The sequence below is a fragment of the Lynx rufus genome, unplaced genomic scaffold (genome assembly GCF_022079265.1).
Source record: "Lynx rufus isolate CCGP_SWC_20201006 ecotype Redwood Valley unplaced genomic scaffold, mLynRuf1.p SCAF_24, whole genome shotgun sequence".
NCBI classification, from domain to species: domain Eukaryota; kingdom Metazoa; phylum Chordata; class Mammalia; order Carnivora; family Felidae; genus Lynx; species Lynx rufus.
Genome location: NW_025814839.1, coordinates 19590811 through 19661011, shown reverse-complemented (window position 1 = coordinate 19661011; position 70201 = coordinate 19590811). Strand labels below are relative to the sequence as shown.

Here is a 70201-nt window from a genome sequence, read left to right as displayed (position 1 = left end):
TGAGCTCTGGAACTTGTGCTTGAGCTGTTGGGAAAGAGTTATTTTGGTCTGTTCATGGGGTTGTGTTTGTGTGTTTGGGGGTGGGAGTGAGGGAGTTTCTGCTACAGTTCTGAGAGAATGAGATAGCTCTGGAACTGCCCAGAGTCCTGTAAATAGAGCCTGCTTGAAGACGAAAGCAGAGTCAGGAGAAGCCAAGTCCTAATGACATTATTTGAGCACCTGGATCCAGCTATGCCTGAAGGCGGCATTGAGCTTTTTGGTGCCTAGCACATAATGAGTATGATACAAACAGTGGCTGTTATTAGCAGCATAGGGTCTGGTAGACAGTAGGTGCTTGGCAATGTTAGTTCCTTTCTCCTTTCACTCCCATGCCCCTGAAAACATTGTAGAATTACTGCCATCCCTCTTTCTGCCGATTACAAATGCTTCACGGTGCATCGTGGGGCCCCGTTCAGGGCATGAGCAAAATGTGTTAATGACGGAACGTCTGTCAGAGCATTTTCCCATCAAGCTGTTCTTCTTCCCCCACCGAAGACGCTCAGGGGACAAGACAGATGCTGAAAATAATGAGGCCCAGAGCTGCCATGATCTCTGCCTGGCAAATTCACAGCTTCCAGACATTCAGGCCCTGGGACAGCCTCGGGGTGGGGAGAAGGGGGATAGGGAACCTCAGAGGTATTCGGGTGCTGACACGTCTCCATCACGCCAACAGTGGGTGCTAGGGACCGAGAGCTAAGGGCACGCCCCAATCTGCGGGGGTAGTCGGGCTATGAGTGCATTTAGTGTATGCCTGCTGGATGCTCGGATAATGGGGGTACCGTGGTGAGTAGCACAGAGCCCTGCCTTCACTCAGGGCTGAGTCTAAAGGAAAAGACGGGCAGGTCAGCAAGCAGTCCCAGGAAGGAGTGTGGGGGAGCCATGGTTCCGCATGGGGAGGGAACAGAGAAGGCTTCCTGGGGGCTGTTTGTGAGCTGAGTTGAGCCTTAACAGATGAGGGGAAGAGGGGTGGAGAGAGGCTCCCGCTCCGGGCAGGAGGAGGAAAGGAGGGAAGGAGAGAAATGGGGACGCTCCAAGTACATCAGGGCCTAACAGACCTCGCTAAGGAGTGCGGGTTTTAACTGGGGCACTAGGGAGCCATGGAAGGGCTAGGAGCAACGGCTGGCTGGCCTGACTGGATTGGGGTTCAAGAGAAATCTCTCCGACACCGTAGGGCAATGTAGAAGGAGAAATCCTGGAGGCCGTTAGAGCCCTTCAAGTGAGTGATCTTGGGGGCAGAATGACACAACAGATTCCAGGGGCAGAAGCAGCAGCCGGGGGGGGGGGGGGCGGGGGGAGATCCGAGGCAGGGTGGGAAAGGAGGCCCAGGGAAAAGATCTCAAGCTCAAGGCCTTGCCTCTTACGACCAGGCCATAAAGTTCCTCCTCTGGAAAGCGGGGCTGAATAGTATGTGCCCTGCCAGACTCAGAGGGTTGGCATGAAAACTATGTGCAGGGGTGACTGGGACAGTGACTGGGACAGTGTAAAGCAGCAGAAAGCAATATTCCTCGGTAAAGGGAATAAATACTTTGCCGGCTCTAAGGTCTCTGTTGCTTATAGCACAAAAGCAGCCACAGATCGATACACAAATGAATGGGCGTGGCTGTGTTCCAATAAAACTTTATTTCTTGGCCCGCGGGTTGGAGCTGGCCAACTCCTGGTTTAAAGTGATACGCAGTGGGGTGCCTGGGTGGCCCAGTCGTTAAGAGACCAACTCTGGATTTCCGCTCAGGTCGTGATCTCACAGTTCGTGGGTTCGAGCCCCACACCGGGCTCTGCCCTGACATCACGGAGCCTGCTTGGGATTCTGTCTATCCTCTTTCCCTCCCCCTTCCCTTGCTTATGTTCCCGCGCGCTCTCTCTCTCTCCCTCCCTCCCTCTCTCAAAATAACTAAACATTTAAAAAATAAACTGATATGCAGATACCAAGCCTTCCTTATCACCCTTGACATATCCTCTGTCTGAGCTCTTCCTACATAAAGAAAGCTCTTCTTACTTTCTTCATCTCCATAGCCCGGAGGCAAAGAACATCCTGTTCCCTGGGCACCCATTTTATAGATGAAAAGGGGAAGAAGAAGGGGAACTTGCGCTAACTGGCACTTCAGGGGTGTTTTATTAACCGTTTATGAGGTAAATGAACGGACCTTGGAGATCCAATCCATGGATAGCACCCATACCCCCAGTTGCTAATCCCACACCCGTGGCAGACATCACTAATCAATCCCAGCACGCTTTTCCAGAGAGCAGCGAGTTGGCTTCCAGATTCTCAAGTCAGCATCCCAGGCAGCCACCTCCAATCGAGGTCGACAACTGAGAAGAAACGGGATCGAAGTTCAACCTGCCTATGTTGTGGATGAAGGAATGGGAAGAGGGGCTCTCGGGAGGAGTCTCTGGGCCAGCTGGTACCCTCTGGCTGCCCGCTTTACCCAGCCGCTCCAGAAGCTCCAGAGCAGCCCTCATCCAGCTGGGCAGGGCGGGGGTGCCAGGGAGGAGCACAGCTGGGCAGCTGGCACGGGCTCACCCCAGTGCTTCCCGGCCCATCCGCGCCGTGATCGCTCTCTTCTCCGCCCGCCTGCTCCCTACAGCTGCTCTTTTGAAAGCCCCGCATGGGAAGCTGTTGATGTGGCTCTCTGTTCCCTTTTCAGACCATTGTCGTCTCTTTGGCGCCAGCCGTGGTCTTCTCTTGGCCACTTAATTAACAGTATTATTAATGCTCAGAGGAAAGATCGCCTAGAGCCTTTCTCATAGCAACTCTCGCTTGGGAGTACGAGCCGCAGGCAGACAGGAAGCAGGGGCCGGTGCCAGGAGATGCCCCCTCCCCACCTCCGGGGCCCTTCACTTGCCAATGCCCAGCTGGGCCGCTCGGCCCCACCTCCCCCCACCCCCCCAGGGCAGCCAACGAAGGCAGGAGGGACGCAGAAGCGGCTTGCGGCAAACCTGTGTGCAGGTAACCAAGGCTGATGGATAAACCCTGTTCTGAGCTATGGGTGTAAGTCTTAGGCAAGAGTCACGAGAGCCCAGCCCCAGGTTGGGCTCAGAAACCAACACTTGTGTTCTCACCAGCCCCATGCGGAGAAGAAGCAGAAAGAATAGATGGAAATCACGCCCAGTAGCTGTGTGACCTTGAGCCAACCCACCACTGTCTCTGTGCTCGGGTTCCTCTTGCGTAAAAGGAGCTTACAATGCACGCGGTCCTGGGCCAAGCCGCCCGCGCGCAAAATCGCACCCAGGCCTTGTTCTGGCAATCTCCTACCATGTAACAGATCACCCCAAAATTTGGGGTAGGGGCTCAGCAGAGGTGGCTCACCTCTGCGCCTCCCAGCATCAGCTGAGGCAGAACCACGACTGAGTAGAGGGTCAACTTGGTCCATTCGCTCTGCTGACAGATCGGTCCTGGTTGGGAGCTCGGCTGGGGTCTCCCAGCCTAACCCTAGATCTAACCCTCGCCTAACCCTAACCCTAACCACGTTCCTAGCCACGGGCTGCCCGAGGTTCCTCGGAACGCGGTGGCCGGGGTTCCAGGAAGGAGCGTCCCAAGAGAACCAGTCGCAAGTGCGTGGCATTTTTACGACCTAGCCTTGGAAGTCACAACGTCACCCGCACTGTTCCCTGTCGGTCCAGGCAGTCGCACATGCCCACCCAGGTTGAAGGTGAGAGGATTTAGACTCTACCTTTTGATGAGGGAGTGGTGAGCTCCTACCAGGGCACAACAGACGAAAAATATTGTCACGACCATCTTTGGAAAATACAGTCTGTCGCGTTCTTCAAAACAACCGCGAGGTAGGTACGGATATCACTATCCCCATTTCACAGATTAGGAAAATGAGGTTCAGAAGAGGTTAAACAATCTGCCCAAAGTCACACGGCCAAGTGGCTGAGCAGAGATTTGGACACGGGCAGTCTGACTTCAAAACTTAGGGCTTTCGTACTCTTTTCTTTTTTTCTTTTTTAGCTGCAAAGCATTTTTTTCTGATAAAATCTTCTAGGGAAGATCTTTGAAAGGCGGAGGTGGAGGGGACAAAGTGAGCGAGGGCCCTGCTGTGGCCTCCATGTTCTCAGGACCCCAAATTCCCAAGAAACTGTCTGAAAACCCCCAGGTAAGCTTCTCCCCAAGTCCCATCTAGGCAACGAGGAAACCTCATCCATCATCTAGCTGGCCCACCCGTTCCTCATCCCTGGGCCCATCGTCTTGTTTTATGGGCCTCCTGAGTCTCTGATTCTCCTCCACGATAATCCTCACGACCCAGGTTGCTTATCCCAGCCCCATCCCCCCATCCCATCTCCTGGTTCTCATTGGAGGTGATGTGGGTTTGTGGGTTTTTTCTAATGTTTATTTACTTATTTTGAGAGAGAGGGAGAGAGAGCGCGCGCGCGCGCGCATGCGAGTGGGGGAGGGGCAGAGAGACAGAGAGGGAGAGAATCCCAAGCAGGGCTCCATGCCACAAACCATGAGATCATGACCTGAGCTGAAACCAAGAGTCGGACGCGTAACTGACCGAACCACCCGGGTGCCCCTCGTTGGAGGTGATGCTTAAAACAGGTAAAGGAGGGTCAGGTGAAGGAGGGTGGGGGAAGGGTGGTCTAGGTGGAGGGATCAGCATGCACGAAAGCCCAGAGTACAGAGTAGCTTGGGGACGGAGCGTGAGCAGGAAGTGGCGGGGTAGGGCAGGGAGGGGGGGGGGAGGTGGGAGGGACTTTATTTTACAGACAATGGGGAGCAGAACCATGGAAGGGTTTCGAGCAGGGGAGAGAGCTGGGATCACATCCCATCTTCAGAAGGAGCACTCTGGCCATGGTATTATGGCCGTGGATTGGCAGGGGTGGGGTTGGAGGGGGCGGGGGTGGCTGGACTGGAGGGGATTCGGTCATTCTGGGACCACCGGCCCTTGGTGCTCAGAGCGGGTGGGGAAAGAATGCCTGGGGCTCTCTCTGGTTGGGAGACAGGGTGGCTGGTCATTTCTAGCCGGGGCCACTGTCCCTGTGTCTACGAAACTCCCAACATGACAGCTCCCAGGGACACAGCATGAGATAGATGTTCGGAAGAGGGGTGACTCACCGGAGCCCCCCGCCAAACTGCCAGCCTGGGTGCTCTGACGTCAGCCGGAGGCTTCTCCCTGGCCCCGACTGCTTGAGCATCACGTGGTGGCTTTGACAGGAACATGTTTTAACTTTAAAAAGAGGAGTTTAAAAATAGCCGCCTTGTCACGAGGTGCAGGGAAGAGAGACGTCCCCACTCACCCACCCACCCACCCACAGGAGAGAGGTGGAAAGTCACCGGCACCTCACAGAGCTGCGCCGGCGGGGGGCCACCCCCTCCTCGTCACCCTGAGCCGGATCGGGGCACCCTCGTGCAAATTTCCTGGCGTCCTGCGCTCAGGAGTCCTCTGCTGTGCCTTATGCAAATCATCTCGGCGTTCAGGGACATCTGCCAGCTTCGCTTCTCTCCTCCTGGGGCTCAGCGAGTGTGGGGAAAGAAGTTCCTGCAGCCATCATCGTGGGGAGGGCGGGCAGCTGTGATCCAGGGGAGGCTGAAGAGGTATCGCTCAAAGCCTGGCTCGCCACACCGGTGCACCTAGATTCAAGCCTTCTCCCTCTCCCCTCCTTGCTGGGTGACCCTGAGCAGTTGATTTAACAACCTCTCTGGGCCTCGGTTTCCACATCTGTAAAATGGGACCCACGACCAGGGAGACCAGGGACGCACGGGGGGGTGGGGGGTGGGCAGCGTCTGGGAGGCTGGAGCCGGATCCCCCATGTCGTCCACGCAGGTCCACTTCCCACCTCGGCTCTCGGCAGAGAGCATGGCCCACGGGGACAGCCTGGGTGCCTTCGAGCCACTTGATTAATGTTCCATTTAGTGCGATAAACAATACAATTACTCAACCCTTACAAACCCCACTCTGAGTGTGGTGGGCAGGCGGGGTGAGCAGGCAGGACCAGCCTTCCGAGTCAGCCCTGCGATTAATTGCAGGCACTTAAGCAGTTCTAGAAGCCTGTGTCACACCTCAGCCGTGGAAAGTGTGGCCGTTGGGGGGGCGGTGGACGAGGACGGTGTCTCGTGCGCCAGCAAAGGGGGCGCGGCCAGACATGGCTCAGGGAAGACACTCTCCCCTTCTCCCCCCACTGGCGTTGCCTGTTCTCTGTCGCAGTGGACCTGCACGGCGAAATAATGACATAACCTCAGAGGCATCCAGTGCCAAGCCCTGATCGAGTGCTCCCACATCCGGAGTGGTTGCTCAGGTAGTTCGGCTCCTCTTGGCTGGGTTCACTCTCGTATCCGGGGCTCGACTGCCGTTGGCTGATCTAGGCCGGTCTCAGCGACTCCACTCCGTTCCGTGTGCCCCCCCATCCTCCTGCAGGCTGGCCCAGGCTTCTTCCCTGTGGCAGCTGGGCAAGGGTTCAGGACAGAGTGGAGACAGCAGCCCCCCTTGAAAGCCCAGGGCGGGCCCGCCATGGTGCCCTTTTGTGCCACGTTCTCTTGGCTAACACAAGTCACAGGGCAGAGCCCGGCTTCAGGGCCTGGGAGAGAGACTCGACTTTCCAGGGAAGGAGCGGCAAAGCCACATTATTAAGCGGCATAGATAGGAGGGGCGCCTGGGGGGGCTCAGTCGGCTAAGAGCCCGACTTCGGCTCAGGTCATGATCTCACGGTTTGTGGGTTCAAGCCCCGCGTCAGGCTCTGTGCTGACAGCTCGGAGCCTGGAGCTGCTTCGGATTCTGTGTCTTCCTCTCTCTCTGCTCCTCCCATGCTCTCTCTCTGTCTCTCTCAAAAACAAATAAAACACGAAAAAAAAAATAATAATAGGCGTAGATAAGAGAAGGGTTGGAGAGGAACTGAGGCCTTTTCCTTCAACCTAGCACCACCCACCCCACAGTATTGGATTTGTGTGCACCAGCAGAATAGCATAGACATTCTGGCTCCACCATTTGCCAGCTGTGGGACCTGGAGGGAGCCCCCTGGCCGCTCTGCATCTCCATTTCCTTATCTGTAAAATGGGGATCACACTAAACACCGCCTCCGAGGGCACTGTAGGATACAATAAAATAATTCCTACGACAGGCTTAGCACGGTGGCTGGCACGGCACTGAGCTCTTCAGAAGTGGGGGTGATTATGATTATTAATATCTGTAAATAGGAATATTAATACCCATCTAGAGAGCAACTCTAAGAAACAATGAGGTTAATGAACCATGGAGGTGCCTTGGAAGCCAGGAAAGGCTTGCATTTATCAAAACCGCTTTAGTCGTATGAGACAGAAACGGAAGTCTAATTAGCTTAAGCAAAACAGAAGAAGTTCTCGGCTCTCGTCACCAAAACTTCTGTGAGGCGGGTAGGTGCGAGGATGCCAACCTCACCTGGACATTTCCTTTGTCTTCACCTGCTTCTCTCTTTACCGGACACCTTCTTTCTCTCAGACCAGCCTCTCTTCAGAGCTGCGGACATCCTCCCCCCACCCCCACCCCCGACAGCTCAGGGCTCTTCTCTATGGAGGAAAAGGAGCTGTCTCCATCCTGCCCAAGAGCAGAAATCCCAGGGAAGGGATCTGATTGGCCCAGTGTGAGTCACATGCCCATCTTTAAACCAATCACTGCAGTCCGGGGGTGGGATATTATGATTGTCAGCCCCATTCAGAAACACGTGTTGAGAAAAGCAAGAACAGGTGTCTGGAAGGGAAGGGAGTGTGGATAAACCCAAAAGGTCTGCTTTGGCTCTGCTCAGCCCTACTCTCCAGGGTCTGCTTGTGCCATTGAGCGGATAGAATCCCCTAAGTCCGAGCAAGGGAAAGAGACTCACCCAGGTCACACGGCAGGAAGATAAAACCTCATTCCCAACACCGTGTGATCCTGTGTCTCCCACAGGGAAGAGCCTCTCGCGCCCAGGCAGCCCTGCTCAGCACCTCGCCCAGCCTGGCCAAATTCCCCTGAATCTTGGTCCCTGTCCACGTGTCCCTGGCATGCTCACGGGATGAGCCGTGGTATTCGGTTGCTGGCACCTGGACGGGCCGCCACAGCCCCAGTGCTGCCGGTCCCGTTCCGCTGCGTCTGAGTTGTCAAACATCTCAGAAGCAATTGCCCACATATTTTAGGTCCGGCCAAGGCAGCCTGCCTTTGTCCAGAGTCATTCGCCGTATATTCCAAAAGAAATTGGATCCATATGCACCAAATTCCTCCACACTCGTCTCACACGGGCCAGGGTTTGGCACGAAAGGGCCCAGGGCTGTGGAAAGGCTTCTCCACCTTCCCCGGGGACCAGAGCACAGCCACCAATGCCGAGGGGATGACCAGCCCCCAGCCAAAGGGGCAGCCGGTGCCTTCAAAGTCTAAACCCATAGGATCAGAGGAGGACAAAGCCCAGGACGAGAGGAACCCTGCCACCTCAGTGCCCCCCGCCTGGGAGGAAGGCGGGGACACAGCCTCTCCCACCAGCGGCCTGAAAGCAGGAGGCGTGGAGTCCAGAGCACCCGTAGAATCTGTCCGTGGTCTCACTACCTCCAAAACCCCTGCTCCCGCTCAAAGCTCTGCCATGACTCCCACCGCCCACAGAATAAATCCCGAGCCCTTTCATAGGACACAAGGGTCCTTCCCTCGCGAGACCCCGCCCCACTTTGTCACCCACACCCTGCAGTCTCAGGCACATCAAATGGTTTTCCTCTCTCCCAGGTAGAGGCTTTGCTTCCCCGCGGCTCCAGGCCATGCGCCCACAGCTCCCTCCACGCGCAGAGCAGAACGTTCCTCCCAGTTCCCTGTCAAACTCCCAGTGACTCCCCTGAGCTCGGCTCAAATGGCTCCTTCTTGATACAACTGCCACTGAAGTCTAGCTACACAGCACTGCCTGCGAAAGATTCTGGGCTTCTTTGTCACAAAGGGAGCTGAGCAAGAGGCAGGGTGGGGGGGATTGCTAAAGACCCATTAGCACCAACAGGCGTCTCTCCCCGGTGTCATGGGAGCAGCCGGAAGGACGAGGCTGTCTCACTAGGGAATTTGATCATTTATCCCACGTCCCATGGAGGGGATTGTCACCCCACCCTTCAGGACAGGAAGGACGTGCCCGGCGGATGTTTCACGCAGGACTCAGCCTCCCCTGCCATCCTCTCTGGCCAGAGCCAGCCTTATATTTTTAGGGGGTTCGCCTTTTCACGACCGAGGTTGTGTCATTTATCCTTCTCTCAAGCAGACATCCCTGGCTCACATCTCGACCTCACCCTTTCTTGTCTCTTTGGACTTAGTTTCCCCAACCATACCGTGGTGGTACGAGAGGGTCCCAGGCAGGGAGACACAGGCGGGGGATCTGGCAGGCCTGTGCGCCACCCGGCAGGCGCGCCCACCCTGACTGTGAGAACAGGACCGACCTACCCAGCAGGTTGGCTGGAAGCTTCCACTGTGCCTCTGCTCCAGGTGAGCAGACTTGGAGAGGGGAATGCCCTCCTCCTTGCACGGGGCTCTTGTGGGGCCTGAACGGTGCTCTCCGAGCACGGAACCCGGCACCCGGGAAAGCGCCGAAGACACTGGCTGTGCCTGACTCCTGGCTTGCACCCATTCCGCTCCGGGAGGCCGGGGGCAGGAGAGCGGGCTGCGGAGGGACCCCGGGAGGCCACGAGCCCGGAGTGGCCAAACCCAATGCCCGTCCGCTCCGGGGATATGCCTTTAAGGCAGTAGCCTGCGAGACAGAGGGTTTGGCTGGAACCGTAAAAAATAATAATAATGATAATTTCAGAGAAAATGCAAATGACCCATGAAAATGAGCTACAGATGGTAACTGACTCCCAAAAGAGTGCCACCCTGGTCCCCTCCTGGGCCCTACGTCAGCACCCCTCACCCTTCCCCCTCCCCACCCAGCTGACCCACTGTGCCCCCTAGGAGGGAGTTTCAGAGTAGCCAGCTGAGTGGGGGGGAGGGGGAGGGCGCAGCAGTCGCCTTCCTGATCCGAGGAAAGGAGGGAGGGGCCAGACCTGCCTGTCATCTGCCTGCTGACCCGTGACTGCCTCAAACCACCTCAGCTGCTCACTCCTAGGAGTCAGGCCCTGCTCCGGGGATGCCATGAGGATTTGATCTGGTCCCTCTCTGCCGCAGGAGAGAGGCTGAGGCTCTAAAACTTCGATGCCCTAAAGGACAACTCCAAGTGAGGCTTGTCTACCTCACTGGCCCATCTCCTTACCACCCTTCCTGCTCTCCTTCCACTCCGGCCCCTCAGGCCTCCTTGCTGTTCTCTGCCCCCATCAAGTTCTTCCTGCCTCAGGGCCTTTGCACTTGCCAGTTCCCTGGCTGAAGGCAATTTTAAATCTCACCTCTTCAGAAGAACTTCTCTGATCCCCCAATACACAATAATCCCAACCTGATTCTTTACTGAAGTGCCCAGTTCATGTGCTTCATGGCTGTTTTCACAACTAGTAACAGTGCACCGGATTGTGTTTGCTCGTTAACTGGTAGACCTAAATTTATTTGTTCACCAGTGTTTCCCCAGGACCTCGCGCCATGCCAGGAACGCAGAGGTACTCGAATATTTGTGAGGTGGAGAAATGGGATGTTCCTTGCCTGGCAGCTTGAAGAAACAAAGAATAGGCCATCTGAGAAGGGTTTTGAAGGATGAGTAAGAGTTCACCAGGTCAGGGGGGCGCGGGGGAGAGGTAGTGGAGGCAGAAAGAGCAGAGGGATATGAGCAAGTGTGGCCCGGTTGTTCGGGGCCCACGGGTGAGATTCAAGTGGCCTGGGCTTAAAGCCAGTTCCCCCATTCGCAGTGACTTTGGAGGAGTCGCTCAGTTCCCTGAGCTCAGTTTTCTCATCTCCAGGTTGATAGGGCGAGGGTCTGGTGAGAAGGTTCGCAGGCTTGGCATGGTGCTGGGCTCACAGTCAGCTGCATAAACAAAGCAGCTGAGATTTTCATGCAGAGACTCAGCTGAGGAAGGAAGGGAGGGAGGGAACCGGAGAGGGAAGAAGAGAGGGAGGGAGGGGGGGAGGGGGAAGGCGGCAGGAGGGAGGGAGGGAGAGAGGGAGGGAAAACCTGACATATCTCGGCCTTCAGCTCTGCCGGAGAGCCGGGTTCCAAGGAGAAATCTGGGCTAGGGACGTGGTCCAAGAATTGACCAGGTTGGTGATGGGGTTTGGGGTCACATGACCCCTGCGTCTCCCCTCTGGGGCCTCCAGCTCAAGCCTCTATCCATGCCTTCACCTCCCGTCCTCAAGGTCCTAGGCTTTGGCAGTTTTGCCCCAAAACCCTCTGCCGAGGCCGCGGCCTCCTCCGGAAGTGCCCTTTCTCCAGCTACCGGAACCCTCAGCCACGACACCTCGGTCAGACATTGTCACTAATGTCCCACCCTCTGGACACTGAATCAACGGGTGATCCGAGTCGTGGCCTCCAGTCTCCGGGTCTGGGAGTTTCTAGGCAGCGTCTCTAGGCTTGGAGGAGAGGGCCTCGTCCACCAGAGAAGGAGTGCCTCAAGGGCCGGGATCGGGTCAGTCTTGCCTGGCACATACTGGAGAGTCAGCTAACATTTGTTAGCCGAGTAAATAAGCAAATGTTTGAACTACGGGAGGCGGGGAAATGAATGGCTTCTGTAGACTCATTTTCACTTCTGTCCCTTCCCAGCACCAGCACCCCTCCCTGGGAGGCAAGCCTGATTTTCAATCCAAACACCAGAAGCTGAGGTCCCGCCGGCGGGGGGCGGGGGGGGGTCCTAGTTTGGCAATCTACAACCTCATCTGGGCCTCTTTGGGCCTCAGCTTCCCCATCCGTAAGGGAAGTGGTGCCCGCGAACAGGGCCACCAGCTTCCCGAGCTGATGACCTACACGGTCCACAGGACCTCTCGTGCTCACAGGGGCCCGTGTTTCGTTTCAGGTTCTGCTGTCCCCGTCTTAAAATTCATACTAGCGTTATCTTTGAACTTGGGTTTTCTTCTTGTTGTTTTAAGTGTACTTATTTTGAGAGAGAGAGAGAGAGAGCACGGGGGAAGGGAGAGAGGGAGGGAGAGAGAGCAAATCCCCAGCAGGCTCCACACGGGCAGAACCCCATGCGGGGCTCAAACTCACAAACCGGGCGATCGTGACCTGAGCTGAAATCAAGAGTCCCACGCTTAACCGACTGAGCCCCCGAGGCGCCCCTGAACTTGGGTTTTGTAAGTGAAGTTCCCGGAGACCAGGTGAGCCGAGGAAATACACGTAATTCACACGTCCGCTGCTGCCTCCCGCTGCCCGGTTCCCGTGTGTGGCTTTCTAGATTCCCGCTGTGCACGGGTGTCGGGCGAAAAGCAAATCCAGAAGAAGGCAAGCAGTCTGCACCTAAGACTGTGGCAGCTCCGAGGGGCCCCATTTTGCACGCGAACGTCCTCCGAATGCAGACAGAAGGCAGCGGGAGAAACACCCGAGGACCGGACGGACAGCCAGAGAACTTCCTGGTCTCCCTTCTGCTTCGTGTTCCCAGATGCTGAAAAGGAAGCTAGAACATAGAGTAACCTCTAATTCTTCTTCCTTCCAGTCTTCCCCCACTCATCGGGGAGCAGGAGGCAGAGTGTTGGCAGAACGCGCGTGTCTCAAGAAGTGAAATAAAAACAGCCGAGCTCGGTTGGAGCAACATCGCCACGGCTCTCATTAAAACAAAATACATGCGGGCACGCGCACTCCGAATGCGAAACCGTGTGGTTTTGGCGATTCGGCGGAGGCACTAAAAGCCCTTCGATTTCTGCTTCAAGGTGGCCGTGCGCAGTATAAGGTTGAGCGGCCACATTCATGCTCATAACTTAAAAGCGTGAATTTTTCTTGGGCGCCTGGGTGGCTCAGTGGGTTAAGCATCTGACTTTTGCTTTCCGCTCAGGGCATAACCTCACGGTTTGTGAGTTCAAGCCCCATATCAGGCTCTGCGGTGACAGCGTGGATCCTGTTCAGGATTCTCTCCCTCTCTCTCTGACCCTCCCTCGCTCGTGCTCTCTGAATAAACAAAGAAACAAACTTTTTTTAAAAATGAAAACAATAAAAGCTTAATTTTTCTTGGCTTAGAACCGCATTGAACAGCCAGTTAAAAACCATCACGGCGAGTCGAGGGAGAGGCTCCAGAGGAAACGGAAAACTTTATATTTTAGTACGCTTTTCTCCTGCTTTTTGAACCAGGGGACCGTATTTTTATCTTGCACCAGGCCCTGTCAATTATGTAGCCGACCTGCCCTTAACTGGCAAGAAGGCCAGCCCAGCGCACGGCCCACAGCCCTTGGTCCTCCAGTCCCAGAAGGAGCTGGCCTGGCCTCCCCACGGCAAGGGGTTGGCAGTCACCAGGACGGGACAGCTGGATGACTGGGGTTTGCTCTCAACCTGAGCTTTACCATCTGGCCCAGATGTCAGAAGTCTACACCCCACATCCCGGCGATCAAGTCGGAGAGTCTGGATGGGGGACCTGCCCTTCTGTGGCCTTTTTTTTTTCTTTTTAAACTTCTTACATTATTTATTTTTGAGAGAGACAGAGGGAGGGGCAGAGAGAGAGAGAGACATAGAATCGGAAGCAGGCTCCAGGCTCTGAGCTGTCAGCACAGAGCCCGACGCGGGTCTCAAACTCACGGACCTCGAGATCATGATCGGAGCTGAAGCCAGGCGCTCAACGGACTGAGCCACCCAGGCACCCCTCTGTGTGGCCTTTTAACCATCCCCCGGCCCCTGCCCTAAGTGGCACAGCTTCTGACCACAAGGGAGACACCGGCCGCAGACCCCAGAGAGAAAAGCTACTTTGTTTCCGAGCTTGAGCGGCTATAAATGCCTTCCACATCCAGTAGCTGTCATTCAGTCCTCCTAGAAGTCCTCCAAAGGGCTCCTTGAGCCCATTCGAGGGGTGAAGAGATTGAGGGCGGGGACAGCCTGGCTTGCCTTAGGTCACAGGGCCAGCAGGAGCTCCGACAGGATTTGAACTCAGGCCTAGCCGACAACCTTCCAGCGTCCCACACACATGCCTCCAGCCCCCAGTGGAGCCGGGCTCTGGGGACCGTTGACGATTCATTCCGGCACCGCCTTGCCCGCCGTGGGCACCAGTCGCTTATGGCCCAGGCTTGTTCTCTTATCTTCAAGCTGGTCGTGACCATGGTGTCCATTTCACAAGCCATTCACTATCCTATGCCCACACCCACCTTTAACACAATACCGGGGAAAGTTTCTGAGAAAACCTGAGTGCTCAGCGTAGGGTTAGGGGTTAGGGGTTAGGGTTAGGGCTAGGGTTAGGGTTAGGGTTAGGGTTCCTCATTGGCTTCCTCATCCTTAAATGAGGTTTGGTGACTCCACAAACCCGGCTACGTGTAGACACGGGTGTAGACGTTAGGCCGTGCAGTCCAGGGTGCGTTCCGCAAGGCAGGGGCTTTGCTCCTGGGTCCTCCGAGGCTGACGCGGTATCCGGCATCTAGCAGATTCTCAATAAATATTTGCTGAATGAACGAACGAGTGAATGAATGAATTCTAGCAGTAAAGGATCACACTCTGTCACGCGCAATCCTGAAATCCAGAAAGGTTCTAAAATCAGCAAGTTCTTAGATTCGTGTGCCCGGAAGCCTTTCTTTATTTTGCACCCTAATGAGACTATTCCAGTGCCTTCTTATATTTGATGGCAGCCCCCGGAAGGGTCACTGAGCACATGGGATACATCCTACGTTGCTCACCTTTTTAAGTTCTCCCAAATTCTGGATCTGGAAATACAGGTGGCCCCACGGGTTTCATGCAAGAGGGTCGCCTTGGCTTCTACATCAGCAATAGTCAACTCCGCACGCTATACGTATAGGCAATGACCAGCCACCGCGAACCCTCATGTCCCCCAGTCACCCCATCCCACCGATGGGTAAATGGAGGACCCCGGAGGCGAGTCCTCAGGGTCGCACGGGGTTTGTGCGGCAGAAGCAGCCCTTCCCAGCTCTTGTCCTCTGCTCCTCCCTATACGCTTCTCCTCCCCCTCTGCCTGGCCTTGGTCCCTCAATGAGCCCTTTGTCCTCCGAGGGGCTCAGAAGTCCTGAGGGTTCCTCCTTGGGACAAAGGCTGGAGGAGTAGAGGCTGCTTGGGGTGGTGGGGGGGGCCTCCAAGGCAGGGCCAGGAAGAATGTGTTCCTGCGGTGAGATTCCCCTGGAGTCAGGCTCCTCCCACCCTTGGGGAAGGGCTGTAATGGTGGGGACAAAGGTTCCAGCCAAAGCGCGCCCAGTCCGGGCAGTCCCCGCAGCCCCCACAAGCCCCCACTCCAGGCCTCATACATCCGGCCAGACCTGCAGGGCTCTAGCTCAAGCAAGAGGAAGAGTCAGAGAGGCAGAAGTTTCTACCTCCCACTGGAGGCGGAGGGCCAGAGGGGTGGCCGCCAGGAGCCCTTAGCCCGTACCACACCCTGCCCTGCCAGGAGGAGGGGGCACCAAAGTCGGGGGCCCCTTCCTCCCAGCCTCTCCGCCCAGCCTCTCTGCCCAGCCTCTCTTCCCCACCTCGTTGGTGACAACAGCCAAAAGGAAGAGAGAAGATTTGGCCAGGTCCTGCCCTGAGCAGGCAATAGAGCATTTATCCAGGGATTACTGCACGGAGGGCACCAAGTGGGGCAGGAAAAACAAAACAAACCTGGCCCCGTGAACTTGAAAGCCTGGCGGGCTGTGTGTCTTCAGGTAAGCGGCTATGCCTCTCTGAGCTTCACTTGTCTCTCACCCAGTGGGAGCTGGCCAGGCCTGGCCCTGGGCCGAGCACGATTGAATCTTCATGGCCCTGGAAGGGGGAGGTGCCGCCAGCTGCCCAGGTGACCTCAGCCAAGCGGCTTCACCTCTCTGTGCCTCTGTTCTGGTTCCTCCTGAGTCCCCACCATCGCTAGGAAAACAAGGTGACCACAGGGCCTTTGCTAGGAGGGATGAGTTTGTCCTCTGTTTGCTCAAACCTCTGTAAAAAGCACAAGTAGAAGAAGATGACCCCTTGCCAGCCCACAAGCTGGGGGCTCAGGTCTTCCGGGCATCGGCCAGCCACACAGCTCCTGGGCGAACTTGGCCCACAGATGTTTGCCTGAGCCTCCTTTCCTCATCTGTAACCGAGGAAGGGTTCTGAGGCCCTCACTTCCCATGGCTGGCGGAGCACTAAATGTACAGGATGGGTGCCTAGCCGGCAGTTGGGGTACGGTAGGCAATCAATAACCGTTGGCTGGACAGGTTCTGCTAACAGGCTAGGGTGTTCCCTCAATGCCCCCAGGAGTTCTCCATTTTCAATGTCCGCCGTCTATCGTTCCCTCGGAGAAAGCTTGCCTTGGGAGGCATCCAAGGCTGATACTGGTTGAAGCCCATTTTTCAGATGGGGAAAGTAAAGCCCAGAGAGGCGACTCTTGGCTGGTCAGTGGGGAATTTGGCACTGGCTTCCTCGCTCCACGTGTTCAGACCCCACCGTGGGCCCTGACCCGGCTGGGCTGGGGCTTCCTGGTGGCCACAGAGCACAGGCAGAGTTTGGGACGGGGATTCAGGCAGGCCTGGGTTCAAATCCCAGAAAATGGGGACAAGAAGCCTGAGCTTACAGTTGGAGCATCGGAAGTCCCTGTGCACATGCGCAGTGAGAGGCAGGCAGTACCCGCAGTGACAGCATTATTCCCGCCCTCCTTCCCACCCTGGAAAATCAGAAATGGGACCGGGAACCCCAAACCATCCCAAGATAAAAGGAGAGCTTCTAGCTCGAGTACGGGAGCATTCACGGCCATTCCCTGGTGCCCCCAGGTCTGCCTGCAGCCACAGGCCCCGAAGCTGTCGCCTCTGGCCTGGCAGCCTCTGCACACAGAGGTGCTTGTATCACCTCCCTCGCCAAAATAAAGTGAGATGAACAGCTAACACCCAGGGAGCTTTGATGGGAGCCGGAGATGCGCAAACCCGACAGACAGGCCAGGCCCAGGGAATGAGGTTGCAGGTGGGTCGGGATCGGGACAGAGAAACTCAAGGGAACACTGTGGGATCTCAGGAGAGAGTCATAAGGCAAAGAGGATGCTGGGAGCTTACTTCAGTTTCAGTCTTGAAATGCCCCAGAGTAAGAGGGCCAGACGGTAGGGACTGGATTCTGGAACCCCTTGCTGTTGTGTTTCCCTACAAAGCCCGGGCCCAGTGCAATCGTTATCACCACAGCCACCTCACTATTCCTCCAACGTGCCGAAGAGGCTCCCACCACAGGGCCTTTGCACATGCTGTTCCTGCTGTCCATCTATCTCCTTGGCTTGCCCCCCTACTTTCTCAGCTTCTACTGCTGGCCCTCTATGAGGAAGCCTCCCTCGGCAGTCTAATGTCACCATCTATTCCTACTTGTCTTCATACCAGGGCTCACTCAGGACCTGTTGTATATTTTGTGAGCACAGCCATAAGCAGCTCACATCAGCCAGGAGTGTACATCACTCCTGTACATCAGCCAGAGGCAGAGTCTGAGCAATCGGCTCTCATCCCCAGACACAAGCGTCATTCTTCACCCCTTAACCTCAACAGCAGTCAAAGGTGAAGAGGTCCTCAAGCAAGAAAAGAGAACCAGGATCGGCCCCTTTTCTTCAACCCGTATCTCGTGAGGTCCCACTGTGTGCCGGGCCCTGTGCCGGCTGCGGTGGGTACAAAGCAAACCTCCCCCCGAGAGGAGCTACCCTCCCTCCCAGCTACCCTGCAGCCAGACCTCCGGACGAGGGACGACGGGAGACGGCAGGGAGGCAGGGCATTTGGTTCTGACCCCATGGCTGACTGCTGCGTGACCTTGAGCAAGACACCGGACATTCTGAGCGTCTGTTTCTTCCCATGTAAATGGAGACACGGAGCAACATTTCTGGGAAGTCTGAGGCACGGTGGCACGAGAGGTGCGCAAACGCAGCCCTGAGCGACTCCCAACCTCCCAGCAACGCAGTCACCCTTTTTTCAACTCTGAAAACCTTTCTGTGGCTGCAAAGGGACAGTCTCTGCTCGTGCTACCGGGTCTTTAACACTTTTCCAACAGACAGAAGTCCTCGGGCTGAGAGCTTTCATCAGCCAACGGCGACATTGCCGTGTTTTCAAGGCGTTTATTTTAGGATTATGGTAGGACAGCCTGGGACCTTTCCCCTAGACTCCCTCTATTCTGTTCCATTCTTCAGAGGAGGCACGCCCAAATTTCCATGTGACCCCAGCTGAAAATATGTCCAAAAGGTAGACAAGCTGCACAGAGGGTGCAAAAATATAGCGCAACACGCACAGTCAAATGACCCCCACCCAAGATGGCTGAGGAGTCTACGGAGGAATGGAAAAGCTCTCCCAGCAATGCCACAGGACACCTGCACATTCTGGAAACAAAGAGCCCTTACCTTTGTCTCAAACCTAAACCAAAGTGTACCATCGAAAGCTAAACACAAGACTGTCAGGCACGACCCTAGGGAGGACACAGCTCTTGCCATAAAAAAAACTTGATAAAATGGACCGTATGGTGAAATTTTAAAACCTTCGCCCTTCAAAAGATCAAGACAAAAAGCCGCAGACTGGGAGAAAATATCTGCAACACACAGAGAAGGAGCTTGGATTAGGCGATGATAAAAAGACACTCAGCCAAATTTAAAAGAAAGAAGAAAGAAAGAAAAGAAAGAAAGAAAGAAAGAAAGAAAGAAAGAAAAAGAAAGAAAGAGGAAGATGAAGAAAGAAAAAAAGGAAGGAAGGAAGAGAAAGTAAGAAAGAGAAAAGAAAGAGAAAGAAATGAAAGAAAGAAAAGAAAGAAAGGAAGGAAGGAAGAAACTTGGGCAAAAGGTTTTAAGAGATACTTCATGAGAGAAGATGTACTGATAGCAAATAAATACATGAAAAAATCCTCAACGTCATTAGGGAAATACACATTACAACCACACTGAGATGTCACTACACCCATATTAGCATGGCTGAAGGTTAAAAAGATAATATCGAGAGTTGGCAAGGGTATTAGGAGGAACTAGAACTCCCATGCTGGGATTGCAAAGTGGTACAATTTTGAAAAATGGTATGGTAGTTTCTTTTTTTTAAGTTTATTGATTTCTTTTGAGAGGGAGAGAAAGAGAGAAAGAGATTGTGTGTGAGCAGTGGAGGGACCGAGAGAGAGAAGGAGAGAAAGAATCACAAGCAGGCTCCACACTGTCAGTGCAGAGCCCAATGAGGGGCAGCGGGGGGCTTGATCTCACAAAGCGTGAAATCATGACCTGAGGCAAAATCAAGAGTCAGACACTTGGGGCACCTGGGTGGCTCAGTCGGTTGAGCGTCCAACTTCAGCTCAGGTCATGATCTTGCGGTCCGTGAGTTCGAGCCCCACGTCGGGCTCTGTGCTGACCGCTCGGAGCCTGGAGCCTGTTTCAGATTCTGTGTCTCCCTCTCTCTCTGACCGTCCCCCATTCATGCTCTGTCTCTCTCTGTCCCAAAAATAAATAAACTTAAAAAAATAAAATTAAAAAAAAAAAAAGAGTCAGACACTTAACCAACTGAGCCACCCGGGGCCCCAGTTTGGTATTTTAAGAAGGGAAACATGTACCTGTGATATGACCCAGGCATTCCAGAAAAATAAAAGCCTAAGTCCACACAGAAATTTGTATACACATGTTCAGTGGTACTTTTATTCCAGCTCCCCCAAAACTGGAAACAAATATGTATCAACAGGTAAATGAATACACAGACTGCTTATGTCCACAGGAGGAAATGCTACTCAGCAATAAAGAGGGAGGGGCTCCTGGCTCGTGCTTCCTTTTATAGGACATCAAGATGCAAGAACGGGAAAAGCTAATCAACATCCATAAGGGGCTCCCGGGTGGCTCAGATGGTTGGGCGTCCGACTTCGGCTCAGGTTATGATCTCACGGTTCATGGGTTCGAGCCCCGCATCGGGCTCTGTGCTGACAGCTCCGAGCCTGGAGCCTGCTTCGGATTCTGTGTCTCCCTCTCTCTCTCTGGCCCTTCCCCTCTCGAGCTCTGTCTCCCTCTCTCTCTCTCTCAAGAATAAATAAACATTAAAAAAAATTTTTTTAATAAAAAAAAAAGGAAGTCCGACCCGTTGTTGCTTGAGGGGTGGGTTATTGACTGGAAGGGGCAGTAGGGAACCTTCTGGGGGAGTCTGTCCTGTCCTATGATCTTGGTTTGGATTACACAGGTGCAGACATTTGTGAAAATGCATCACATTATACACTTGAGATCTGTGTGTTTCATCGTATATATTGTATATTATACCTCGGTTTTTTAAACGTGATAAAGGAGAGTGAGGAACGATGGGTTAAATAAACCAGCAAAAATCCCCATTCCAAGATGTAAAATTGTGCAACTACTTAGAAAGCAGGCTGGTGGTCCCTCAAAAAGTTAACCATGGGTTACCAAAGGACCGGGTGATTCCACACCAAGGTATACACCCAGGGGAATTGAAGACATATGTTCCTAGAGAAACTTCTACCTGAATGTTCACAGAAATATCATATACAATAGCCAAAAAATGTGAACAACCCTAATGTCCATCCTGGTGGCTAAATAAAAATGTGCTATAGTCATAGAGCAGAATAGTATTTAGCCATTAAAAAGGTGCAAACCTGGGTGCCTGGGTGGCTCAGTCGGTTGAGCGTCCCACTTCAGCTCAGGTCATGATCTCATGGCTCGTGGGTTCGAGCCCCACATGGGGCTCTGTGCTGACAGCTCCGAACCTGGAGCCTGCTTCGCATTCTGTGTCTCCCTCTCTCTCTGCCCCTCCCCGCTCATGCTCTGTCTCTCTCTCTCTCTCTGAAAAATAAATAAACGTTCCAAAAACATTTAAAAAAAAAAAAAGGTACACACCTGAGAACTTCAGGCTGAGTGAAAGCAGCCAGTCACAAAGGACCACATGTCGTACGATTCTGTTTATCGGAAACGTTTCGAACTGGCCAAGCCATAGAAGCAGGAAATACATCAGTGGTTGCCGGGGGCTAGAAGGAGGAGATCACGGGCATTTAGTGATCGTGAGTACAGGATTTCATTTTGGGGTGATAGGAATGTTCTAGAAATGGATAGCAGGGATGGACGCACAACACTGTAAGTTTTTACCAAAATCCGTGGACTAGACACTTTAAAGTCATTTCGGGGGCATCTGGGTGGCTCAGTCAGTTAAGCGTCTGACTCTCGATCGTGGCTCGGGTCCTGGTATGGTTGTGAGATCGAGCCCCACATCTGATAGTTATTTTGAGAGAGAGAGAGAGAGAGAGTCAAAGAGAGCATGAGTGCGAGTAGGGGAGGGGCAGAGGGAGAGAGAATCCCAAGCAGGCTCTGCGCCCCCAGCCCACGAACCATGACGTCATGACCTAAGCCGAAATCAAGGGTCGGATGCTTAACCGACTGAGCCACCTAGGCTGTCCTTCATCCCTTGTCTTGAGATGGAGCCTCAACCCTCCGGAAGGTCAGTGCTGGGTGGAGAAGCTATGTGGCCGGACATCTGGCTAAGACGGTGTTCCTCTGTCCAGATGGAAAGGTCAACTGCAACCTGTACCCTCCCCTGGAGCCCCCCCCGAGGCCAACATGCACCCCCATGTGGCAGCCCCCACGTCACATGTTCCCACCCCACCCCCCAGTGATGTGCCAGTCCGTGGTTCTCTGGTTCTTGGGCCCTCTGTGACAGCAGGGGGACTCAGCCCCTCAGTCATTTCACACTGACCTGAAGTCTCCCAAATGCCCACACCCAATGCTCATCATTCTGTCATATCGCTTCCCTTCCTTGGGTACTGAACGTGATCATACACCACTGTCATTTTGAGCAGGAGACCTTTAAAGGTTAGAGAGATTTTTAAGCGTCTCCAAATTAAAGTGGATATACGAGCCTTGTCCTTAAAACTCTACATTCTACAAATATGCCTTTGCGTATATAAAGAGACTCTGAACTGATAAAGGGAAGAAATACAACAAAATGTCTGCCCAACTAGGGTCAATTTATATGCTGGGATGAGTAAGACGAACTCCTATTCATCCTTCAAAACCCCACCCGGACATAACTTGCTGAAGGAAACCCTCCCTAAGCCCCCTACATGGGATTCATGAATCTCACAGAGTGACATTCATCCCTCATATTGCCACGGGCTATTGGGCATATTCTCACTTCCAACTGCAATTTACTTTGTCTCTCCACCCCCAAACCCCCTTTTGCAAACTACTGTTTTGCAATGACCTCGAGTCTGAGGCTGCAGGTACCGGAATGAAGCTGCTGCCCATAAGGTGGCAGAGCTTTCACAGGGCCTGGAACAGGGTTGGCGCTCATGGTAACCTTCAAGCTAGATGGCATTTGCTCCATTTCTGAGACAAGAAAATGGAGACCAGGCTTAAACCACCTGCCCACCCAGCCCAGGAGAGCCCGAGCCCAACAGGCTGTCAGCTGTGCCCCGCTCTGAAAGGATACAATCTATCCACATGGAGCCCTCCCACCTGCCGGGTCCACACGCGTTGTCTCCTGTGACTCCACAGATCTGACCCATTTCACAGATGAGGAAAAAGGCGAAGTGGGAGTCTCCAAATGTCGCTTGCGGGAGGTCACAAAGCTCCCTGGGATCTGAACTCAGCGCTGGGACCCCAAAGAAGAGCCACGGTAAGGCCACTCGGGTGGTCTCTCCTTGCCCCTTCCCTCCGGCACCCATCAGATACCAGAGGTTCTCAGTCCCAGGTGGCACCCAGTGGGTAGTGGCCGGGGATACTGCTGTACACCCTACAGCACACAGGACAGCCCCACCGCAAAGAATTACCCAGCCCAGGCATCGTTTCAAAACTCGGAGATGACCCAACTTAGAACAGCATCATCACACGCATGCACATGAGCACACGTGCATGCACGCGTGCACGCACGCCCTTCAGCATCCAGACCTGCACTCCCGTCCCCCACGGAACCTGGGACAGACCTACGGAAAAAGGAGGGGGCAGGAGGAAAAGCAAGCAAAGCCCCGCCCACAAATGTACCACCGTCACCATTAACGTCATATTTATTGTTATTTAGCTGCTCAGGAAAACATATACAGGTATATACAATATGCATGAATACAGAAGACTGCACTTTACATATTTTTTTAAAAAAGAAAGAAAAAAATAACACTCAATTTCATGAGCTATTGTCACAGTCTTCCAACCAAGCATTTCAGAAATGAATTTCTTTTAAGAGTCAAAAAAGATTACAGGATTGCCTAACACACAGCAGAGTTAAGATTTCATATTTTACATGTGCAATAACGTTTTCGTTTTCTTTCCCAAAAAAAAGTTTGCTATGCAGTACCGATTACCAGTGTTTGGAGTCTCGTGGGTTGGGCGTGTTTTTAATTTGCTTTGATTCTTTCCATTAAACCAAATTTAATGAAATAACATCCTTTTGCTTAAGGCTATTTTTAAAGCTGTTCCATTCTGGGGTCGTGGGGAGCGAGGAAGCTTAAAACTTCAGGGGTTTCCGACGTTGCGGGGACCTTGAGCTGATGGCCAGGTGCTAATGAACTCAACACAGGGAAAGTCAAGACGCTTGGCTCCCCGGCCTTAAGCAATTAAGGAGAAGTCATTCCTGTTTAAAAAATAAAATAAAACGATGCAGCTTTCAACCTGTTGTACATGGAGGAATCAGAGGGGGTGTGGAGTTCTGCTCAGACTGTGACTGACCCTCCTGCAGCCCGGGGAAGGGGGACATTCTCTCTTTCTTTCCTCTGGAGGCAGAAAACGGTTCACACCTTCTGGAGACTGATCACTTCACAACCCCTTGCTTCTGCCTGCCTTCTACGGGGCCCGGGGCCGGGGCTCTGGTCAGACAGTCCATGCAAGGACCTTCTAGTCTCAAGACCCCAGCCAAAAGGATCCCGCCCCCGCCTTCGTGGGAAAGATGAGGGGGAGGGGAAAGAGTGAGATGACCCTCTTCTCCCTTCGCTGAAAAGTTCTTTGAAATAAAGTGTGGGTGTTGTATGGTGAGCCCCAAGCCTTCAGGTCACTTGCTAAAACACAACAACAAAAAAGCCAGGTCTGTGAACTCTGGGGGACCTGGGGGCAGAGGGGAGGGGACGCAAGGCTCAAAACGGGGCGTTCAGTAAGACTTGCTCTTGAACAAAAACTGAAGTCAAATAGGGGAGATACTGACGTGGGTGAGAGGCTATCCGCGGCTTCTTGTCTGGCCCACCTGGAATCTGTGTGCCCCCCACAGCCTCCCCACCCCCCCCCACCCCGCCGAGCCATACAAGCCTTTCGTAGGCGTCCACAGCACCCAAAGGTGCCCGCCCCACCAACTCTGGGCTTCCAATGACTGCCGTTCTGGGTCCCCCACTGGGTCCAGGAGCCCTGCTCTCTGATGCCACTCACTTAGCCGCCCCCCCTCTCGGCTCTGAGAGATTATTTCTTGGTGAGGCGCATAGGACTTGGCTCTTGTTTTGCAACAGGGTGAGATGAAATCAAAAGATGGGTGGGGGGTATTCCGGGCTTACATAAAAAGGCCCAGGAATCAAAGTCATTGGTTCTATTCATTGTTTCCTTCCCATAACCCGCAGGAGCACGCAAACCCCTGCAGAGAAATACACCCATGTTCGGAGATGGGGGGGGCTTGGCAGGCTGAGCCTGAGGGCTCCTTCCCTGCCCTGGCAAATGCCCCATTCCTCCCAGGGATGGGAGGTTGGTTGCCCAGGTTGGAGGGGGAAAAACACAGATGGGGAGGTGGGGACAGAACGGGAGAGGTGAGGGAGATACACGCATCCCACCTCCTTCCTCCCACAATGCCTGCATGGGAACAGCTGTCGGCAAAGGTCAAGGGCTAAGAACTGATCCTCCCCTAACTTGGGCACCCACCACCCCAGCCGGGCCCGGCTGCAGCAGGGCGGGAGCCAGGAGCCCCCAGAGGCTCTGCAAGCTGGAAAGGCACCATCCCCCATGCACACTAAGGCTGGTTAGCATAGCATGAAAATTCAGAGCCTGGGCGTTTGCACAGAGGCCCAGAAAAGGAGAGAAAAAACACCACTGTTGAACATTCCGACTCCTTCCCACTGAGCGGGCTGGACACATCATCACCTCCGTTGCAGAGAGGACAGCTTCCAGCAGAAGACAGAACGGAGCTGAAGGCTGAGCGTGTGTTTGTAGGAACAAAAAATATATCTCTCTCTATTTTCTTAGGGAACAGACAAAACAAAATCCCAGGCGGAAGACCTAAGGGGGGCATTAATTGTTTGGCTCCTGCCTGACTGATGACAGTTGGGTGTCAATATATAACATCGTGATGACAATTTGACTTTCACCCGGCAATCTTCCAGAACTACTATTCTCCAGGATTTCCATTTTAATAAGCAGTGAACAAAGCAAAAAGAAAAAAAAAAAAAGAAAGAAAGAAAAGGCGGTGGGGTGGGGGGGAGGGGGAGAGGGACAAGAATAAAAGAGAATAAAAAAGAAAGTAACTCTTGTCTTATTATGAAATAACAATGCTTTGGACATACAGCAGCATGAAAATAAAACAAGGAAAGAGGTCATCTAAAAAACGTATGCCAAGATTACAGAAAAACGGGAATTATATCTAGCAGGAAAAAGGCTGAAGCAAAAGTTTGCTAACTGCAGAAGGGTTAACACTGGTAACATACTGTGGCAGACAAGTTTCTTTTTTAAAAAAATTTTTTGAGGCTTTTTTTTTTCCCCTTTAAATTAACCCTTTCCGGTCCATATGCCACTAAGCAGGTACCAACCTAGAAAAAAAAATCATCCACTCAGCAATAGTGGCCCTTTCAAATTACCAGGAGGGTGGGGTGGGCGGAGGGGGTCCGGGGCGGGAGGAGAGGGGGGTGGGGGGAGGAAAGGGCCCGGGGGGGTGGGGGGGTGGGGAGGGGCATTTCTTGTCAATTCAAGTCAGGGCGGCCACGAACGTCCCGAATCTGTTGGAAATGTCGGAGTGCAGAGACCGCCAGGTGGGCACGGAGGCTCGGGCCTTGGTGTCACCCACGTCGTCTGTGCAGTGGACAGACAGGCACTGCAAGTGGTTGCCCGGCTGGGTGGCTGAGGCCTTATTTGCAGGGAGGTCATGGGCTGCAGAGAAAAAAAGGAAGAAAGGTTAGGAGCTTGCTCCGCTCTGCAGGAGGCCCTAAGGAGGGGGGGGCGGAGTCGGAGAGAGGTGCGTGGGAAGAGAGACACCGCCCACACCCTCTTTTCATGCCTGAAGACCGTCCGAGGAGATCTAGAGATGTCTGGTTCAAATCCCCCTGAGGTTGCCTCTGACGTGGCTGGGAGACCTCCGCCAAGGGTAGGCCCCTGGCTCGGGGTCGGGTGTTTCCCTTCAGGAAATGGGAGAATTGGGCAGGGTTTGCCCATCTCTGACGGACTAGAGTTCCCAAAAGATTAACTGGATGTGGAATAAGTTGGGAGGGCTTCCTGGAGGAGGGGTATGTAAACTGGGCATTGAAGCATATGTAGGAGTTCGCCAGCTATATGGTCAAAGGGTGGAGGCGAGGACTGTCAGGGTCCAGAACACGGCTCATTCTCTTGTCATCCTCTGGACAGACACTTGCTAAGGGCCTACTACGTGCTGGGGACTTCCTGAAACAGCAGCAAACTGCTGAGACCAGTGTCCTTTGCCCACCCCAGCTGCTTCACAAAGGGACTTGGGCTGGTGCGGGTGAGGGAGTCGGTTCCTCCCCTACACCCTCAGCGAAAATCCCTTCAATTTCCTTCTCAGTCGCACAGCACCAGAAACACCACCGATCATAGTGATGTCTGGGTTCGACAGACTTGAGGGGCAAGAGAGTCTGACAACCACTCATAACTTAGTATGAATGACACTCAAAGAGAGCACGAGCTGGGAGTTCTAAGGCAAGGAAGGAATGGAACAGTCATTTCGGGGGCTGCTAATGCGCTGGAATTGGGGGTGGGGGCCCAGCTCCGGCCGAGGGAGCACACCCAGATACTGAACTCCGTGACCGGCCCGCCCTCCTCAGCGTGCTGTTGCGCAGGCCCGGCCAGGGCCCTGTGCCAGGCAGGAGTTACCCCGCCCAGCCCGCCCTCCGGGATTAAGGGGGGGAGGCCTCCCCTGGGAGCCGAGCCACGGCCTGCAGAGAAAATCCTCCCAGAGAATGGGCCAGGCTGTGACTAAGTGAGCTCCCACCCTGGAGCCCCAGAGACACCCAGCTTAGGACCGGCATGCTGGGAGCAGCTGGGACTGGGGAGAAGGAATCTCTCCCTGGCTCATTCATCCAGTTAAGCCTTTACGGAGTCCCTACTATGTGCCAGGCACGGCACTAGCCTTGCGGATCAGGGAGGATTCGGATAAGGCAGACACCGTCTTCCTCCCCCTCCTGGGGTGGACAGCAAGATCAGGAGACAGCCTCGGTGGAGTCACAGGCTGGGGCTTGAACCCCTAATCCCTGCCACATTCCCCGGCTCTCTCCGAGCCTCAGTTCCTCATCGCCCCCCAGGTGGGGGCAATGTCACCTCCCTCGGGCCTTATAAAGGCCTGGCGCACAGAGCACTCCCCAGACGGGGCTGTTGGGACTGCCATCCGTTTCTGGGGCGGCCGGGAGGTGAGGGGTCCTTGCAGCCTTCCAGAGGCCCCCAAGCCTCATCCCCACCTTAGGACTAGCCACGTGGGCCTGCTCCTGCCCACGAGACTGGAGTCTTTGCTCCCATTTCACAGAAGGGGAAGCTGAGCCAGAGGTTTCAAAGCTTGTTAGTGGTGGTGTTGCTGCTGATGCCACACCCAGGGCCTCCTGGGGACAAGGTACCCCACGAAGCTAGAGGCATCAGATTCAGGGTCCCCTAGCACACAGTGGGCCCCGGATTCCAGCCCCTACACCTCTGCTCTTGAGCCCAAGCTTGCCTTGCTCCCAGTGACGCCCTGCTCCCTGGTCCCCGCAAAAGGGATTTTGCACCAAGCACTGTGAGATCTGGATTGGGGGAGGGGAGCATCTGCCAGAGAGACAGAGAGAGAGAGAGAGAAAATTCTGAAGGGGCTTCCTCACTTCATTTCGCACACATCGTCTCAAGGAGCCAACAGAGCAGTTGCCTGTGCCCATTTTACAGACAGGAAACTGAGGCCCCCTGCCAAAGTTTGCACAGCCGGAGAAAGACGAGACCCAGGCCCAAGCCCTGCCGCCGGGCTCCCTTGCCCTGAGGCTGCAGGATGAAGGGCGCGAGATGAAGGAACATTCTCCAAGTTCTGTGCTCAGACGCAGGAGGCCTGGGGGCCCTTCTGGAAGCGGGCTTTGCTGAGCGACGCTTCCAGACTGACCCAAACGGCCACATTTCCTAAAGACGCTTTATTGCCAAGTTATGGATGACTCCTAAACACGCCGTGCGCCGTTTCTAGAAATAGCTGCTCCTCTTACTTGGGGAGGATTTAAGGAGGGAGTGTCAGGCATACAGCTGAACCTGTCCGTGTGTGATCTCATCCCGTCCCCCCCCTCCCCACAAGCCCAGCAGCTGGGTGCCTCTTCTCCCCACCTGGGGGCTCGGAGTGGGGGAGGGCCTCGCCCAATGTCACAGAGCATGGGCCCACGATTCCCCAGCCTCTGCCTGGGACGAGCCAGAGAGTCTGATATCCACGGGGAATATTTTTAAGAGAGAATATTATTCTTCAGTTCCTGACAACCCCAAAGCATGACCAAACTCATCCTCCCTCCGGATTCATTCCAGCCGGGGGGACCCAACACGCCCTAGGTCTGCCGCTACGCCCCCCCCACCCCCCCCACCCCCCTCCGGCTGCGGATAAATCAGTCCCATGGAAGCGGCCTCAAGTCAGGGCCTGCCCCTACTCGAGAGAGGCCCTCACTCCCCGCTCCCCCGGGGGGCAGGCATGCGGCCCCCCAGGCCAGGACCCAGAGATACAACCACCCCTCGCTGAGCTCACAGGGTCAGGGGAGACCCTGCAGCTGCTCAGCGCACCGCGGAAACTGATGTGGAGTGTCACATTTTCCACTTGTTAGCTCTCGGCCTCCCCCGTCGGACTGTGCCTGCAGAGGGGAGAAGGTCTGTCTGTTTGCCACAGCACCCCATGCACAGGAGGTGCTCTGTTGGGACCTGTAGGCCGTGACGTGAGCCTCATCCCTATTTGACAGATGGGAAGACTGAGGCCCCGGAGGGCATGGAACTGCCCCGGGGTCGCCGGGGGCCAAGTCACCAGCTTGGACCAGCCCTCTCCTTTTAGTCCAGGATTCCCCAAGGGCTGGGCTGAGGTGGAATCCCAGATCCCCCATACCTGGGCAGCTGGCCCCATCTGCAGAGTCTCAGTTTCTCCATCTGTAACTTGGGGATGGTGATCCCTGGCAGGCCCATCTCAGAGCGGCTTGGGGAGACCATACAAGAAAAAGAGGGGATAACAGTGTGCATGTGGGGGTCAGTCCTTGAGGCATCAACTCAAAATGTGTCACCCTGAATGTGCCTCCCCCCTGTGCAGGCAGCACAGGGGCCAAGGGGAGGAGCTTTGGGGTCACGGGACCCGATGTCACGCCCGCCCAGCAAGAAAGGGCTGCGGGGCAGTTTTTAAGGACATTCCCCTCTTGGCCAGAACAGACCACTTCAGTCCCCAATCCAGGGGCAGGGCCTGGAGCTGGGCACCCCCCCCCCACCCGCCGGTCTTCCTTCACGCACAGAACAAATCCTGGCTGAGCTATCCCGCCCTTCCTCAGCTCTGCCTCCCTTAACTTGGTCGTTTTTGCCACCAACTTGGAATCACGGTATCGGGTGCTGCCTCCGGCTCACCCCACGGTGAACATGAGACCGCGTCGGGTTTTGCCTTCCGTGCTTCTCCAGCCACAACAGGGGTCAGTAAATTCCACGAGGGGAAAGGCAGGACCCCGAGCCGGTGCGAAAGCAGCGAGCACACGAGTAACCCAAGTGATGCCATATTCCCTTACCGGGTTCAACAATGACAGCGCCTGCCGTTTGCGGAGCACAGGACTTCTGCGAACTTCACTTGAGCCCCCAGAACCTCAGCCCCAGAAAATGGGGGAAATAATAGGACTGGCCGCCATGGAGGCAGTTACGAGGATTAAATGAAATGATCCATGTAAAAGGCTTAGCACGCGGCCTAGCACACAGCAAGCACGCTCCCTGCCTGAGCGGGGAGACCCGCGGGGCCTGCCAGGACGGCCCGGGGACCCCTTTGGCCTGGGTTGGAGGGAGGAGGGGAAAAGACACGCATTTGTCTCCCTGGGGACACCTCGTTGTTGATTTCACTTCTGGGGAGGCCGCCCACACCCACGGAGGGGACTGACTGAGCCTTCTTTTTCAGAGTCGGCAAAACAGACCTTGCACTCAGTATCCCCAGGGCTGGGTTCCAATTCGCATGAGGCACGTGGCCCAGGGGTCGTGAGCTTGGTGGGGGCAGCTGCCCGCCCCCGCCTCCCCGCCCCGAGGCAGGGCTTGGTGACACAGTACCACCTACCCCTCTGTCCTCGAACCCTCAGAAAGGGGACTTCTGCCTGGCCACCTCCTGCCCGCCTCCCCCCCCCCCCCCCCGTTGCCGCCCTCCATACGGAAGGCCGGAGGCATGGGGGAGGGGGCTGTGGAGGTCAGGGTGGCCTCCCAACTGGCACCCAGATCAAGGGCCCCCTGGGTGCTGATCTAACCTGTGCTGTAAAATGGGAACCAAGTTCACGGGCTTCTGGGAGGATTAACGGAGATAACACGGGCGAAGACTTGAGCACATGAGGAGCCTCCCCAAAAGGTTAGCTGCTCTCAGGATTATTACCCTCACTGTTCTTCAACAGCCCAGGGCCTTGCAGGCATCAGACCTAATACTGCCCATACGCCAGCAGGGGATACTGGCCACAGGACCGTCTCTTCCTTCTTCTCCGTGGGCGCGGGGGCGGGGGGGGGGTGTCTGCCCCACCCCCTGCCCACCAACGGGTGGGGGGACCGGGGTGCGATCCCAGGCGGAGCAGGCAAATTAGAATTCCGTGCGTATTTTTAACTCAAAGCTTATGTAAGGAGCAGTGTGGGCCCCAGCACACAATAGCGAATGACTCTCGCCCGACTCACCCTCGCCGGATTCCGACAAAGGGAAATGTATTTTGGTTTTTCCTTTATTTGGACCTGGCAGGGGGAGACACTGGCGTCTGACAGCTGCCACTCAGCTGGGGGGGGGGGGGCGGGGGCTGGGCCCCTGGGCCTGGAAGCAGAGCCACAGGGTTGGGCCGCGTCCCATCGGCCCTTCTGTCCTGCAGCCTGGGAGTCCCGTGGGCCCCCAGACACATCTCCTGTTCCCCATCTCCAAGAGAGGCCCGGCTAGCTCTGGACATTGAACATCGCCTTTCACTCCTGCCCAGGCCCCAGAGTCCAGGCACCAGGGAGGGAAGAGGCTGCCTCCAAAGTCCACCTGTTTCTCTCCTGCCCCCCTGCCTCCACCCCGGTCCAGGCCCCCACTGTCTCCTGCCTGCGGTGGCCTTGTGCTGGCCCCCAAGCCCATTTGCCCCGCTGTGAGTCAGGTGACTTTCCTAAAGCGTCAACCAGAGCAGGCCCCTCTCCTGCTTAAGCCTTCCATGGCTCCCCAGGGCTCCCAGCTCCGCATAACCTGGCCTGCTCCCCTCTTGGGCCTCCAGCCTCAGAGTCTCAACAGAGCCCTGATCCTTCCCACCTCCACAACCCTGCTCCTGACGTTCCTTCTGCCTAGAACACCCTCTCCTCCTCACCCCTGCTGACTCCCACCATCCACCTGGCTGTCAGCCTTTTGGCAACGTTTCTCTGACGTCCCTACTCTGAGGCATGTGACCCCTCTCCCTGCTCACAGATGGCACCTCTGTCCCCAGGTCCCCCAGTGGCAAGGATAGCACCAGTGACCCCCTAGCACTGATACATCTCACCCTGGCAGAGGGGGAGTCCTGGGTTCAGGGCCCCTCTGTAACAAGCAGCCAAAGATGGAAAACATCATGGTGGGGTGGGGGTGGGGGTGGTTTGACCTCGAGCAAATCACTGTCCCTCTCTGAGCCTCAGCTTCCTTCCCCGTGAAATGGGACTAGGACAGCCCCCCACCCGTTGCCCAGTCACACCAGGCTCTCCGGTGCCCGGCACGCGGCAGGTGCTCAGGTAACGGCCACCAGCTATCACAGCAGACAAAAGCCACAGAAGGGAGTCTTGCCCAGGGGTGGCCAAAGTCCCCTTTCTAAGGCAGCACTAAGGCCCATCTCCAAGAACCCGCCCCTGGGGATGTGGGGGACCCCTACCACCCAGCTGGAACCCTTCCGCAGAGCCCCACAACCCCAAAGCGGGCCCCTCCTCGGCTGCCCGTCCACAGTGCGTCCCCGGGCCATGTCCCCTCCTCCAGGGAGGTACACAGGCTCCAGGAGACTCACCCACTTTGGGCTCAGAGCAGGAACAGCAAATCTAAACCGGATGCTGGGCTGCACAAAGAGAGTCCATCCACAGAGCCACGAACCAAGCCGGAAAGTGGCAAACCCAAAGCCCCACACCAATCCTCCCCCACGCTCGGCAGCTTTGGGGGAGTCCCGGCTCTGCGTGCGCTGAAGCCTAGATTCACATCCCACCCCCATCTGAATCTCACCAGCTCCGTGACCTTGGGCCGGCTCAACTTGCTGAGCCTCAGTTTCCCCATCTGTAGAAGGGGATGACAATCCCTCCTGTGTCCAGTCCCTGTCAGAGGAGCCTGGCCTAGGGGCCCTGAAGGCAGACACACCCACGAGGATCCCAGCTGTCCCTCTGGTCCCTGGCACACAGTAGGCACCCGATAAGGATTTGTTACATATTTTATGCTTTGCTGTGTGACCTTGGGCAGGTCACTCTCCCCCTCTGGGCCTATTTGGGCCTCTCTAAGATGACTGATAGTAGACAGATATACAACCTCCTTGACTCTTTTTATTCCTTTGGGGAAATGAGATTTTACATTCGACGTGGGCAGGAAGTATCTCCACGTGAGGGGCACTAAGATACTCGGCCTGAATAAGCCCCAGGAAATGGCACCCGCAACCTCAGGGATCAGGAACGGGGGCTGGTGGCTGGCGGCCTGACTGACTCCCCATCCGGGCATCTGCCGGCATCCCCTACCCTTTCTCTGCCCGCCCTTCAAGGACGGCTTCTGTGTCACTGTGACAAATGAGGAAAGGAAAAAGATGACCATGTCCCACGTCCCCAGTCCCATCAGCTCCAGGGATGTTAAGAGGGATCACTGACCTCAGGCTCCCTGCGGGCCGGGCCTCGGCCCGTATCTCATCGGATGACGCCAACACCTGGCGAGAGAGGGCCCGACACCCCAGCTCATTTCACAGGGGAGGAAACGGAGGTTCAGAGAGGGGATGTCGCTGACCCATGGTCACACAGCTAGCCAGTGGCCGAGCCTGGGTCACTCCCAGGTCTGTCTGATGCCAATGTGTGTGGGTGCATCAAAGTCACATGAAAAAGCAAAACGTCCCAGCCAAGGTGGCAGGTGTTACCTCCCCCCCAACCCCCGTCCCTCCTCTTTCCGTCTCCCTCTCAACACCCGCGCACTATTCTTTCTCAGTCTCCCTTGTTCTCTGTCTCTCTCTGAGTCTCTGGTGCTCTCTCTCCCTCCCTCCCCTGTTCCCCGTCTTTCCCGGAAACCAACGCTCGCTTTTTGGGGAAGGATCCTAAGGCTCACAGATGGGATGAGAATGACCCAGGGTGACAGAGTAGCCAAGGACAAAACCCAAGGCCCCATCCGATGCTTTCTCCACGGACGCTGCCTGAGTTTCCACATCAGCCCCCTCTGATGGGGGCGACACGGAGCTTGCACGGGGGCTCCCGAGACGTAGAAAGGGCCCCCCCTCCAACGAACGGGGGGGACCCTGTGAGGCCCCACCTTCCCCGGCCCCACGAGGATGAAGAAGGGGCTCGCGCTGGCCCGCCGGGGCAACGGAGTCTGGTGCGAGGCTCGGCCAGGCCCCTGGAAGGCTTCGGAAATTAATTGGAGTTGACTTGGCTGAGGGCAGCTGTCATTTAGATTGAGAACTGGCTGAGGGCTCCACTGAGGCGAAGCAGCAAGGGCATCGTGGGGAATGGGGGGCGGGGGCTGAATGCGGGAGACCTTCTCCAGCCCTGGAGGAGGAGACGGGGTGGCATCGGAGGCCCAGACTCCCCGGGATGGACGGGGCAGGCCCCTCACCCCAGCCCGAGCCTCCGATCGGGCTCCCTCTCCTGGCGCCTCTGGACACACAGCCAGTGACCTGTGACAGATGCAGCCCCGTGCACCCCCCGGGCCACTCCCGGCCTGTGTGCTGCAGAGACGTGACAGGCTGGGGGGGGGGGGCTTCAGGCCGACCCCTGAGCCTGCCCCTTCCTTCTGACAGTGCCCACAGTGGCCCAGCAAGGGGGCCAGAGCAGGAAGACCACTCACGGCCCGCAGAGTCCAAAGCGCCAGGTTTCAGCCTCGGCCTTGGGGACGCGAGCTGCCCCCCCCCCAGCCTGTGTTCTCATCCGTGAAATGGGGACGGAGGCAGTATTATTCTGAGAGAACCACCAGAAGGGTCCGGCGGGATCGCAAGCAGAGCAGTTAGCACCCTGCCAGGCACCAAGGACGCCCGGACAGACAGATGCTGCTATCGGCGTCTCTAGTAGGATTGTTAGATTTGAGACACTCTCCAGCCCCCGTCTCTGGCAGAGCGCTCCCAACCCTCTGTTTTCTCTCGCCTTCTCACTGGCAATTCGTTCCCCTTGGCACCGGAGCCACCCCTGGCCACCCCTGGCCAACCTAGTGCTGGGTGGCCCTGGGCAGGAGGCTGCCCCTCTCCGGGCTCCCGCCTGCGCACCTGTGCCCTGGGAGCGACCCAGCGCCAGGGTAGACACCTCCCCGGAGCCCCCAGCACCCTGCCTGGCGTGCGGCGGGCCCTTCAACAAATATACTAAACTAAACTAAAACAAATACACACACACGTTCCTGTTGAGGTAGAGCCTCGTCGCTTTCAGCCCACGGAAGGAGAGGCCAGATTTAGCGACACCTCGGAATTTAAAACAGTTTTTAAAGTGCTGATGCTTTGGGTGGAGGCTCTCGGGGACACCTGCCCCGCCCACCCATCCGGGGCCTGCGGGAGCTCTGCGGTCCTCCCACGGGGGGAGCTGTGTGTCCCATAGTGCTTCTGCGTCCCGGAGGAAGGGCTCTGCACGGGGGTCAGTTGTGGAAGAGTCACGCGCTTTGCAGACAGGGGCTTGGGTTCAAATCCCAACCCTGCCACCGTCAGGCTGGGGGACCCTGCATCAGCTCCTCGACCTGAGTCTCCACTTCCTCACCTGAAAAAATGTGTCCGGTCATTCCTGCCTTGCCGACAGGGGCAACGGGCTGGTACCCAGGTGCCTGGTACCCACAGGACCCTCGATGTCCCGTTCCCATCATCATTCTCCAAACCTGAGGCTTCCTCGGGCAGCCTGGAAGAGGGGGCCCTCGAGACAGCAATAACAGGAGGGCGATGGGCCAAAGCATCACTACTGCACAGGTGTGCCCAGCTGTATGCGGGGCACGGGACTCGGAGAAGTCATCCCAGCACAGAGCTCCCAGCACCCCCACCCACAGTTCTCAGACTGATGGAGAGTTACTCCACAAACACGTAAGCGCAAAACAGAGCGTTGTCGCTCCCACAGCAAAAGGCTGGCCTGTGTCATCGACGCAGGGCACAGGTGGGGGTATCTGGGAAGAATTCACAGAGGAAAGGGCATACAGGGGGGCTTACGAATGCACATAAAGCTTCGCAGCGAGAGAAGCAAGAGGTACGCCCCAGGCCAGTGCCGTCACTGGGAAGAACAAGAGGCCAGCTCAGGGGCCCCGATTCAAGGCATGGGGGACAGGGAGGAGGAGAAATCTGCAAAGTTGAAATGAAGCCAGTCACAGGGGACCCTGGATGCCCCAGGAAGTGGCTCTGTTCCTGAGAGCAGAAGGGAGCCACAAATAGGCTTGTGAGCCGGAGAGGGGCGTTGGGAATCTGTCAAAACGAGTAAGCTCCCACCTCATCCATTCCAGCCTTAGCATGGGACACCTGACTTAGAAACACATTCCACTGGGGACAGGGTCTTTTGTGTTCCACCACTCTCAACAAGAGGGGGGTCCGATCCCAACCCCGAGAGAATGGTACTCTGGGAGAGCTCTGGTCTAACTGGACGGACCATTCCTCCCCAGCAGCTTCTGAGTCAGACGCCTATAACCCGGGTCCCCAAGAACCCCACTTCAGTCTTGCCATGTCTCAGCTGATGACCTCTGCAAGGGACTCCGCTCCACCTCTCTGTGCCTCTACCTCCCTTCCACACGATGGACGTGAACATCGTGCCCTGTGCATTTACATAAACGAATTCTCTCTGAGGACACTGGTGGGGAAACCGAGGCACAAAAGACACACATCCCGGGTTATCCAATGGTAAGCAGAAGCATCGAGGGGAAGTTCCCTGATCTCTCTGCGTCTGAGTTTCCCCATGTGTGAAATGAGACCACACACCTACCGGGCAGAGCAGCTGGGAGAATGAATACAATAACATTAACAATAACAGACAACAATTAGAGTTAATACCTGTCACAACTTCATCCCTCACCACAACCCTGGAGGACGGCTTCTATTCTCCCAACCCCTTTTTCACAGGTGAAGGACCTGCCAGGGTCAGCAACCTACAGCCCATGGATCAAGTCCGGCCCACTGTCTGACTTTATCAATAAAGTTTTATCGGTACACGGTCACGCTCAAACACTTACATTTAGTCCATGGCTGTTTCATGCTACAAGGGCAGATTTGAGTAGTTGTGACAGAGACTCTATAACCCATCAACGTAAAATATTCACTCTCAGGCCCTCTACAGTGAAAGTTGGCTGACCCTGAACCTGAGGCTTATAGAGATGACGTCACTTGTCTATGTAAGTTCACACAAGTAGGAAGGAGCAACCAGGCACCCAGTAGGCACTCAATACATGCTTCCTAGAAACATGTTTATATGTGAACAATGCTGCTAATCTGTGAAGACCCTTAAGGAATCAGAAATGTCCTCCCTGTTCACTGTGTCCCTGGTATTCCTTCTCGGGCCACCTCCCTCCTCCCTGCCTTCTTATTTAAAAGTCAGTAGGGGCGCCTGGGTGGCTCAGTCGGTTAAGCGTCCGACTTCGGCTCAGGTCACGATCTCACGGTTCGTGGGTTTGAGCCCCGTGTCGGGCTCTGTGCTGACAGCTCGGAACCTGGAGCCTGTTTCAGATTCTGTGTCTCCCTCTCTCTCTGACCCTCCCCCGTTCATGCTCTGTCTCTCTCTGTCTCAAAAATAAATAAATGTTAAAAAAAAATCATTCCAGAATGTATCTACGACGCAGCAAAAGAGAAACGTGGGCCCTCCAAGGCAGAGTGAGTCAGCCACATCAGGCCAGGGGAGACGGGTGCCCCCCCCCAGAAGGAGGTTGTCACAGCTCAGTCTCCCCTCGTGGAAGGATAGGGACGGGCTGGGCACAAGCGGGCCCAAGGGGACACCAGTGGACGGAGCACAGGCCCTATGGCAGGCCCCGGGGTCTTCTCACTGGCTCATCTCGTTTATTCCCTCAGCAATCCTATCGGAGCCAAGGTCACACAGCGAGAAAGCAAAGCGTCGGAATCCAAACCCCGGTCTCTGTGAGTCCACGGGCCGTATTGTCTTACCCACCCGTGGCATCTGCCTGGCCTGGGGGAGAGAGACGGGTGGAACAAGGGAAGCTGGTCTGGGCTTGGGGGGAGCCGGTCGGTCACTCCCAGCAAAACAAGAGGGAACAGAGCCTCTGGATCGCCGGTGGCAGGCACAGACATCCTGAGCTCCCGTGTTCCGAGGGATCTGGCAGGTCGGGCCTACACTTTTGAGGGGAGGTGTGCCTGCCACCCCAGCTTGCGTTCCCTCCCTCCCCTGCTGCAGGAAACCGGGGCCCAGCTCTGCCAGAAGCTGGCTGTGTGACTTCAAATGCATCACTCACCCTCTCTGGGCCGCCATTCCCTTTTGTAAGTGGCAGGAGTCCCTACGGCCAGGCCTGTGATTCTGTGACCTAAAGAGGCCATCCAAGTAGGTACTGCCCACCCCAAATTCTGCTGTGGACTGACGGGAAAGGCTGGCTAAGCTGCACCTCGAGGACGGAGAGGGGACGGCTCCGCCCTTTGTGTGCCCAGTGGGGCCTGCAATGCCCAGAGTGAGTCTCTGGGGTTGACCTGGGAAGAAGGTAGGGTATGGATTCTGCGGGGAAGGCGGGGGCCACCACATTCCTTCCATGGCAGAGGTCATACCCCCTTGCCCCTGTGGTTTTCTGAAAAGACTGGGCTAGCCGTGCTGTAAATTGGAGAAACTGAGGCCGGAGAGGAGTGAGTCAGGAGCAGAAGTGTGAATAGATCAGAGGACTCCTGCCTGCTTGCCCAAGCCAGCACTCAGTCCTCTCTTCATCTGGAAAGTCTGACAGTAGAGTTTGCAGTATGCTGTCACCAAGTGATGGCAACACTACGCATGCCTGCTCTCCCCTCTTTCTGGACCACTACGGTCACTTCTCCCTTCATCTAAGTCAACCCTTCCGTCTCCTCCTTCCTCAGGTAGGTCTTTCCAAGACCCTCAGTGGACTCCAAAGTGCACTGTATTATAACACCCGGTGCTAACCCTGACCTCTCATAATTGTCCTACCCTCTACCTCAACCCCTAGAACACGAGTTCCGTGAAATCAGAGCCTGGTCTCCCTTAATCACCACTGTGGCCCATGGTAGACCCTCAACCAGTTTGTGCTGACCCATCAATTCCTAGGAGCAGGCATAAACCCTAAAGGATCAGTGAAATAAGGAAGCTGAAACTACATCGCCTGGGCCTCCAGACAGACCTGCATAAGAACTTTTCAAGGCTTCCTGGTGCCAATGAAGCAAGTCTTCATTAGGAGACTTTCCCACTGACCCCGACCCCCAAATTTACTGAGAGGGGCCACATCCCCTCACAGACTTATTATCCAGCAATGGAGGAATTACATCCACTTCCTTCCAAGTCTGGAGGCTACAATTCGCCCAATGTATTTTAGACCCTGCTCGTGCATGGGGAAGCCACAAAATGCAGATGCCTTTTGAACGGAAAGAAAAATTCGGTGGGGAGAGGCAGGGGTCCGCTGACAAATGCCAGAAATTCCCTCCCACCTTAGAACCACTACCCAGGAAGACCCCTTTCCCAACCAACACCCCCACCCAGCCCACCGTGATCTTAGGCACCCCTCCTGCCTACTGGCCCCGAGCCCCTGAACCCACTCAGACAGCCTCTGAGATGAGTATTCACGTGGACACCGGGCAAGGGAATCAGTTGAATAACCTCCAACATTCCCACCATCTCTGTGTTCCCTTCTTCTTCAGGGAAGGAGACCACATCCCAGACACTCGTTCTAGAAGTTCCATGTCCATCCCTGCATCGGGACCTCCCACCAACCTACAGAAGGAGGGCCTGCTACTCCTTCGTAAAGGAGGCGGAAACAGGTGCACAGAAGCAAGATGACCTGCCCGACACCACGCAGCGAGGGAGCAACTGAGACAGGATGAAGTCAAGTCCTTTCCCCAAGGCTCGGGTACTTGCACAGTAAGCCAGAAAGACAGAGGAGAAGAGGGAGCGAAAAGAAGGGAGAGAGGAGAAGGAAAGAAAAAAAAAAGAAGATTTCCTCTCTCCTAAAGGGCTGTCACCCTCCCTTCCCTCCCGGTCCGCCCACTGTAAGTCTGGAAGCACCTGCCACTTTCTCGGGAGTGAGAAGAAGCTAGCATGCCATCCGACGAGGGCATCTGATCCAGGCCAGGCCCCGCCCACTGCAGGGTCTGAGCCCTGGGGAACCAGGCCTCTAGGGAGGGAAGCGGGACAATAGGGAAAAGCCTCTGCCCTCAGGTGCGTGGGTCACCCACCTGAGCGAAACTCTTGCAGAGGGAGGTTTCCAGTTGCCATGGGGGGGGGGGGGCACAGGGGGCAGGGCATCTGTTGCTAAGCAACAGGCTTGCACCAACAACCTACCCAGAGATCACGATGTGCTTGGGTTATAACAAGTCCCTGATCTTGGGGGCCCCTATGACATAGCTCAGGAGCTCTGTGCATCTGAAACTGGGCTGTCCACGCTCTGGAAAACCGTGTGGAGGTTCCTCAGAAAATTAAAAATAGACCTACCCTATGACCCAGCAATAGCACTGCTAGGAATTTACCCAAGGGATACAGGAGTGCTGATGCCTAGGGGCACTTGTACCCCGATGTTTATAGCAGCACTCTCAACAATAGCCAAATTGTGGGAAGAGCCTAAATGTTCATCAACTGATGAATGAATAAAGAAACTGTGGTTTAGATACACAATGGAATACTACTTGGCAACGAGAAAGAATGAAATCCTGCCATTTGCAACAACGTGGATGGAACTGGAGGGTGTTACGCTGAGTGAAATAAGTCAGGCAGAGAAAGACAGGTATCATACGTTTTCACTCTTATGTGGATCTTGAGAAACTTAACCGAAGGCCATGAGGGAAGGGAAGGGGAAAAAATAGTTACAGAGAGGGAGGGAGGCAAACCATAAGAGACTCTTAAATACAGAGAACAAATGGAGGGTTGGTGGGGGGAGTCGGGGAGAAGGGAAAATGGGTGATGGGCATTGAGGAGGGCACCTGTTGGGGTGAGCTCCGGGTGTTGTATGTAAGCGATGAACCACGGGAATCCACCCCCAAAACCCAGAGCCCACTGTACATGCTGTATGTTAGCCAATTTGACATTAAATTATATTTTTAAAATAAATATAAAATAAAATAAAATAAAATAAAATAAAATAAAATAAAATAATAAAACTAGGCTGTCCAACACGACAGCCACTAGTCTCATGTGGCCTTTTAAATTTAAAAATCAATTCCTCGGGGTGCCTAGGTGACTCAGTTGGTTAAGCATCCGACTTCGGCTCAGGTCACGATCTCACGGTCCGTGAGTTTGAGCCCCGCGTCAGGCTCTGTGCTGACAGCTCAGAGCCTGGAGACTGCTTCAGATTCTGTGTCTCCCTCTCTCTGCCCCTCCCCAACTCATTCTCTCCCTCTCTCTCTTTCTCTCTCTCAAATAAATAAACATGAAAAAAATTAAAAACATAAAATAAAAATCAATTCCTGATTCACAACTAACCACGCTGCAAGTATTCAACAACCATCTGTGGCCGGTGGTCACTGTCCCTGACAGCACAGGCAGAGGACCTCTCCATCATCGTGGAAAGTTCTATTGGACGGCACTGGTCTAGAATTATCATCTACGAGGTCCCAGTCTGTGTCAACTGGTTTTCTTACAAAAGGCAAGCTCCATCGTTTTTCCAATAGAAGTTTCTATAGATGGAGGTAAACGGGGGGGCTGGGATAATCCTTTTCCCGGATTATCAACCAGTAGGGACTCCCACCAAAACATATTTCCTCTTGAGCCCAAAGCAGAGCACGGCCCGCTGACCGCCCACAGCTACTCCCTTCCGTGGAGCCCAGACACAGCCTCAGAGTCTTTCTCAACGCAGCGTTCGAGGCAGCCAGAACGAATCGATGCGGATTAGCAGGTGATATTCAGTCTAGAAATCTGACTGACCTTGTGCAGTCCCGGGAAGGGAGACACTGAGGCCCAGGGAAATACAGCTCTGGACGGCTGAAGTTCACACCCTCAAAAAGTGCCTGGATATGCAGTGACGGAAAACAAAAAAAAAGTAGCAATAATAACGGTGATGCCTCTGTACTGATCCCCCGCTCCGCGGCCAGCCCCGAGCCTCCATTTACACTGGTGCAATCCTTTATTGTCATGACAACCTATAACGTATGCATTATGATCTCTCCATTTTCCAGATGATGAGTGAAGGGAGATGGAGAGATCCAAGGGGACCCACCCAAGGTCACACATTCGCTAACGGGGTGAGCATCATCTGATCTGGATAACTGGCACCTGGAGCCCTCCCAGGCAGGCCCTGGGCCAAGCGGAGAACGAGGGGTGTGCTCAGGCCCCCCCCTCCTTTTTCCCAGCTTTGTGACCTTGGACAAGGCACTTTCACTCTCTGGGTCTAGTCTCCCTGCCACGGGGGTAATAGGTCTTGCCTCGGTCGAAGAACTCAAAAATACGTGCGGATGCTGTATCCACGGTAAAAAGGAATGATTATCAGTTTTTAACTTACGCTAAAATCTACCATCAAAGGGATTTCGAGTCCAGAAAACGGTAAGGCCAACCGGTTCCATTTCTTGAGCAGCTTCTCTGTGCCACACGCCATGACTGCTTTCGCGTGACAAGAGCAAGGTTAGGTAGAAAGGACAGAGACCGAGCGGCCGGCACAGCCACAAACCCTTCACATCCGACCCCTCACAGAAAAAGTTTGCTGACCCCTGCGCTAACTCATTGAAGGGGCAAAACTACCCCCGTTTTACAAATGAAACACCGAGGCTCGCGACGAAGGGAGGTGATTTGTCCGAAGTCCCACGGCCGGGCAGGAACTGCGGAAGTCTGGATTCCATTTCTGGAGGTCGACCCGCAGGGATCTTCTAGGAAAAGCGGGTCGAGACACGTGCCAGGCCACCTGCTGGAAACACCAAGCCCAGTGGTATATTCGCTGAGGCTCCTCAGACATAAAGGAAGGGCGGGGGAGAGGGTGCACACGCACAGCCTCTCAGCCAGTGCTGCCCACCGCCCCACGCCCTCTCAGCCTTGGCCTCAGGGAGAGCTCACCGCTCCACGGGCAGCTCACGCCCAGCCGCCAACAGGCCCGGCGCCTGGCCCGGTGGGCACCAGCTCGGCCTGTTTTATCCCACTGCCTCGTCGCCTCGCAGTAGAGAAATCGCCCAAGACTAATTGCAAGTAATATTTAATTTTATCAGGGATAATTACATGAAATTAATTCAGCTTCTACCTGGAAGCACTTTGTTACCATTCGCTTTCCCAAGTAGCTGGGGTGAGAAAAAGGAGGCAGGCAGGCAGGCAAGACAAGGGAGAGACAGGGCCCCGACATACGCGCGGAGCAGGCAACGGGCAAGGTAATCAGGCGATGACGTAAGTGAGCGCCAACTGTATGCATGTGGGAAACGCTCCGCGGCACAGCACGGAGGTCACGCAACCCCAGGACAACCCTGCAGGCGGGCATGACGGACCCACCCCCCGACCGCCACTGCTTTGCAGAAGACGCCACGGGGTCCCAAAGGATCCCGGGCAGAGATCTGCGCGCCATCGGGGAGAGATTCCTGCTTGGAATCGCCTGCATTCCTGCTCGGCCGCTTCCTGGGGGCATGACCCTGCACAGGCCAGCTCGCCTCTCGGGCCCAAGTTTCCTCATCTGTCAGATGGGTGAACTGCCACAGTGGTTTCCAGGAGTCGACAAAGTAGCCCAGACGACACGCTTGGCACGGGGTTTGGCACTCAGCAAGCGCTCCACGGAGGCAACCGCGACTATCATCATCGTCCTCAAGAAGTGCTGCTTCCGAGCTGGGGCCTCCTGTCTCCACGGAACCCCGTCTGAGCCAGGGGTGGGGGAGGATCGGAAGAAGAATTTGGGGAAGGCCCGGCTTTCTCAGCCTCCCCAAGGAGACCCCACACACAGAACCTCCGAGCCAAGAAGTACAGATGAGGCCCCCAACAGGCCGAGAAACCCAGGCTGCTCCTCCCCAGGCTCTAGCTCTCCACCCGGCCCTCCAGGAGCCCCATTTGGGGGCACAGGCTCCCCCGGGGCACCAAGAAGAAAAGGGGGCCCCTCTCTCACAGCTGCCGTGGTTGCCAGCCTCCCAGAGGTCTGGGGGTGGGGGGGTGGCGGTCTGGAGCCGCTCTGAAAGGCCGCGGGCGCCGGGGGTTCATTTAGCTGTTTTCGGGTGGCTCCGATGAGTTCATTTTACCCCAGCAGAATATTAAACAGCTCCTGGGGAAACAGATGCTGGGCTTCGGTTTCAGAGGGAGGGAGGATGGGAGGCCACAGGCCGGCAAGGGGAGAATTCAAGTTCCCCTTCAGGCAGCTCTAAAGACCTTTCTAGGCTCGGTTCAGCCTGAGCCGTTGCCACGGTGACCAGTGACCAGTGACCAAATGCATGGCATCAGTGGGAGCCCAGGCTGGCACCCCCGAATACCTCACGTCACCTAGTCCTCACAGCCCCCGCCACGAGGCGAGAAATGTGCTATGCCCATTTTAGAGAGGAGAAAACCGAGGCACAGAGTAGCAACCTGACTCACTCAAGGCCACACAGCAAAACGGCTGCGCTGAGATTCAAACATCACCTTGGTCCTCTGATCTCTCCCCACCCCCACGGCACCCTCTTGGAAACAGACGCCGAGCAAACGGTCTCGGGGCAGACCCGAAGCTTCCAAGTGTCCCGTGTGTTCAGATTTCCCTCCACTCGGCAGAGACATGATCCCACTTTCTATCATTCTAATAATAATCTCTGACGTCTGAACAGCTTTGTTGGAGGCTACAGAAACGTCTGGGCATGTCGCTTCCTCTAAGCTTTGCTGCGATTTACCCATTCCGGGCAGGGAAACTGAGGCCTGGCCAGCAGAGTGGATCCCAGAGCCACTGCCCAGTTAAGGGCAAAGGCATGATGCAAATCCCCCTCTGCTCCCCCTGCAGATTCAAGGTCCGGACTCCTGCCCCCCGAGACGGAGGAAGCTGGCATGCCCTCCCACCTCCGGAGCACAGAGAGGTGGGGTGACTTCCCCAGCCACACAGCCTAGGCTCTGAAGTCAGCCCCTTGCGTACCCCCCGACCCCGCTCCCAGCTCTCACCAGCTCCCACCGGAAACCCTCACACTCCTGGCTATCCACACAGGTGCCAAGGGGTTTCTTTGGGAGTTTGTGGTTGCCTATAGTTTTTCCACCCCCCGCATTCGGGGTAATTAGGGGATTACAAATCAATAACAAGTTAATATGCACCGGGTCTTGCCAGCTGTGAGCGGTCGGGTTACGGGCATGAGCGAATGTAGTCACCACAGAACCCCGAGGTGGATGCTGCCATCGTGCCCTCTTCACAGATGACAAAACTGAGGCTCGAAGAGAGTATTTATGGCCATTACCATATGGACCTCATGTGCTGGGAGCAGCTCTGCCAGGTGTTGACCTAAGCCGCTGACCTGACCCTGTGTCGCCCTGACACCGCCTCAGCCACACGCGCATTCTCCTGAGCCCCATTTTACAGACCATCTATGTGACCCCTGCCCTCGGATAACTCCACAGACGATGGAGACCTTTGGTCACCAGGCACGAACTCTACTATTTCCATGGACTGGTGGGGCGGGGCGGGGGGGGGGTGCAGCTTGGCCCCGTGGGCGGAAAGATGGGGGTGCAGCTCCAGCTTTGCCACCTGCCAGCCACACCCACCCCTGCACCTCACTCACCTCATCTGTAAAATGGGTCCACAGAAGCAGCCGCTTCACAGGGGCGTGAGGATGCCGTGGGTGACTCAGAGAAGGCTCTGGCACAGGCTGGCCTCTCAAGGAATCCAAACGCCACCTCTGAGTCAGTCCCGTCCTCCTACTGGGCCCCAGAGAGCTCTAGGGATCAGAGTTCAGAAGAAGGACCCTAGTCCTATCCCTGCCTGGTACCAAATGGGAGACTCAGCACGTCACCACGGCCTCCAGGGCCTCGGTTCCCCACCCCCCAACACTCTAAAAACCGGAGCCCCCGGACTCTAGCGAAGACAGCAGGAAGAAGCACCATACCCACAGGCAGGGGCTGGGCTCCAAAGGGTTAAGCTCGGCTCCGATTTCTCCCAAATGGCAAAGACAGAAGCTAAAAACCGCTGCCCTGCTCCCTGCTGCCTGAAGCCTGACCCCTGACATTTCCACTCCCAGCCGCACTTGCATTTAAAAAAAGGGAAGGAAGAAAATTTAACCATCCACACAGACAAACAGGTTGGGTGGTGGTAGGGGTGGGGGGTGGCAAGGAAAGACGGGGGTGGGTGGGTGGGGGCTGCAGATTTCCTTTTGTAGAGTCCAGTTCACCGCCCCCCCCCCCCGTCCCCGCCAAAAAAAAAAATTTTTTTTTTTAAAGAAAGACCTAGAAGGGAGGCAGAAGGGGGCGAACAGAATAAAAAAGGTGGCAGACAAATTCTCCGGAATCACAGGGCACCACTAAATTTTCTGATTAATTAACCCTGAAAGGGGCCTCTCTCCCAGTCCTTCCTGGGGGAGGTTCTGGCTGGCGGAGCCCTGTTTGCGGAGCAAGCAAGCCTCTTTGGGGGGTGGGGGGGATTCACTCAGGGGTCCGGGGGGGGGGGTGGGGTGCTCAATCCCCTCTCGAGGCCTCGCTGTAGTTAAAGCCAAAGATGATAAGAAATTTATCAAACGAGATTTACACAGGGAAACCCTAATTAAGAGGTTAGTCTCCAGTTTAATTGCCTTCAAACCTAGGCAGGCAGGCCCAGACAGATGGATTTTCAGTCTGACCTCATTAAAATATAATAATAACCAAATAGAATACAGAGCAGAATCCCAAGTCCACAACGTGGCTAACAAGTGGGGGAGTGGGGCCGGGGGGGGGGCAGGGGGGGGTGGGAAGGGCCGGGGGCCTGGCCTGACCCAGAATCCCCTCACGCTCGCATCCCTGGGGCTGGCCTCAGACCCCTGAGCTGGCCGGCATTGCCTCACCCACTCCTCTCTTGAGATCTGGTGATTCTGGACTCTTGGCCCTAGAGGCCTTTTCTCCTCCGGCCCCTGCCCCCCTTGAGGCTGGCACGCTGGAATATAAATTGGAAGCATGCATGCTCCCCCCCCCAACCCCAGGTGGATGCCACATACCAGACAAAAACGACTGCAGGCCTGGTCATCTGGGGTTAAGAATGGTTTTTGTTTTTGGCAGGGAATGTGGAGGAACCCAAAGGAACTGGCCGGGACATTGTTCCAGGAATGAAAGGGAGAGGGTTGAAAAAAGGGGTGGTGGGGGTTGGGAGACAGAGCAAACACCTGGGGAACCACAGCTGGGGATATTTTTCTGTCCCCCAGGGACTGGAGGGCAAAGAGTCTTTGTGCCGGTTTTTAAAACGCAAGGAAGGGGGGCGCCTGGGTGGCTCAGTTGGCTCAGGTCACGATCTCAGGGGATCTCAGGGTTCGAGCCCCTGGTCCGGCTCGCTGCTGTCCGCCCAGAGCTGGCTTCCGGTCCTCTGTCTCCCTCTCTCTTTGTCCCTCCCCCACCCCACCCTGGGCAGATAGGAGTTTACTTCCTACCCACACTCTTCTCCACCCCACTTTTGTTTGATTGAACCGTAAATTAATGCTTGAGGCCGAAAACTCCAGCAGACGAGCTTGCTCAGCGTCACGTGGAGAGGAAACCCCAGCAAGATGAAAAGTCCTCCAGGTTTACACGGTTTTTCTGTCCCTAGTCGGTGACCCAGGCCGACGACAACGTAGCAGGTTCCTGGCGGCCAGGCACGGTCTGTAAGGGCTACTCACGGTATGTCTCCTAACAGCCCATGGAAACACGTCACTGTCCGCCTAGAGTCAAAATGTGATTAATACTCTTTACATTCTTTGTTAGCGTTGCTGCCGTAATTGCTAGAAAAGTTTCTAAGGTTAGCAAGGGACTGGTTTTCTAAGCCCTGCACTAACAGGGAACCTACGAAGTGGGTGTGCGGGACCAGGGTACTTGCAAACTCCAAGGGGCTCCGGGAAAGTGCACGATTCCTATCACGGATCCGTTTTCTCACTGCCTTGTGTTCTAAAACCCCCAGCCGTCTGGGGAATCCTTGCCCAACACAGCGGCCACCATCTCCCCCCGCCACGGCACCTAGGATCACCTTCCCAGACCCTGCAAACTGCTCTCTGCCTGCTGGAAACTGAGTCGCCTGGTAAAGGGACACCCCCCCCCCCACTTTCTGCAGCGCGTTGCCCTTTCCCCTTGAAGGCTCCCGATTCCTCCTGCCAGGGCCGGGGGGGGGGGGTGCAAGGCCCGTCTTTATGTCAGAATTTAGTGACCTCTAGGATGTGCCAAATGCTGGGTAAATTCATTAACTCCTGTAATCCTCACTAAGACCCTGTTTAACCCAAAAAAACAGATGAGGACACGGAGGCCCAGGGCGGTGAAGGGACGGGTCCAGAGGGAGGCAGTGCTGGCCCAGACTTCGTGTGCTGTCCTCCTCCCTGATCTCTGGGGCATAAAAGCCAGCGCTGAAGGCCAGCAGTCAGGGCACTAATGGAAGAGATTCGGGCACCCTGTGACGGCCCACCCAGGTCAGGGGGGGCGCTGGCATCGGTAACGAGCCTCAGGTGGGACGGGGGCTGTGTCCCGGGCCCCTGGGTCTCAGGCAAGCACGACCCATGGGAAGGAGGGGCTGGTGACGAGGCCAGCAGGGTGGGGACGAAGAATTCCAGTGTCCGGGGCGCCCTCCCTTCCCTACTCACCCCAGTCCCTCTGGAGGAAAACCCTCACAGCCCTCCCAGGTCTCAGGGCTGTTGGGGTGGCACTCAGCCCCCAGCCCTGGGACCAGGCAGGAGGCACCCCTGCATCTGACAGAGCCCCGGCCTTTGTTCATTCAGTCACTGGGCACCTACTGGCCACCAAGCGGCTGGGAGAGCTACCACCTGACGTTCATTCTGGTCTCGATACATACGTCGCAGTTGCCCAGCCATCCTGGGCACCCCAGCAGGCCCGCCCCAGACCCTCTTTCCTTACACTGGCCAGTTTCCTAGAGAACATTAACGATTGTTCTTTTTGCCTGTGTTTCCTGGGTGATTCCCTCCCCCAACAGGCCTGGTGCCTGCTTTGTTCACAGCTATGGTTCCGGCATGGTGCAGGGCACAGAGAAAGTAGGTGACAGATACATGGGCAGATAGTCCCTGCCTATGGGGTCCCCAGAAGATACCAGTATTGACCCATTTGACAGACAGGCAGACTGAGGCTCAGCCAGGTTGCACGGCCTTGCCCTAGTCACACCAAGTCACCTGCCCGCCCCCAGGTCACTGCCCCTTCAACCTTGCGGGGAACCAACGGTGAAGATCTCAATAGTCAATGGTGTGGCTGACATTTGCCAGAAGAGGGAGAGACCAGGGACCCGTTCTATTTCGGGCATCTGTTGGTAAGAAATCAGCTTCCTGTCTTGTCCTTAGCGGTCCTGAGCATGGGATCCCAAGTCAGATGGGCCCAGGGGTGAACCTGCACTCTGCCCCCACTCCCAGCCAGGTGACCTTGGGCAGGTCACTCTGCCTCTCTGAGCCTCAGTTTCCTCATCTGTAAAATGGGGCTTGGTAGGATTGGTGCCCGGTGACTGTGGCCTGTTACAATTGCTTTGCAGCTCAGAGAGTCAAGGAGGGAAGCAAAAGAAAAGCTTCCAGAAGGTGGACGCCAGGCCCGGGTCACCCAGAGGCTCAGCCCTCTGCGCCTCCTCGGGCCGGCCTCGGCAGGGCCCGTGCCTTTCCTGTCTGGGTGACCTCTGTCAGGCATGGAGAACAATGCCTGGGAAGAGAAGGAAACAGAGTCTCCCTGGGCCGGGACATAAATCGTGGCCTGCCCAGATCAGGGAGCGGACGGACATCCCCCACGCCCCCCACCTGTGGCAGGCTGAGCACTCCCCTTGGGCTTCGAGTGCCTTGTCCTGGGGGGGGGGGAGGGGAACATGCCCCCTCTGCCCTAACCTGTGGCCCCAGTGCTGCCAGACCAGGGGAAGAGAGTTTCTGCCTCCTCAGAAGGAGCCGGGCGTGAAGAAAGAGAAGGGAACCCGACATTGTCTCAGAGACTCTGGGCTCAGATGCAACCCCTGTTAATTGCACATCTACAATGTGCCATCAGATCCCATCCCTCCGGCGCCCAGCGCCCTCCCCAGCCTCCCCGTCATCCACACTCCTGACCTGATCGTGATGATAAGCCCAGAGTGGCCCAGCCCCTGCCTGCCTGGAACATCTCTCCCCGCTCACCAGCCCCTCCCCTGCCCCCGGACACTGCCCGCTCCGTCCTGCCTCAGGCCTGGTCCCCGCACTTGCCGTGCCCCCAGCTGGAAGCTCATTCGTGCACACCCTGATGGGGCTCGCTCCAGGATGTGGAAACTGTTCAATATTCAGGGATTCTGCACGCCGGCCGAGGGCTGAAGTCGGCCACGGTTGGGAGTATTTCCGCCTAGGGAATCGGCGAACGCTACTGAGCAGAACTTCCTCCCTCCTCCCCCAGAGAGCCGGGTGTTGGGCAGTTACCAGCACAACACTGGCGGGTCCCTTCTCATTATTCAAGCGTCTCCCTTACCTGTCACCACCCCACAGAGGCATCCCTGGTGGCCCAGCCTAGAAACTCTCGTGCACGCCCCCTTCTCTTAAGTCTCCATACCCGGTCCTGCCCGCTGTATCATTCTGCGTGTTTCGCTGTGTGTCCGTCCATCTGTCCACTCTCCTAGGATATAAACTCTGTGAGGGCAGAGGCTTTGGTCCGCCTGGCCCCTGGCTGCATCCCAGCACCTAGGACAGTGTTACCACGGGCTAAATGTTTCATTCACGTGTGTTGAATAAATACACATGCCAGGCGCTTTTGAATTCAGACTAGGCCATGGGCGCCTGGGTGGCCCAGTCGGTAAAGCCTCTGACTCCTGACTTCGGCTCAGGTCATGATCTCACAGTTTGTGAGGTCAAGCCCCGCGTCCAGCTCTGTGCTGACGGCACGGAGCCTGATTGGGATCCTCTCCTCTCTCTCTCTCTGCCCCTCCCCTGCTCTCTCTCTCTCAAAATAAATAAATAAACGTTAAAAAAAAAAAAAAAAGGAATCCAGACCTGGCTATCATGGGTTGATTATTTTGAACCCCAGCCCTCCACCCTCCCAATCCCTCACTCAGCATGGTTCAGGGTTTCTCCGCACCGGCACATTTGACATTTGGGGCTTGGTAATTCTTCTCCGGAGAGGACTGGGGCAGGGACCTGTGCATCGTAGGATATTTAGCAACAGCCCCGACTTCTACCCACTAAATGCCAGTAACGGCTTCCCTCTCTGCAGTTGTGACAACCAGAAACATCTCCAGACATTGCCAAGCAATGGGGGGGTAGGGGAGCGGGTGTCACATCATCCCCAGGTGAGGACCACGGCCAGACTCCTGAGGGAGGTGTCTTCCTGTCCCCAGCATATAGCTGAGGCCACTGAGGCTGGGGGAGGCACCATGACCTGACCAATGTGGGAACAGAGAGTGACTCCCCTCCAGTTGATTCCAAAGCCTTTGCTCTCACCAACGTACCCCCCCCCCCCGCTGCTCACCGTCCCCGCAGGGCACAGGGCTCATTGACCCCCACTGCAACCATCTTAACACAGGGGCAAAGGGATTACACACGTGTGCCAGGTGAGGAAACTGAGGCTCACAGAGGCAAACCGCCTGCCCGAGGTCACACCGCGCACCAGCAGCGGGTCTGGGATTCGAACTCAGGCCTCGACAGCCAGCTCTCGCACCCTCGCTCTGGGGCAGGGCTGTTCCCGCACTCTCCAACGTGCTCGCTCGCTCTCTCTCTCTCTCTCTCTCTATTCAGCCCAAGTCTGCCAGGCTCCCGAGTCCCCACCTGAGGTGCCAGACACAAGGGTTTAATATTTTATCGCCAGCTCTCAAATTGTTTATGGCTGGCGCAGGCTCCTGGCAAAGTGCTCGGAGGCCGGGGACCGGCTCATCTCATGAATTCCTTCAATGAGAAGGCTGACCATTACTCACGCATATCAGGGAACTGTTCCTTCAGCGCCCGGGGAGAGCCGTCAGGAGGAAGAAAAATACCACAGCGCTGCTCTCCTACCGCCAGCAGCCCGTGCCTGACCGCGGCTGACCGCACCAGGCGGGGACCAGCCCACCGCGGTCCACGGGGGTCTGACCGCCCCACACAAGGAGAGGGTCCGGCAACGAGGCCCGAGATCGTCGCTGCGGGAGCAGGGAGTCGCAGCCCAGCCGTGCCCGAGGACCCTGCAACATTTACTCAGCACGTCCCCAGGGGCCGGCCCCGTGCTAAGCACCAGATGCACAGCCGGGGCTGGGTGCCCTCCAGCCTGCACCACGTGATGGCAGAGGGCAAGTCACACACACGGCCTCTCTGTGACTCGTCGTCTCGTCCCCAAGATGGGACAAAAACAACAGCGGCAACACCAAGCTGGACATCCGAGCATCGTGCATATGAAACATCTGGCATACAGTAGGCGGTCAATAAAAGCTGTGTGCTGGCACAGTGCCTCCTTTGTGACAGGCAGTCTTCTGAGTATCTGCTCGTGTATATATTAACTCGCCGAATCTCCCTGCCCCGTGAGATAGGAATGATTGGTGTCCCCTTTCGCCCATTAGGAAACGGAGGCACAGAGAGGTTAAGCAGCCTACCAAGGTCACACAGCCAGGAAATGGGAGCTGCTGGAGTTTGAACCCAAGGAGTCGGGCTCCAGAGCCTGTGTGCTTAACCACATCATTATGATCACCCTATTTAGCCTTATTCAGCTAAAGTCGTCTGATTTAGCTCGCACAACACTTCTAGGAGGTAGGGACTACTTTTTTCGCTTTGCTCAATGTTCGGAGGAAACCAAGCTAAAAGCACTAAAAGGTGGCTACGGTCACACAGCTCAGAAGAGTCAAAGCACCAGGCCCGAGACCCAGACCGCTCGTCTGGCGGGATCCAGTGCTACTGCGGCTTCCCCAAGGTCAGGAATTGTCTCCTAAACGACACCTACCTCCGTAAGAGGAAAGGGAGGAAGTGTCGCTGTCATCGGGAATATGTGTCACAGTGCTGTCTACAGAAGTTCTAGAGACTTCCGGTTTCAGAGGTCCCCAGCCCTAGTCGACACAAGGCCTAGCCAGGCAAAATCAGGAGGTCAAGAGCTAGTAAGGCAAGGCCAAGGCCAAGGGTTAGCTGTAGCCCAATCCTGATTCTGCAGCTGTGCTGTGTGACCATGGCCAGGTTGCTTGCCCTCTCTGGGCCTTGGCTATCTCAGCTGGCAAAGGCTGGGAGAAGGGGCCCAAAACTGGAAGAAGTCCTTTCCCCAGTCTAAAATCTTACCTCAATGTTTCCCTTAGCGCTGTTTCTTTTTTTATTATTTTGTTAAGCTTATTTATTTTGAGAGAGAGAGAGAGAGAGAGAGCGCCAGGGAGAGGCAGAGAGAGAGGGAGAGAGAGAACCCCATGCAGGCTCCGCACTGTCAGCGCAGGGCACGATGCGGGGCTCGAACCCACAGAACCGTGAGCCGAAATCAAGTGTCGGATGCTCAACCGACTGAGCCACCCAGGCGCCCCCTCAGCGCTGTTTCAACAGTGAAAACTACAAGCGCGTGTTTTAAGATGTTCACCTATCGCGACACTGCACGTCTAAGTTGCCAACACAAGTCCACACAGTATCTCCACACATGCACACCCGGGCAGGAAAAACTGGGTCACCAGACACCAGCCGATGGCAGCCAGAACCATAAGCTCTCAAAGACTTTCTGCAACGAGGCCGCCGCAAGCTTCTGCTGGAATGCATGAAGCAGGCCTTCTAAGAAGGTCTGAATTTTCACTCCACCCCCAAAACGGCCACACAGGCCCTGGCAGAGAGCTGGCCCACAGGACCCCTCCTCAGCGTGTGCTCGGGGGCTAAGAGCATCCTCTCGCACAGCCCCCACATACTGGGGAGCAGAGAGTGGGCACCTGCGAGTCAGGGAGACAGGATGCTGGGGAACTTCCCCAGGGGAGGGGAGGAGGGGGGAGGGCAGTAAGGGGGCGAGGGGTGCCCGGCACGAACAGCTCGAATTTCAAGACCAGTTTCCGTACTTGTGGAAACCACCAAACACCGCCCCCCAAAACCCACCCCAGGAAGAAGGAAGGAAAAAAAAAATGTGAGCAAACCCAGCCCTTCTCCCTGTGACAGAACCACCGTTTCTCTCCATCCTCCTGCATGACCTAACTTCAAAAAATCCTGGGTGCAGGGGGAGCAGGGAAGGGGCCTCCTGAAATCCGGGACACCAGTTTTTTTGCTGGCTTAAAAACAGATCAATTTTACTCTAAAGTTTAAAATGAAACATACCCCTGTTTGGGAAAAGAATTTCATTAGGAGGAAAATATAATATAAAAATACCCATTTAGAAAGAATGTGCTATTAATTCTTCGCACTCTATGCAGAAGGGAAAATTGCATTTTTATCTAAATGGTTTTTCTGCATAAGCCATTTACAATATTCTTTGCCTCTCTCTAATAGGTCCCTGCTACCATTAGTACTGGGACAACCAGGCTGAGGGCTGAAATCACCCTCAAACACATTTAATACATAACCCCTGAAAATCTATTCCAACAGGGACCTTAGCAAACAGGCCTGGCAGTCCCTTTTTAAGGAAGAAATAAATATTGCTGAGGGAGACTGAGGGCGGGGGGCGGTGGTTAGGAGTGGGGTGACGGTGGGGGAGAGAGGGGACAAGATGGTTTAAGTTAAAAGCAAATGCTCCGGGTCCCTTTAGGCAGCTGTAAAATCACAACGGGTCTTTGGCTGCACGATTGCAACCATTTGCGTGGCTGCGTGTGTAGAGATGTGTGTGCTGGTGTCAGGCACACACACGCACACACACACGCGTGCACACACACACGCGCACACACACGCACACACTCTCACGGGTTTCCATCAGACGAGCAAACAAGGAAAGGATGAAATTCAGGATATGAAAACAAACTATTTTTAAACGCTAAAGCAAACACGCCAAGAGAGTAATACTGCTATTTTCCCATTAAACTAAGTTCCTCTCAATTTGAAAAGCGAGAGTAATCTAAACAATGCTTCCAAACAAAATGCATGGAGTTCGGGGGTTGTGGCCTCCTTCGTTCTTAACAACGGAAAAAAACCCCGCGTAGGAAAGCAAAACAGAGCAGGGACGGGGCCAGTCCTCTTTGCCACGTCCTGCCACGTCCCACCAAACGTGTCCTCCTCCACACCAGCGTGCCTGGATGTTCAGGCGTCCCCAACTTCAAAATGCAATACTTTTTCTTTTTTCCAAACAGTTAAAAAAAAAAAAAAAAGTCTTCCAGTTCTTTCTCTCTTGGATTCCCAAAATAGCTACTTACTTAATACCAAATGTCGGGGAGCTAAATTAATTCATTAAAGAGATGTAGGGACTGTGATGGGCACGGAGCTGGGGGGTGGCGGGGCGGTGGCTGTGATTTCACTGCCAGGAGCCAGAACGCCTCGGGCCGCTCTCTTCCGGCTTTGCTGGGTCCATAAATTCTTCCTTTCAAAGCAGGAGTCCAGAAATGGCATAATTATAGCTGATACAGGTAACAGGTGTGCCCCTCCATCCCTCCCACCCCCTCCCACCACCATCTTCCAGATGAGCTTCTGGAAGATTTAGTGGTCTAGCCTGGGGTGTCGTAATTACAGGAAACGACTCCAGTTTTAAGGGTTAGATAAAGACCCTCTCCAAATTTAAGGCCAGGCACCAATGTCCATTAGACTTTAACGGGCCCACATAAAAAAAGAAATTGTATCCTCATCTCTCCAAATGCCTGTTTCCTCGGTGACTCAGGTTCATTTCGGGCTGGCTCCACGCCGAAAATACTCCTGTCCTGCCCTCGTGCCGCAAAGGCAAGGTCCTCGGTGGAAACCAATGTACAAGGAATTAAGCAAATGGGGTCTTGGCTGGGGGGGGGGGGCAGGAAATCATTCGCTCTAAAACTGTGATGGCCGAAACCCGTCTTTTAAAAAACAAATAACAAGGGAAGCGGAATTTTAACCCATCATCTGGAAGCAGAGAGCCGGGAAAGCTGTGGGGAGCCCAGGGAGGAAGAGGGGGGTACCCCGAGCCGCCCTGCCGAAGAGCCCTCACCATCAAGAGGACACACGCTCCCCTTCTGAGACTCAAGTGATCAGAAAGGCCAAAGCTGAGGGCTGTTTGGCTCTGTTTTGCCTTGTCCCAGCTTTTGAGACTCATGCATACTTTTTCTTCCTTCTTTGGAAGTCAAGCCATGCATTTCTCCAAAAGTTACGCGCGCGCACACCCCCAGCAGCTCCATTTGTCAAGGAAGCAGCATGGAGGGCGCTCCAAAAAGGTTTACGATTCGTCAGTCTTCTCCGTGGCAGGACTCAGCTCCCAGGCAATTAACAGAAGTAATGCTCGAAAACTTTTCAGGGACCAAGGCACCAGGAGGAAACCCGTGTCTCCAAGGCTCCGGGAGGCTGGGTTTGCTGGACAACTGGGCTTTTTCTCCCTCCGCTCCCCACCACCCCACAAGTGATGGCTGAACGGGCCACTCGCCCTCTCTTCCTATCCTGGGGAGGTGGTGGGAATTGCAACCGGGGTTCTCTGCTCCGTCTTGGGGAGCGGGGCCCCCGCGCAGCGCCCCCACAATTGTAATCCCAGCAAAATGCTTTCCACACTGAGCACAAAATAAATGCTTATTAACTAAACCGACCCAAAATAGTGAAATGTACAAGTAAATTAATCATGCCTCTCCCGGAGGCCTGACAGGATTACAAATTCGGCAAAAATTGACCACACGGAGATCAGTAAGCCTCTACTTAAAACTGAAAGGAGCCAAAAGTTTGTATGAGCTTCTTCTTGGGGGGAAAAAAACCATTTATTTGTTCATTTCTTATTAAGACTTCTCAGGCCTGTGTGTGTGTGTGTGTGTGTGTGTGCGCGTGTGCACAAGCAGAAACCGGCAAAAGGCATCCAAAGCTTTATGCCCAGACAATTTAGAAATAGTCACGGCATAAGGATCGTGAAATTGCTCGTGTTTAAAAAAGCCAAATTTTGGTCTACAGCCTCGGTTCCCTCAAATACTAAACAACCACCAAAAGTTACATTGCAGGGGACGAAAATGGTCAATTTGTTTTGAGCCAATTAGGCCTTGCTACAAAAGCATTAAAGGCTGCTGATGGCTGGACCGTGGGTCTCCCTCCGGAAGAGGAAGAAAAAGGAGACCCGAATCTCTGCGGCTCCTTTCCCCACTTGGCTTATCTGGAGTCAGGGAAATCTTCCTCCTGCTGAATTCATCAACTGACTTGTCTTCCCTTTTTGCCTACCATTCAGAAAAAGGAAAAAAAATATACATTGTGTAGGAGGGCGCTGCCTGCGTTTCCAGGCAGTTGGGGCCTGCCTGCGAGGTCTGTGAAAGGCAAGGTTATCCCCAAAGGGGCTGGGTGCTGGGAAGAAAGCCTCAGTGGTCACCTTATGGGGTCACGAGGGGAGAGGTCACTCCTTTTTCCCCACCCCCATCGTCCCTCTTTAATGGAAAGGTCCAGGCCCCTCTGCGAAACTCCGTGCATCTATAGGGGGCCACATGGGGTCAGCTCCTCTGCAGAAGGTGGCCACAGGCACTTTACAAGGGCTTGACCCACCCAGTGTCCGTCTGGGTCTTCGTCCTCTGCCCCCCACCCCCGTGCGCCTGCCTCAGCCACTCCCTAACCAAAACCGGGCTCTGATTGCTAAGAGACCCACCATTTCGGTCACCAGTCCCGTGCCGGATCCCTCCACATCTAGATTCTCCCCCAAAACCTGGGTCCATGTGGAGGCTCAAACCAGGAACTTTGTGTGCTTTCGTGATGGCCAACGACAGCCCCCGAGCAATTCGGTCACCCCCAGACTCACCCAGGAAGTGTTCTGGGAATGACTTCCACACTGACAAATTATTCTCCACTCCTGAATCCCAAGTATCGGTAAATAACATTTTGACTCGTACGAACCCACTTCTCCCCGCTCCACCCACCCGTCTAACTACCCTCTCTGAGAAAATCAACCGCACCCCAACCTCCATCCAGGCTTCCCACCGAGGGATGTTTTTCTCTCGCCTTCCAACTCCTAGGCAAAGAGAGCAAGGATATACATATCAGGCCTCTCGGGTCCTAACATTTGCAAAAGGACTCTTCCGACAGCCCACGCAGACAGGGCAGCACCCACTTACTTCTCTGTGAGTTCCCAACCAACCCTCGCTTTCGCAGGAAGGCTGAGCTTAGGAGATTTCAAAGCAGGCTATGTTTTCTTCGGACTCCCCGCCCCCTCTCTGATCATAAGATGGTCCCTCAGAAGTATTTTACTCCTGGTGGTCGTTGCCAATCATTCGACAATGCTTGTGTTCCAAGATCCAAGGGCGTTTGAAAACACTGCTCCACGGTAACTGAAAAGGGTCATATCTTTTTGACACCCTACCCTGCCCTGGATGACTGGAAGCACAGGGAGCAATGGATATGTGTGTGCGTGTGTGTGTGTGTGTGTGTGTGTGTGTGTGTGTGTGTGCCCGTGCGCATGTGTGTGCAAGTGGAGGGGTTCACTCATTAACTGTCACCTCACGTTCCAGGAGCTCCCAAATACAAGCAGGGACACCACACTGGGGCCCTCGCTCAACTCCGGGGCACGCCAGGCAAAGCCAGCTGCGTCAGAAAGGCCCGAGCCTGTGTTGGCCCAGAGACCCTCTGGACCCAACCTTTATGATCAAATTAAATCTTGGTGCCCCGACACTTGTTAAATTATTACCAGCGAGAAAAAGGGAAACCTAATTTTAAATCCTCAGAATCGATCTACGATCTACGAGCCACTCGGTTCTCACCAGACCGGCTGCCGGCAGGGGGAAATGGGGGAGACAGGGGCCACCGAGTGCCTCAGGACCAAAGTTAGTCCACGCTTCCTCCAAAGTCTGACAATCGCCGTCTATTTGTGACTAACCGTGGAGATCGTTTTGGGGGTTTTTTTGGTTTTTGTTTTTTGTTTTTTTTTGAGACATGCAGGATAAAAGCAAGACCTGGTTCCCTCCCTCCCGGGGCGGTGGCGGTGAGGAGGAGGGGGGCGGTCTTTAAAGCACTCGACTTCCCAAAGAAGTCCACAGCAATGGGCCCCAAATAGGTCTCTGCCAAAGGGTCTCCCTGTCTCCCTGAACCACTCTCTGACACATTTCCTAAGGCAAAACCAAACACTGGCACAGATAGGTCAGCCTGCAACCCCGAAAGCCAGGGGCCGCTGAAAGGTTGGGGATCCCAGGGCCAAACACTTCATGAGGAGCCCAAGATCTTGCACAGAGAGGGAGAAGGTGGGAAAGGAGACAGAGACCGAGGCTTCAGGGTCGGCCAGTGGATCCCACCAGCCATTAGGCTGAGGTCTCTGGACCGCTGAGCTTTAAAGAGCAGAACACCACCAACCTGCTTGGTCACAAGGGGAGCCTGTGTTAGGGTGTTCGTTGAGGGTCTTCCCCTTTTGGGGGACAAATCTATTCCACCTCAGATGCGCCTTCAGAGAGAGCCAATCGGTTACTGCGAATACACTCAGACCTCCAAACTGTTAAACTCAATTGCTTTTATGTTTAAAAGGGCATTTGGGTCCGTACGATGATGGATAAATCGTGAAAGGATTACGCACATGATCGCTATAAAGTTCTCCCTCGGATCCAGCTTTGCAAGGAAGCGGTGATTATGAAAACCTACCTGTTTTCTCAGCCAAGAGGGAGAATGAGATTTTGGGACATCATAGCTAGGACGGACCCCCACTCAGTAGGTACGGGAGCCGGGGGCGGGGGGCGGGGGGCGGGCTGCCAGTCCAATGTGGCCTCGTCGGACCAAAGCTCAAAGCCATCAAGAACCCGAAAGAGCCCCTCAGATTTCAAGGTACGGGGGAGGGGGGACCCGTAGCAGTTCCTTCCCTGCTTCCTCTCCTGTGTCCTTTCTCGGCAAACACCATGTTGGGAGCAGACCCTTCATCTGCTTCCCAAACCTTGGAGGCCGCTGATTAAAATGCAGGCCAGCAGACAAAGCGGGCCTCGGCGTCCTGTAAGGATTGTACCCCGTGAGAATGCCGTCCCTCAACCGTCCCTCCTCACTCACACCCTGAGGTAACCGGTTGCCCTGCTGGGGCCGTGTGTCCCTGCCTGCTGTCACGCCGTGGCCAGGCGGCAGAACACGATCAGGGCCACCTCCTCGCTGGGCAACCCAATCGGGCACAATGTGCCGGGGTCCCCAAATCATCTCTTCCTTTGGGTCCCCTGCAGTTCCTCAGGGCCCGCGTGGCGTGGAGTTGGGGACGGTCAGCTGAGCCGTCGTGCATCGAGACACAGAGGGTCCCCGAAGGCAAGGCCGTGACTAATTCGAAAGCCCAGCGTCGTCTCCTCCACGTTGGTACCAAAAGATTACAATAAAGGAGAGGAATTTCCATAAATGAGAAGCAGCGTCCGCTTCCCACAACTGGGAGGGGGAGGGGGGTGGGTGGTGGGCACTGATTCAAAGATTCGTCTCCCGGCTGGAGAGTGGGGTTAGCTGAACGCAGCCAGACAGACACCTCCACACACACACACTCACGCACACAACCCAGCAAGGGGCGATGTGCGTCTGCTACCGAAATACTCCAGATCAAAGTCACCCACAGCCCAGGAGGCCTGGGAGGCCGAGATTTCATAATTAGGATCTTCAAAATCCTCCGTCTATTTTTAGGACTTGTGCTCATTCAGTCCTTTACAGAATCAGAACCTGTCAGCTGACGCCATTGAGACTGAAGGTTTAGCAACTTTGTCCACTTGCCTTGGGAAAGCAGATTAAGGGAAAACTGGAGTGGCTGGATGATTTGACGGAGATACACTTGGCCATGCATATGTATATGTGCGTGTGCTGGGGGGGGGGGCGCGTGGGGGAAGGAAAGGGGGGGGCTCCTTTACATGTTGAATTGCACGGGGCCTTGCTTTCCTCTCATGGGCCACAGGCAGGCCCAGACCCGACACCCACCTCGCCACGCTCTTTCGAGCCGGCCCCCAGACCACTTCCTTCGGCTTCCGTGTGTCCGAGAAGGTGAGGAAACTTGAAAATTTTCCACCAAATGTCTCTCTTCTCAATCACGCACTCATGTATATACCAACATCTCCGCCACCAGCCATCAAAACCCACACTCAAATCTGTCCACCCAAGTCGGGCCTAAAAATAGACACCGTCCTAAAACAAACACACCGCTCGGCAAGTCACAATCCCAACTTGAGTCAAAATGATGAAGCCGGTGAATATTTGGCTGGAACAAACAGGGGGACAGAGACGAAAGGACAGAGGTACCCCCACTGGTGACAGGGCCTGCCCTCCCTCCATCCCCGCCGGACAGACCCAGGTCCCCTCCGACACCAGAAGGTTTGGGGGTTTATGCTGCAATTTGCTGGGAGGCCTACTGGCCCCCCGCACACTCCCCGTCCCCGGACATCTGATCCTGTGACATAAAAGCTATAGCTTTTTATTCCCTAAAATTAACCAAACAGAGGTAAATACAGTGTTCCTTACTAGGAGTCTTTATCTCCTGAATGCCTTTGGCAAAGCAGATCACTCCCGGGGCAGAGAACACGACCCTACGTGATTGTCGGCCAAGAGGAGAAAAAGGTGATTTTGCTAAATCTTCCAGCGTGGAGTGGGTTCAGGAGAGCCTGTGAAAAATCCCAAGGACACACTCAAGTTTGTCCTGCCAGAGTAGGAAGAAATTCCCCTCCTCTAATTTCACCTGGTCCTCCCGGACTGTTTATTAAAGATGTATATTTTATATCAGCAGAGAGTATCAAGTAACTTCTTGGCGAGGGCAGGATCTATTTTTCAGGACCTATTAAGATTTTCAGGGCCTATTAAGACTCTGTGTGGAAATTTAAATACCTCTGTCAGGCAAACAAAATCGTATCAGGAATCATAGAATTTCATTGCTAGAAAGAGATATTAGATTAACCAGCCCTCGCTCCCTTCCTAGAAACTTCAATAAAATAGAAGTACAGTTCAACAGTCCCTGACTTCCGGTCTGAAGGGCCTCACAAGAAATCTAAATGAATTTATATTAAAGAAAGCTATCCTTGAGGAAAACCCTTCAGTCTACAAAAACCGTATACATTTATACACTCACAGGTACAGATACACACATGGAAACAGAACAGAGGTCTCTGGTATAGATCGGAAGGCAGTGGCTATTTCAAATCAAAACAGCCAGAAAAACCCAGCGGTGGAAACCACAGCAAGTCCAACACCGATAAGCTTCAAACCCTTAAAAAATCCTTGTCCTTTATTAATATTTAGTAGAAATGCATAATTGCAGATGTGTGTGCTATGTTGGGGTTTTATGTCGGGAGGCGGGCAGAGAAGACAGGTTTATTACAGCCATGAAATATTAAACAAGCACCAAAGAACAGTAGTAGAATGTCCCGGACTAGCCGGGGAGCAAGCTGGCTGGAAAGTCAGCTGCACAAAGGGGGCTCCTATCTGTTTACATTACCCCTGATTAACACCTGCGAAGTTTTGGGTTACATCTTCCGGAGGCGCAAAAGTCACATGAAGGCATGCAACCCGTGCTGGGTGATTTCGCAGGGAAATGGGAAGGCAAGGAGCCTTGCCTTCCCCAAACAAGCCTGAGTGAGCCTAGAAAATTCTCTCCACGCTGTGGGCAGTGGGGGAAACGACTCAGGAAACAGCCCTAGGACCTCCCTCCTCCCCCCGCCCCAGCCTGCTCCGTGTCTAAGAAAACTCAGTGTCCAGATCCTGCCTGCCTACTATTTCTCAGCCCTGCTTACTGCTGTCCGACCGGCACGCTGAGAGAAGCATGAAATTCCAAAAATTTCTCCCGCATCACTGTAAAAAGATCATACTTCCAAAAAGGGCAGGATTGCATGCACGAGCATACATGAAGCCCTCTCCTATTTCAGTGTGTGTGAAGGAACGTTTCGAGACGACTCCGGATTTCAGGACAGAGAGCAAGCAACGGAGTGGAAGTTTGGCAGGGATACACTTATCACAGAATACGGTTAACTCAAGTTTTGAAAATCGTTTCAGGGCCCGGAGGGGGTGAACGTACTTTTTTCAGACTTAATTCCCTTTATCTGCAATCTCTCGGGGCTTTTTTTTTTCCCCTCCTCCTCTGTTTTGGAATTCCTCCAATAGCCACACACCTATTACAAGGATAGGTAGACGATGTTGCAAACTAGTCTCAAATTCATGTAATCCTCACTGATATAACAGATGTCTGAATAGGTCCCGAACTCAAGCTGGCTTTTTTTTCTCTTCCCGCCCCCCCCCCCCGCCCCTCTGCACAACCTCACCCTTCCCCCACCCCAACTTTGTGCAAACAGAACCTCAAGATGAGATGCAGAGTTTCATTATTATAAAAGTTGTTTGGCGGGTGAAGAAGTCGGGAGAAGCGTCATTTGGAGAAGCTCGCTTACCTGGTAGAAAAAAAAAAATCCTAATCACACGTGATCCTGGCCTGGACTTTGCCAGAACTACAACTGGCCACTTGGGTTCCCTCCCCTCTGAAGGACATCTAGACCCCATAAGACAATCTGGGCACGTCCCACTGACTCCACGGCTTGTGCAGTTCTGAAGACTTATTCGTCCTCTCCAATCCCAGCACAGATCATTTCGTTAAATACCGACGAGCATTTTGTCATCGGAGCGAAGAATTTCAGAAACGGTGTTAATATTTAATCACATTAGTACTGGCGTGTTTTACGGCGTGACAAAATAAAATATCATTACCAAAACGGGCTTTGCCCGAGAGGGGGTGGCAGGGAAGGTCTTTGCCGGGGGCCGGAACCTCCAGAAGGTATATTCAAAGCTGCCGGACACCCTGCCTCACGGCTGACGGGGCCACAGGCGTGTGTTTAAGGGGAAGCAGAACGTTTTACTTTAAAAATTCTTCTTCGACTCTATTTTGAAGTGGCACACTTCACTCGGATTTCCAGCCAGGGGACTCGGGGGCCTGTTGAAGGCTCTGTGTACCTATTTATACAGCATGTGCAGATGGAGCCACAGGGTGTTATCATAATGAAAAGTTTAATCATCCTTATTTACTACCAGTAAGGGAGCAGGAATCAGATGCAGACACCTTATAAAGCCTTAACTAGCAGCCCCAAGGCTGCAGAAGCTGCGAGTGACCTCAATTCGGGGCTTTATCTAGGAAACTGTCCTTCCCACATCACAGAGTGGAAAACAAAGGAGGTCAAGTGGCTGTCCCTGCCTATGCTGCTAAGGAGGCCAGCCCCGCAGCCCGGTCCCTGAAGGAAGTCCCCCTCCGCGTGCAGGGGAGGGCTGCGGTTAGCTTACAGGGGAAATCAACCCTAAAGTGCCTAGCATCTGTTTCCAAAAAAATATTTTCGCTCCTCTGACTGTGATAATGAAACAAACAAAACAAAACGTATCTTTAGTGACATTTCTTCGTGCACAGCCCGCATTCTTTTTTTTTTTTTCTTTTTTTTTTCTTTTCTTTTTTTTTTTTTTTTCCTGGAAAGGAAGATTAGTTGGGCTGGGAAGAGAGGGCTCTGTGACACCTTAAAAAAAAAAAAATCTTAAAACCACTCAATTCCTCTTCTCCTAGTCTACTGGAGGCCCTTCAGAAGACTCAAAGGCCACCAGCTACTGGTTTTTCTTCACTAATTCTCAGAATCAGGGGTTTTTAAAAAACTTTTCTCACCCCTATTTTGGCCAATATGTTCTTAATTACTGGGAGAGGGGGGAGGGGAGGACGGGGAGGGGGAGGGGCAGCCAGGCCCAGCCAGGTAGAAGTGACAGGGGCTGGGATTTGTGCTAACCAGCTATCGATCCATCCATCGGGAGGTAGGATCGAGATGTTGTGTACAAGAAAATAAAAGAGACGGGGGTGGGTGGGGGAGGCGGCCCTGGGCATGCAGGGTGCGGTGTCCAACTCCATTTTAAAAAGGAAGGGGGGAAGAAACAGGGAGCAGAAGCGGAGGGTCCCAAACTAACCAATTTATGGCCTTGCCTAGGAGAAGCCTGGAGAATGCTGATGCTAGCCTCGGCGTCTGCTGTGCATGCTAAACACCCAGCTTCAAATGAGAGAGCGGCGTCCCGGGCTGGGCAGGAGGCGAACAAAGAGAAAAGCCGCGAGGCCGCATTCATGAATTAGAAAAACCTAAGCGGGAAAGCTCCCCGGGACGGCGCGGTGAAAGCCCCGAGTTCCCCGAGCCACCCAACTCTGCACGCGCTTCCCCTCCCCCTGTCCCTCCTAAAACCTGCCGGCCACCTTAAACCCAGGGTCGGGAGGACCAGGCACACCAACACCGAGGAAGAGAACTCTAAGAGAGAGCAAGAATCTGGGGCCGCGGCTTTTAAAGGCAGAGGGTTCTATCGGCAGCGGCTGGCCCGGCCTCCACAGTAATATTGGGCCTGGTGAAACCCAGGAGAGGCAACTGGGGCTTAAAAGAAAAAGTGCGGATGGGGGGGAGAGGGAATGAGGATGTTACCTAATTTTAAGAAGCAATTATCTGTCGGGGGGGGGGGGAGGCCTCATTAAAACAAAATGGTTATCTACTGCAGTCCGGTCCTCTTTTGGTTCAAAACAAAACAAAACAAAACAAAACAAACCTGTTAGTACTTTAACTGCAGTGGAGGTCCATTTACTAACCCCCACCCCACCCACCTTAAAGTCCCCACCCCACCCCCCTCCAACCCCGGGCCTGGTGGGGAGGCTGCGCTCAGATTGCAAACACGAGCTGGGACCAGACATCTGTCACCAAAGCCTGGAGAGATATTGACAAACGCGGGTCCTTTGTGTCTTAAGAATATATACCCACATCCCCCCTACACAAATGATGCCCTGGCTGAGCCAAGCAGACCCCACCCCGGCCCCAGCACCCCCCCCCAACCAAATGTCAAGGAGATGCCCAGGGAAAGCGGGCCTGCCTCCCACCACCAGACAGGTCTCCAGGTTTCTAATGCAACTCTAATAGTTAAGAAGAGACAAAACAGCTATTCATTAGGAACAAATGTCAAATTAGGCGTTGCCTCTGAGTGATGCTGCTGACGCCAGCTCTGGTAACTTTTTTTTTTCCCCCTAAAGATGCTGGCATACACAGCCTCAAGCTGGAGGCTCTGGGTAACTAGGAAAAGGTGGGAAGGTATTAACACAACTTCCCAGGTATCCTACCAGGAAGGGGGGGGCAGGGGAGAGGCACGCAATTCCTACAAAGTAGAAGCGGCCCAAATGAGGAGGGTGAGGAGGGGTCTTGGTGTGAAAGGAAAGGGGCCTGCCTAGTGGTCTGAGCACCACCGAGCAGCTCAGCTAAAAGTTGGTGAAGGGACTTTAAGATAATCCCCAAAGGGCTGCCATCTAAGTCCCCATGTGAGTGTGTACCTAGAATCTACCCAGCAGCGCCTGGAGGTTGGGGGGAGGGGCAAGTGGGGGGTCTGCCCACAGAGCCCTTGCTGTACCCAAAGGAAGGGTATCCAGCCCCGGGCTGGGCACTACGAGGGCCCTGTGCCCTCCTCAGCCCCAAGGGATGGTCCCCTTCGATGGAGCATTCAAGGTGGAGGCTGAGGCCTGCAGGGGGGGGTGGGGACGGGTCTGGGGGAGCCGAGGAGGGAACAAGCGCATATACCTTCTTTGCTGTTGGGGTTCTGGGGTTTGGCCTTCTCCCAAGGTGCCAGCGTCTTGTCGTCGTCCGCGCCGTCCGCCAAGGCCTTGTCAGCGGGCATGTACCAGGTGGCGCTGTGCTCTGCCATCAGGGAGTCCAGGTCGATGGTGCTCATGGCGCTCTTGACCGCCTCGGAGCAGCAGCTGCCCAGCTCGCTGTCGCCATTCTGCGCGCCCGAGGACCCAACGGCGCACTCCCCCTTCTTGCCACCCTTGAGCCCCAGGGGCTGGTCCTCGGAGATGCTGAACTGCTGCCTCTGTAGCTGGATCTGCGCCTGGAGGATCTCCAGGGGGTGGATCTCGTCGGGGGGTGGCGCACCGCTGCTGCTCGTGGGGGTCCGGACCTGCTCCAGGCCCGGCGTGCCGGGATGGCCCGCGCCCCCGCCATAGCTGTCAGGGGTGGAGGTAGAGGTAGACATGATGCCCAGGCCGAGCGGGGGCGGGGGCGCCTTAGGTCCGTGTTCCCCAGCGCCCACCCCACGGGGAGGGAGTTTGGGCGAGCCTGTCACCAGGGGGCTCCTACTCGCTTTGGCCAGGGCTGGGGGGTTGTCGGAGCTGGACGACACCTCGTCCTCGTTGGCGTAGCTCGTGCTCACCTCGTCCGAGGCAAACTCGCCCACGTGCGGGGAACTCCCGTCCGACTTGGCCCCGCCGTCCAGGGAAGCCATGAGGTCCGACTGGTCCCCCAGGAGCAACTCGGCCCCCTTCCCCCACGACGGCGACGTGAGCGCTTTCTCGTGAGGCGTAGGAGCCCCGCGAGCCTCGCTCGTGGAGCTTCCCCCGACGGCTGCGCCTGGCGCCTGCTGCTGCCCTGGGCTCACCCCAGGCGCGCCCCCGCTGTCTGGCGCGGCCGAGTACTTGTCGAAGAAGGTCCCGGGGCTCACGTGACCACTGTCCCTTTTTCTTCGACCCCGTCCCCGGCCGCCGCCCCCGGGGACCGGCTTGCCGTCGTTCCCGGATGTTGATTCCAGGGTGTAGTTTGGGGAGAGGCTCGTGCCGTCCCCCTGGGCGGGCGGGTTGGGCGGCCCCGAGGCTTTGGAGCCACTGTTACTAGTCCCCGACGGGCCTCCAGGCCCTGGGGCCCCAGGGGTGGTCCCCCCCGGGAAGTAATCCGAGCCCGGGTTGCCGGCCACAGCCGCGCCGTCGGTCTCGTTCTGGCTCAGTTTCCTCTTGCCCTCGGGCGGGTTCTTCTTGTTGAAGGTCACGTTGAGGTTGGGGGCCCCGAGGCTGGCGATCATGTTCTGGCAGGCGGTGGAGAGTGCGGCCAGGCAGCTCTGGCCGAACAGGTTGTCCTTGGAGCTGGGCTTGTTGAAGGAGCCCAGCGACAGCGCGCCCAGCTTACTGGCCGAGGTGCGCTGGCTGGGCTGGAAATCGGGCTGCGGCGGGTAGGCGCCCCCTCCGCTGCCGCCGCCCGTGCCTCCCCCGCCCCCGCCCGCGCTCGGGGGCGAGTTCACGCCAGGGCCGCTGTGTGGCGTGGCCTGCCGGTTCGCCGCGCTGAACGGGAAGCCAGGCTGGCCCCCGAGCGCCGGTGCTGTGAAATCCGGCGGCGGGGGCCTGCGCTCGGAGGGAGCGCTGGGCAGTCCCACCCCAGCCCCGGGCGACTGCAGTTGGCCCAGGCCGGCCAGGCTGCCCCCGAACTGCAGGCCGGGGGAGGGCAGCGCGGGCACGTGGCCCTCTCCGGGCATCCTCAGCGGCTCCTGCAGAGGGCCACGGAACAGCACTCCGGAGCCGCCGGGGGGAGGGGGCGGCGCCAGGCCGGGGTCGTGCGGGCCGCAGTCAGCCGGCAGGCCAGAGCCGCCCAGCCTGCGGGGCAGCAGGTCACCCGGCGGCGGGTGCGGACCTGGGAACCACGCGCTCTCCTGCGCCAAGTGAGGCGCCTGCTGCTCGAAAGTGCCCAGGCGCCCCGCGCCCGCGCTTTCGCGCTCAAAGTTCGGCTGGGCCAAGCCGCCCACCGGGCCACTGTGTACCAGGCCGCCCTGGCCCACGTCCCCGGGGTGGCCTAGCTGAGCCAGGTTCGGCTGGCGCAGCCGCTGCTGCTGATTCCGCGACGCCATCTGCTTAATCATGAGGGCCGCGTTTTGGCGCTGCTGCTGTTGCTGCTGCTGCTGCTGTTGCTGCTGCTGTTGCTGCTGCTGCAGGGACTGGTGGTCCGGGGCCGGATGCTGCAGGGGTGGCCCTGAGGGAAAGCTGTCGGGCACGGGCGGCGTGAACTCGCCGGGGAGGCCCGAATAGGCGGAGGGCGAGAGGTGGTTGTCCAAAGCGCCGTTGGGCATGCTGCCGTTCCACGAAGCACAGCGGTCCACTCCCGCGCTGCCCGGGAAGTCAAAGCGCGGCCTCTTGGCCACGTTCATGTAGGGGGGCGCGTCGAAATGCTGCAGCCGCTGGTTGGGCGCCTGCTGGGGAGGGGGGTGCTGCATGTTGAACACAGGCTCCGAATAAGGGTGCATGCTCCGGTTCTCCAGCCGGTGGATGGGATACTCGAACTGTGCGTGCTGACTGGGCAGCATGGGGCCCCCGTCCTGCAGGCCGCCGCTGGGCGTGCCCGCCTCGCCCTGCTGGGGCCGCGGGAGCGCCGGCGGGCACGAATTTTGTCGGACCAGAAGCCCGGGTGGCGGCGGCTGCTGCGGCGGCGGCGGCGGCGGCTGCTGCGGCTGCTGCGGGGGCTGCTGCTGAGGGGGTGGCGGGGCCTGCTGGGGAGGCTGCATTAACGGGTGCCTGGAGCCTACTCCCGGCTCCAAACCCACCGGCATCTTGCGGGCCCCGCCGAATCTCTCGAAGAACACGCCGTGCTGCTGCTGCTGCTGCTGCTGCTGCTGTTGCTGTTGCTGCTGCTGCTGCTGCTGTTGCTGCTGCTGCTGCTGCTGCTGCTGTTGCTGCTGCTGCTGCTGCTGCTGGGCGTGCATTTTGGACAAGCCCACCATGCCTGCAGCTCTGGGCATGGCCGAGGCACCGGGGAAGGAGCCCCCGGGAACCTGGCGACCCGCCGCATAATGAGGCAGCTGCCCTTCGGAATCGGAGGGCGAAAACATGTCGAAATGTCCCGAGGGCGCCTCGCCAGGGTAATTGTATTCCAGCGAGTCGACGGCTCCTTGGTTCGCCACCCTTCGGGGCTCCAGACTGTGGGAATCGGAGCCGCTGGAGGCGGGCAGGCCGTGAAAGGAGGCGGCTCGGTTAGGGCTCTGGTCCAGCGGCAAGCATGGGGCAGGCACCGCATGGCCCGAGGCGCCCGAACTGTGGAAGTCCGGGAGGTTCCCGGGTCTCTGCGGGCCGAAGCTCTCGGGCCCCTGGCTCTCCGCCATGTGGTCATAACCCTCAGCGAAGGGCGGCTGGCTGCCCAGGCCGGCGGCGGCGCCCCCGTAGCCAAGTAGGCGACCCCCGTGCAGGCATGAGGCCCCTGGGTCCGGACCGCCGAAGTTGCCCCCAAAGTGGGGGTGATGTTGATGGGGGTGGTGGCCTCCCGGGTGGCCGTGGTGCGGCTGCTGGCCTCCAAAGAATCCGTGCACCGGCTGTGCCTGCAGCCCCCCCGCGTGCAACTCCGAGTGACCACGCGCGTGGAAGCCGTAAGGCTCCATGTTCATGCTCAAGATCGGGGGCTCGCCCAGCGCGCTCATGGCAGGGTCCACGGGGCCAGGGGGTCCCCCCGCGTGGAAAGCCGGGGCCTTGAAGTGGGCATTCATGCTTAGTCCGGCCTCGTTAAAGTTCCTTTCGCCCTGGCCAGCGTTCCTGCTGTTGATCTGGGGCTCGAATTGGTCCAGCCCAAACATACTTGGCGGGGGGCGGGGGGATCAATAGGGCATGACAGCCTGCTCTCCGCGGCGCGCCTCCGGCCAGCTAAACGTTCCGGCCCAGGGTTGGGCGCTCCGGGACGCTCAGCACCGCGGGGGCGCAGTGCGCACGGCCGCCTCGCTTGCGTGTGGAGGCTGGGGGCTATCAGCTCCTCTCCCGAAGCTCTGGCTCTGCCGGACCCGGGCCTCTCACATCTTGCAGTGCCGCGAGGCCTCCAGGAGCCGTGCTGGGGGGCCCATGCCCCGGCAGTTGGCACAGACGCGGGTGGGTTTGCGCGGAGGGGACGGAGCTGCGGGCGAGTGGAGACAAAAAGTTAAGTGGGGGGGAAGGAGGCGGGAAGGAGGAAGGGAGAGCGGAGCGATCACCTTC

At 55.7% G+C, this 70201-nt stretch overlaps 1 protein-coding gene across 1 annotated transcript; it reads right to left on the bottom strand.

Annotated features, from left to right (window-relative positions):
* Positions 1-25772: 25772 nt before the first annotated feature.
* On the bottom strand, positions 25773-69810 carry MN1 (MN1 proto-oncogene, transcriptional regulator). Its single transcript, XM_047088018.1, has 3 exons — positions 68944-69810; positions 66012-68895; positions 25773-25954 (listed from the first exon to the last, which is right to left on the bottom strand). Exons 1-3 carry the CDS (start codon positions 69808-69810, stop codon positions 25773-25775), a joined length of 3933 nt encoding a protein of 1310 aa, XP_046943974.1.
* Between the last annotated feature and the right edge of the window lie 391 nt (positions 69811-70201).

What these genes read in the sequence shown, in the direction of transcription:
- MN1 (XM_047088018.1), bottom strand. Translation starts at nt 69,810, where the DNA reads ATGTTTGGGCTGGACCAATTCGAGCCCCAGATCAACAGCAGGAACGCT. An exon ending in TGGGCTTGTCCAAAATGCAC is followed by an intron (nt 68,896 to 68,943) that starts GCCCAGCAGCAG and finishes CAGCAGCAGCAG; the next exon opens with CAGCAACAGCAGCAGCAGCA. An exon ending in GAACCCCAACAGCAAAGAAG is followed by an intron (nt 25,955 to 66,011) that starts GTATATGCGCTT and finishes TTTTCTCTGCAG; the next exon opens with CCCATGACCTCCCTGCAAAT.